The sequence below is a fragment of the Nicotiana tabacum genome, chromosome 14 (assembly GCF_000715075.1).
Source record: "Nicotiana tabacum cultivar K326 chromosome 14, ASM71507v2, whole genome shotgun sequence".
In the NCBI taxonomy this organism is placed as follows: Eukaryota; Viridiplantae; Streptophyta; class Magnoliopsida; order Solanales; family Solanaceae; genus Nicotiana; species Nicotiana tabacum.
Genome location: NC_134093.1, coordinates 55,550,041 through 55,622,129, shown reverse-complemented (window position 1 = coordinate 55,622,129; position 72,089 = coordinate 55,550,041). Strand labels below are relative to the sequence as shown.

Sequence of the window (72,089 nt, the reverse complement as noted above, 5' to 3'; positions counted from 1 at the left end):
AGATTTCATCCCAAGCTCATATGCAATGTTCAATAATGAGTTTATAGGTTGATTTTTAGTGTTGGAGCTTATGGGATGGTGATTGAAGTCATAAACTCTCAACCTTAAAATTGAATTTGGTGGAGAATAGGAAAATAAGATTGTATGATGGAGGTGTTGGTTGGGAATAGTTGGGTGACCATGCATGTGTTGTTGGAGGTCGCCAACTACACAAGGATGGATGTGGGAGAGAATGTAGTTACGGAAAGGGTGTGAAGAATAAATAAAACACCATTACTACAGGTGATAAAATGCTATGCACTCTAGGTGTTTGATAAAATACCTAAATAACCTAAAACATGAAAATTCTTACTAATGTTGGTTCAATTGAACTTTTGTGATGTAGATTGAAGTATTACAAGTAGTGAAACATAGTAAGGACCCTAAGGAAGCTTGATTAAGATATGTTTGGATAAACCCTTCTCATAGAATTAGATTTTATGAATTCCTCATAAACTCTAAATATGGTTTGTTCAAGTTCCTATTCCTTTTGTTTTGAACTGCGTCAAATATTTGAATTATCAAAACCTTATGAACTTGATTTATGTTACATTGCCACCGTTATGGCTCTTCTTTGAAATTTATTTCAAATATTTTAGCTTGCATGTACTCAAGTGTTTGTTGCTATGGCCACCCGATGTTTTAAATACATTTCTACGACTTTCGAAAATTCATGGCAAGAGAATGAAATGAAAGAATGAAGATGATGTATGGCCATTTTTGCCAAAAATGAGATGATGAATGTGCAAAAGGGACAATGAAAAGAAAGATTTTATGAAATACTCTAAAGAAATATTTTTGGAAGTATTGTTATGTAGCAAAGAAGGTATAGGTTGCAAGGACCTATACCCAGAACTACATGACATTGTGTTGAGATGACTTAGTCGATCGGGCCGAGATCGGATGCCATGCCGCGCACATGGTGGTTATATATTCCTGTGTCGGTAACTAATGATCTCCCAACTAAAATGTTAATGTTTATTTGAAAGTTTTACTTATGTTACACTTTTTTCTTATGCTTTAACATGTCATATTTATTTCTATTCCTTTCTCTGTCCATTCCCATATGCTCTCTCCTTATGTTGATATTTCATTTCATGTGATGGTACTTAGCTTTACATACTAGTACTATTCGATATGTACTAATTTTCCTTTTGTCGGGGACACTGTATCTTTAATGGATGCAGGTGGTACCTCAGCAGGCGGCACGAATTCTCGATAGGAGTGCACCCTCTATTCAGCTGAATGGAGTGAGCCCCACTCTACGCCGCGGCCCTCATGTTATATTGTGATCTTTTGTAGATTATTTTGGGTATAGTGAGGACCTTGTCACCGGCACTTCTTTATTCTACTCATGATAGTTTAGAGGCCCCATAGACACATTGTGGATCATGTATGTATGTGAAAATTAGAAATGTTGTGTTTCATTTTGCTTCCACTTGAAATTATTAACTTGTAACATTTTGTCAACTATTAATGTCATTCCTTAAGAAATGGAAAAAACGGTGTTGGATATTTGTCATGACCCAAACTAATCCTGTCGTGATGGTGCCTATCGTGGAACTATGCAAGCCGACTCATTTCCAAAACAAACTGATATTTTCATTTCAAAGATAATTTCAGGGTATTTAACATAAAAACCTTTGTAAAGAAGTTCAAATCAAAACAAAAGTGCGGAAAAGAAAAGCCCGACATCGGGGTGTCACTAGTCATGAGTATCTACTACAATTCGTCTGACAATATCAAGACCAACATAATCTGGAAAATAGCTAAATACAATTACAGGAAGATAAGAGGGAGAAGAGCAGGGTTGCGATCGCCAGGCAACTACCTTGCTATCTCCGAGAAAATCTGCAATCGGAATAATCAACAGCTGGTACCGTGTCCTAATATGCCTGGATCTGCGCACAAGGTGTAGGGAGTAACGTGAGTACGCCAATTCAGTAAGTAACAATAGTAAATAAAGACTGAGAAGTAGTGACGAGTAATAATGCAAGTAAAGTTCATATCACAAAAAAAAAATCAGTAAAATACAGCATGCTTTTAAAACCAGAGTTTGAATCAAATCAGCTCTTTTAAATCCTGTTCCAGTAAAATCATTTAAAGACATCTTTCGACCGTTTTCAAACAAAGGCTCAATGCAAAGGTGAGCAAAATAATGAAATCATAATCAGCCCCTCGGGCAACATCACTCATATACAGCCTCTCGGGCAACCTCACAATCACTCGTATACAGTCCCTCGGGCAGATCTCACCATCACTCATGCCTCCTAGTCACTCAGCCCTCAGTACTCTGCACTCGGCACTCGCACTCAGTAGGTACCTGTGCTCACTGGGGGGTGTGTATAGACTCCGGAGGGGCTCCTTCAACCCAAGCGCTATATCAAGCCAATCATGGCATAAATCAATGAGGCCCTCGGCCTATATCAAACATGTTGCGGCATGCAGCCCGATCCCATAAATATCCTCACAAATCAGGCCCTCGGCCTCACTCAGTCATAAACCTCTCCAGTCTCTCGAGCTCTCAGAAAACAAAGTATTCAGCCCAAACAACATTTATATGAAGCATCAAAGTAGAGTAATAGAGACTGAGTTATGCTGTAAATATGTATAAACATGACTGAGTATAGATTTTTAATCAAAAACAATGAGAGGATAGCAAGAAAAGACCTCTAAGGGTCCAAACAACACTGGCATAAGGCCTAAACATGGCATCCAGCGTGACTTACAGAAACTCTTTCTAAAGCACATAAGAATCATATAGTTTCAACAAAATATTCAACTTTACAGTTGATACGGGACGGACCAAGTCACAATCCCCAACGATGCACGCCCACACGCCCGTCACCTAGTATGTGCGCCACCTCCAAATAGTAAAATGATACAAAATTCTGGGGTTTCATACCCTCAGGACCAGATTTACAATCGTTACTTACCTCAATCCGAGCAAATCTCTACTCCGCAATGCCCTTGCCTCTCGAATCGACCTCCGAGCGTCCCGAATCTAGCCACAAGCAATAAAATATTATCAAAATAGGCTAAAGGGATCAATTCCACAAGAAAAATACTAAATTATAGCAAAAATCCGAAATCGGCCCAAACCCGGCCCCCGGGCCCATGTTTCGAAATCCAACAAAAGTCACAAAACTCGAAAACCCATTCACTCATGAGTCTAGTCATATCAAATTTACTCAAATCCGACAACAAAATCCCCTTCAAAACTTCAAGATATAGTCATGGAATTAAACCAAAACCAAGTGAGAAACACTTACCCCAATCAACTCCCTGAAAATCCCTTCAAATATCGCCTAAATCCGTGGTCTCTAGCTCAAAATATGAAAAATGGGTTCAAACCCTCGATTTTGAAATTTAACATTGTCTGCCCAGATTTTACCCTTCGCGAACGCGACCGTCCTCTCACGTTCGCGTAGGACAACTTGACTGCCTCACCATCTTACTCTTCACGAACGTGACACATGCCTCGCAAACGCGATACTTACTAGCTCAGACCTTCGCGAACGCAACCACCACCTCACGAACGCGTAGAACAAGGACATGGGGTCCCCAACTGCCTCACTCCTCTTCGCGAATGTGACCTTTCTCCCGCGTTCGCGATGCACACGCAGACCACACCTTTGCGTTCACATCCTCCCCTTCGCGAACGCGTAGAACAAAACTTCACCACTCAGAAAATACTCTTTGCGGTCCCAAGAGCCCACTTGCGATCGCGAAAGAGGAAACCAGAAGAATGCATCAGTAGATATCAGCAATCTTGCCAAGGCCAAGAATGATCCGTTAACCACCCGAAACTCACCCAAGACCCTCGGGACCTCAACCAAACATACCAACACGTCCCATGACATCATACGAACTTAGTCGAACCTTCGAATCACTCAAAACAACATCAAAACACTAAATTACCCCCGGATTCAAGCCTAAGAACTTCTAAACTTCTGAATTCCACCAACGATGTCGAAACCTACCAAATCACATCCGAATGATCTCAAATTTTGTACACATATCTGAAATGACACCACGAACCTACTCCAACTTCCGAAAATCCAATCCGACCCCGATATCAAAATTTTCACTGCCGACCAAAATTCTAGCTTTCGCCAATTCAAGACTAATTCTATCGCGGACCTCCAAATCACATTCCAAACGTGCTCCTAAGTCCAAAATCACCAAACGGAGCTAACGGAACCATCAAAATTCAAATCTATCGTTTACACATAAGTCAACGTCTGATTGACCTTTTTAATTTAAGCTTCTACTTTAGAGACTAAGTGTCTCAATCCACTCTAAAACTACCCCGGACCCAAACCAACTAACCCGATATATCAGAATATAGCTTAAAAACACAAAAGGAAGCAAAAATGGGGAAAATAGGGCTATAACTCTCGAAACGACCGGTCGGGTCGTTACATCCTCCCCCTCTTAAACAACCGTTCGTCCTCGAACGGGTCTAGAAACATACGTGGAGTCTCAAATAGGTATGGATATCTGCTCTACATCTCCCGCTCGGTCTCCCAGGTGGCCTCCTCCATAGGTTGACCTCTCCACTGCACCTTCACCGAAACTATGTCCTTTGACCTCAACTTCCAAACCTGCCGATCCAAAATGGCTACCGGCTCCACATCATAAGTCATATCACCCTCCAACTGAACCGTGCTAAAGTCCAAAACATGGGACGGATCGCAAATATACCTTCGGAGCATGGAAACATGAAACACTGGATGCACACTCGACAAGTTGGGTGGCAAGGCAAGCTTATAAGCCACCTCCCTTATCCTCTGAAGCACCTCAAAAGGCCCAATAAACCGGGGGCTCAACTTGCCCCTCTTCCCAAACCTCATAGCACCCTTCATGGGTGATACCTTCAGGAAAACCTTCTCCCCAACCATAAAAGACACATCACGAACCTTCCTGTCCGCGTAGCTCTTTTGCCTAGACTGCGTCGTGCGAAGCCGCTCTTAAATTAATTTCACCTTATCTAATGCATCTTGGACCAAGTCTGTACCCAAGAGCCTAGCCTCACCCAGCTCAAACCATCCTACTAGAGATCTACACCTCCTCCCATATAAAGTCTAGTACGGAGCCATCTGAATACTCGACTGGTAACTGTTGTTATATGCAAACTCCGCGAGCGGCAAGAACTGGTCCCATGAACCCCCAAAGTCAATGACACAAGCGCGCAACATGTCCTCCAATATCTTAATAGTGCACTCGGACTGCCCGTCCATCTGAGGGTGAAAAGTTGTGCTCAACTCAACTTGAGTACCCAACTCCCGCTGCACGGCCCTCCAAAACTACGACATAAACTGAGTGCCCCTATCTGAAATGATGGAAACTAGGACACCATGCAGGTGAACAATCTCTCGGATGTAAATCTCAGCCAACCGCTCTGAAGAGTAAGTAGTGCCAATTAGAATGAAGTGCGCGGACTTGGTCAGTCGATCCACAATAACCCAAATAGCATCGAACTTCCTCAAAGTCCGTGGGAGCCCAACTATGAAGTCCATGGTGATCTGCTCCCACTTCCACTCTGGGATCTCTAACCTCTGAAGCAAGCTACCCGGTCTCTGATATTCATACTTAACCTGCTAAGAGTTGAGACACCGAGCCACAAACCCAACTATATCCTTCTTCATCCGCCTCCACCAATAGTGCTGTCTAAAATGCTGGTACATCTTCGCGGCACCCGGATGGATGGAGTACTGCGAGCTGTGGGCCTCCTCAGGAATCAACTCCCAAAGCCCATCTACATTAGTCACACAAATCTGGCCCTGCATCCTCAACACGTCGTCATCACCAATAGTCACATCCCTAGCACCACCTCTCCGAACCCTGTCCTGAAGAACGAGCAAGTGGGGGTCATTATACTGACGCTCCTTGATACGGTCATAAAGAGAAGACCTGGAGACCACGCAAGCCAACAACCGACTCGACTCCAAAATATCCAATCTCATAAGCTGGCCCGCTAAGGCCTGAACATCCAATGCCAAAGGTCTCTCTACTGCCAGAAGATATGCTAAACTCCCCAAACTCTCCGCCTGATGACTCAAAGCATCGGCCACCACATTGGCCTTCCTCGGATGGTACAAAATAGTGATATCATAGTCCTTAAGAAGCTCCTACCATCTCTGCTGATGCAAATTAAGATCCTTCTTCTTAAACAGATGTTGCAGACTCCGGTGATCAGTATAGATCTCACAATGAACCCCATACAAATAATGACGCCAAATCTTCAAGGTGTGAACAATGGCTGCTAACTCAAGATCATGGATAGGATAGTTCTTCTCATGGGTCTTCAACTGGCGTGAGGCATAGGCAATCACCCTACCCTCCTGCATCAGAACACAACCAATACCTACCATCGAGGCATCACAATACATGGTGTAAGAACCTGAAGCTAATGGCAGAACTAACACTGGAGTTGTGGTCAAAGCAGTCTTGAGCTTCTAAAAGCTCTCCTCACACTCATCTGACCACCTGAATGGAGCACCCTTTTGGGTCAATTTTGGTCAAGGGCGATACAATTGATGAAAATCACTCCACAAAGCGACGGTAATAGCCCGCCAAACCAAGGAAGCTCCTAATCTCCGTGGCTAAGGACGGTCTAGGCTAACTCTGTACCACCTTTATCTGCTTCGGATCCACCTGAATACCTTCACTGGACACCACGTGCCCCAAGAATGCTACTGAACCGAGCCAAAACTCACACTTGGAGAACTTTGAATAAAGCTTCTCCTCCCTCAATCTCTGTAATAGAATCCTCAGATGCTGAGCATGCTCCTCTTGGGTACAAGAGTACATCGGGATGTCATCAATGAATACAATAACGAATGAGTCCAAATAGGGTTGGAATACATTGTTCATCAAATGCATGAATGTTGTTGGGGCATTGGTCAGCCCAAAAGACATCACTAAGAACTCAAAATGGCCCTAACGGGTCCTGAAAGCTGTATTAAGAATATCCGAATCCTGAATCTTCAGCTGGTGATACCCGGACCTCAAATCAATCTTGGAGAACACGCTCGCTCCCTGAAGCTGGTCAAATAAATCATCAATACGAGGCAAAGGATACTTGTTCTTGACTGTGACCTTGTTCAACTACCTGTAATCAATGCATAGCCTCATGGAACCATCTTTCTTCTTTACAAATAGAACCGGTGCACCCCAAGGTGACACACTAGGCCGAATAAACCCCTTATCAAGGAGTTCCTGAAGTTGTTCCTTCAACTCCTTCAACTCCGCCAGTGCCATACGATACGGTGGAATAGAAATGGGATGAGTTCCCGACACTAAATTAATACCAAAGTCAATATCCTTGTCAGGCGGCATGCCTGGCAGGTCTGCAGGAAACACATCCGGAAAATCACATACCACCGGAACAGAATCAATGGTAGGAGTCTCTGCACTAACATCCCTCACAAAAGCCAAATAGGATAGACAACACTTCTCAACCATACGCTGAGCCTTCAAATATGACATCACCCTACTAGGTATATAGTCCACAGAACCACTCCACTCAGCCCTTGGAAATCCCAGCATCGCCAATGTCATGGTCTTAGCGTGACAATCTAGAACAGCATGACATGGAGATAACCAATCCATACCCAATATTACATCAAAGTCAACCATACTAAGCAGTAAAAGGTCCACTTGGGTCTCCAGACCCCCAATAGTCACCACACATGACCAATATACACAGTCCACAAAAATAGTATCGCCCACATGAGTAGATACATGAACAGATAAAACTAAAGACATACGAGGCATATCCAGAAAATGAGCAAAATACGAGGAAACATATGTATAAGTAGAACCAGGGTCAAATAATACAGAGGCATCTCTATGACAAACTGAGACAATACCTGTAATCACAGCATCTGAAGCAATAGCATCTGGTCTGGCAGGGAGGGCATAGAAATGGGCCTGACCACCCCCTGATCTACCTCCCCCTCTAGGGCGATCCCTAGCTGACTGACCTCCACCTCGAGCTGACTGGGCGGGTGGTAAAGTAACTGGTGCTGAAGTCGAAGGCTAACTCATCTACTAAGATAGACCTCCATGACGATGAGGACACTACCTCCACATATGCCCAATCTCCCCACACTCAAAATACCTCCCTGGTGCTGGTGGCGGGGACTGAAGGGAACCCCTAGCACCGGGATAACTGGTAGAAGAACCTGGCACGGAGGAGCCCTGAACTGATGGAGCACGGGACAAACTATGGACTGGGAGGGCACTAAAAGATGAGTGGCCCTGATAAGAACTGTGAGGACCATGGCCCGATGATGCACCACGTGAACTGGGCAAGCTGACTGAGCATGCCTGAATGGACGGCCTCTATCGTGCTGGGACTGACCCCCATGAGGAGCACCACTGAAACCACCCTGAGAACGAGGCCTCCTGGCCTCCCTCTCAACCCTCTCCTGACCGTGAACCATCTCAATCTGTCGAGCAATGTTGACAACCTCATCAAAAGTAGCACCAGACACTCTTTCTCTGGCCATAAGCAACCGAAGCTGAAAACCAAGGCCATCTATAAACCTCCTGATCCTCTCTCGGTCTGTGGGAACCAACCAGATCGCATGATGGGCCAACTCGGAGAACCACATCTCATACTGTATCACAGCCATATCACCCTGGCGAAGCTACTAAAACTGTCTGTGCAGCTCCTTTCTGCAAGACTGAGACATGAACTTCTCCAAAAAGACCACAGAGAACTGCTGCCAAGTAAGGGATGTTGCGCCAACAGGCCTACGCCTCTCGTAAGTCTCCCACCATCTGAGTGCAGCCCCCAAAAACTGAAAAGTAGTAAATGAGACCCCACAAGTGTCCAAAATACCAGCTGTACGGAGTAACCTCTGACACCTGTCCAAGAAGTCCTGGGCATCCTCTCTCTCTGTGCCACTGAAAGGTAGAGGCTGGAGTCTCCCAAAGCTCTCCAACCTACGCTGATCATCCTCAGGCATAGAAGGAACCACATAGTCCTGAGCAACTGCAATCGGCTGGGCTGGTGGTGCCCCTGGTGTCGGGAGTCCCTTAACAACCTGCTCGGGTGTGCGAGCGGCAGGAGTCTGAGTGCCTCCCACGGCCTGAGAAGTGGCTGCGATCGTCGAGATAGAGATCACCTGAGCAAGGCCGGTACACGCTATCAAAATCTGAGCTATGGCCTCCTGAAAGACTGGAATCACAATAGGCACAAGTGGTGCCTGAGCTGGGGCATCAACAACTGGGATCTTATCCTGATCTGGGGTAACTGGTGGGTCTACAGGTACTGCCCTAGCTGTTGTGCGGTCTGTACCTCTACCCCTACCATGGCCTCGGCCTCTGGCGGCCCTGGCTGGTGGTACTGGTGGCTGGTCCTCCCGTCTAGTAGTGCGAGTCCTCACCATCTGTGAGAGAATGAAACAACAGAAGTTTAATTACTAGAATCAATAGATTCACACGACAAGAATTCAAGAATGTGGAGTTTCCTAAGGGTTCTGCAGCCTCTCGAAGATAAGTACAGACGTCTCCATATCGATCCGCAAGACTCTACTAAACCCGCTCATGACTCGTGAGACCTATGTAACCTAGGCTCTGATACTAACTTGTCAGGACCCAAACTAACCCTATCGTGATGGCGCCTATCGTAGAACTAGGCAAGGCGACTCATTTCCAAAACAAACCTATATTTTCATTTCAAAGATAATTTCAAGTCTATTTAACATAAAACCCTTCATAAAGAAGTTCAAATCAAAACAAAAGTGCGGGAAAAAAAAGCCCGACATCGGGGTGTCACTAGTCATGAGCATCTACTACAATTTGTCTGACAATATCGAGACCAACATAGTCTGGAAAATAGCAAAATACAACTTAAGGAAGATAAGAGGGAGAAGAGCAGGGTTGCGATCGCCAGGCAGCTACCTTGCTATCTCCGAGAAACTCTGCAACCGGAATAATCAACAGTCGCTACCGTATCCAGATACGCCTGGATCTGCACACAAGATGCAGGGAGTAATGTGAGTACGCCAACTCAGTAAGTAATAATAGTAAATAAAGACTGAGAAGTAGTGACGAGCAATAATGCAAGTAAAGTTCATATCACAAAATATTCAGTAAAATACAGCATGCTTTTAACACCAGAGTTTGAATCAAATCAGCTCTTATAAATCCAGTTCCAGTAAAATCATTTAAAGACATCTTTCAACAGTTTTCAAACAAAGGCTCAATGCAAAGGTGAGCAAAATAATGAAATCATAATCAGCCCCTCGGGCAACATCACTCATATATAGCCCCTCGGGCAACATCACTCATATACAGCCCATCGGAAAACCGCACCATCACTCATATACAGCCCCTGGGGTAGACCTCACCATCACTCATGCCTCCTAGTCACTCAGCACTCGGCACTCACACTTAGTAGGTACTTGCGCTCACTGGGGGCTGTGTACAGACTCCGGAGGGGATCCTTCAGCCCAAGCACAATATCAAGCCAATCATGGCATAAATCAATGAGGCCCTCAGCCTATATCAAACATGCTACGGCGTGCAGCCCGATCCCATAAATATCCTCACAAATTAGGCCCTCGGCTTTAACGAAGAATTAACGTATGAAGAAATTCCAGTTGCCATTCTTGATAGGAAAGTTTGAAAGTTGAGGAACAAAGAAATTACCTCCGTGAAAGTGTTATGGCAAAACCAACAATTCGAAGAGGCCACCTGGGAGGTCGAGGAAGAAATGAAGAAGTACCCTAATTTATTTGAATAGCTATGCAATTGTATCCATGATGTTAAGAGCTAATTTTCTGCAAATCATAATTTCCCCTGTACAGCTTATATTAAGAATACTCCCTCTTGGTAATGCAATATTTATGGCGTTGTTTTCGGTGTTATTTCCGTATTATTTTGCAACATTGTGTTGTGGTTGTGATGTTAGGATTGGTTTTTGGGATTCTCTGACAGGTGAATAGGCCCAGTTACAGGGGGAAACTCTGGCGAAAATTTTAGAAATTTGGGGAGTTAGTCAAAATTTGGGAACTGTTGGTATGTGTCATAGCAGCTGAGTCACATTGGTTTCTAATGGCGGATTTTAGCCCTCATTCGAGGACGAATGATCTTAAGTGGGGGAGGATGTAAGGCCCCGTAAAATTTGCCTAAAAATCCGGGGTTTCGTGATGTTGAAGAAGGCTTATGTGTTGGCGATTGTAGAGATTCTTCACCGCAGAATGGCCGTAGAATCAAGAAGGCAACTGGGCAAGTTTGGATGATATTTTGAGGTCAACTATGCGACCACAAAACCGTTTCGTAGGCTGCACATCGACCGCGGATCAAGCATGGGATTTTCTGGAGGGGAGTTCTGCGGCACATTATGCGACCGTAGAATTGGTCTACGGACCGCAGACTGATCGTAGAGTGGGTCACTTATGCCCAGTTCCGGAGGGACATTATACGGCCCATTTTGCGGACCGCATATCCATTCTGTGGTCACTCTGCGACCGCAGATTGTGTTTCGGGGCTTCAGTTTTCTAGTTTTATAAACCCGATCCCATCCTTATAAAACAATGTTAAGGGTCATTTTAGAAGGTTCAAACTTACATTTTAGAGAGAGAGGAAGGTGGTCTAGAGTGAGAAGAGGAGTTCTAAGTCAGTTGTTCATCAATCTTTGCTCAAACCTTGAAGATTTCTCTAGGGTAACCCACAAGGTCTTCAACCAAAAGGTAAGATTCTACACCCCAACCCTTAATTTCGGAATTTAACTAAAAATGGGCAATTATTAAAGAAATTCTTGGGTGTGGGAGTTATTATTTTACATGTATGTACCATCTAGGGTAGTGGGAGAATTATTGAGATCTTTTAGATGAACTTTGGGTAGTGGGGTGAAAGAATCCACCATAGGAGGACCTTGAAACCTTAATGCATACCTAGTGTTTGATAAAATGCTCAAGTGAGCTAGAACTATGAACTCTTTCCTAATTTGTATTCAATTCTGCTATATCTTTAAATAGATCGAAGTGGCTAGAATTTTCGGAACATTGTAGAAAATTAAAAAGCTCAAGGCAAGGTATGTTGGCTAAACTCCTCTCTTAGAATTGAATTCCCATGATGATCTTGTAAGTCCCAAGTTGTCCATTATGAATTGACGTTTCTGAATAAGTTTGGCGTCGGATGATGTATATATATGAATATGTTCAAAAATGTGTTCCGGAATGTTCTTATCATATTGTGCTATTCTTCGGAAGAGTATTTCAAGTATGAGTATGTATTAAAATGTTGTGACTTCAAGTCAAATCCAAATGAAAGTGATCACATCAAATTGTCTAAGAGATCTTATGTGCCTAAGACCCTAATTTGCTGAAGTATGTGTTTAAAGTCTTAATTTGAAAGGCCGTGTTGTTGATTATCCATGATAATGATTGAAAGTGGAATGGTGAGCATGAATTATGAAGTACGGCCAATGTGACAAGAATGTTATTGCGTTATGGTCAATGATGCCAATAAAATGAATGACTTGTAAAAGAATATGAACTGAGTGGTAAATACTTTTGATAATAAATGCCTTGGGAGTATCTTCTAACCACCGAGGAAGGGTAGGTCGAAATAACCTAACCCCGAAACTACACGTGCCGGTGTAGGAGTGATTGAGGGTTAAATTCCCGTGTTAATGTGATGAGACTGTTTTCCCTCATATAGGATGAGATTGGTGTGTTGAGATGTTTACTGTTAAATGGGATGAGATTATTGCTAGCAAGATGTGATATGATGTCGACCCACACGGCATTGTGGTAAGACGGCTTAGCCTATCGGGCTGAGATCGGACACCATGTCGCGCACATAGTGGTATTGTAAGTGTACGTCTCGGGGTGAGATGGATTAGCCGGTCGAGCTGAGATCGGACTCCGTACTAAAACACGGTGGTGTATCGGTGCTAAGATCTCCCAGCTTAAATTACTAAAACTTACTTGAAATTTATCTTTCCCCTAACTTGACACCTTGATACTTATTGAGTCTCTTATTGATTTCACGTTTTATTCTCTGTTTACTGTTGCTCATTCTATTGAGAGGGTGTTTAATTTTACATACTAGTACTATTCCATATGTTCTAACGTTCCTTTTGTCGGGTGCGCTGCATCATTAATGGATGGAGGTGGTTTCATAACATGTAGCATTGACCAGTGATAGCAGCATACCCTCTCCTCTGCTGATTTTGTGAGCCTCACTTCATCTCGGGGTCCTATGTCTTTTTATCCTTTGTACATAGCGTTTTGAGGTATAGTCGGGGCCTTGTTGCCGACACTGTCATAGCACTATTTTGTTCCTGTTAGAAGCTCCGTAGACATAGTGTGGGTTGTATCTATTTTTGGTAAGGTTAAACTAAAAATGTTGTAATCGTATCACCAGTCCCTCTTTACTATGATTGTACTATGTTCTGTTTCAAAGACTTGTTAATGATGTGACTAATGGAAAAAGGGACTCATGTTTTTCACATGACTTCTTATTGACTTATTAATGAAATATTTCTTCTCTTTATTCATGGGTGAGTTAGGTACAAGGTATTTTAAAGGCTTTCTTGAGTATCTCGGTTGAGCGCCGGTCACGCTCCTCGAGGTCGGGGCGTGACAAGTAGAGATTTGCTCGGATTAAGGTAATTTGCACTTCTAAACTTGGCTATGAGGGTTCGAACCCCCGAATTATGTGTTATATGATTGGTGTTGAGGTGACGCACATGCCAAGTGATGGGTGTGTGGGCGTGCACCGTAAGAACTGTGACCTAGTCGATTCCATGGAACTGTATAGTGGATTTATCTTGTTGATATCCATGTTTTCATCATGTGATAAGTAATTGAGCTATCAATCATGCTAGAAATCATGTTTAGGCTATTGCTGGTACTGTTGAGACCCATAGTGGTCGTTTCCTTGCTGTTGACTTATTGATTACATTGGCATTTCGTACTCAGTCATAATTATTGATTGCATATCATTTCTCAGTCTTTGTTGCTATTTATTGATATGTCATATTATCATTTTGGGCTAGTTTCACGACATTATGAGCCCGAGAGAGAGAGAGAGAGACTAGAGAGATTGATGACTGAGTGAGGCCGAGGGCCTGATTGAGAGTGACAATTATGGGATCGGGTTGCACGTCGAAGCATGTTTATTGATTTATGCCTGGATCTAGCTTATTATAGTGCTTGGGCTGAAGGAGCCCCTCTGGAGTCTGTACACACCCCAGTGAGCGCAGTTGATTATTTTGAGGAATGGATCTTCCCTGGACATGGATCTTGTCTGAATCATTTATATTCGGGGATGGATCTTCCTCTAGGCTGGATTGGCCTTACACAGTACTGCGTGACTGACTGTCAGTTAAGTGTGTGTGTGTGTGTGTATATATATATATATATATATATATATATATATATATATATGTGTGTGATCTTCCCTGAGCTGGATTAGTCATATACTACTGAGCAATAGAGTATTCTGAGAGTGTGAGTAAAGAAGACGTTCAGTGTGGTGCATTGCATATAGCATGTGCATTGGCATGTAGATGTAGAGAGGACATACTCCTCATATAATTCGGAATTTGATCTATTTTACTTAAATTGAGTTTAACTGTTGAACTTGGAAACATGCCTACATTCCTGTACTATTATTTCTATGTTGAACTGTACCTACTGAGTTCGTCACTACCTTTCAGTCCAAAGGTTTAGATTTGTTACTCATTGAGTTGGTTGTACTCACGCTACACCTACACCTTGTGTGCAGATCTAGGTGCTTTCGGTCACGACGGTTGCCGAGTTATGGAGTTCGAATTCTCGGAGACTATCGAGGTAGCTGCTTGGCATTTCGCAGACCTTATCTCTCTTTCCCTATCTTTCTACTTATTGTATTTAGTTTCAGACTATCGTAGACAGTATTTTCCAGACTTGTGATGTATAGATTCTCACATACTCTGTGACACCCCGATAGTTGGAAACTTCTGCGTTGTGTTTTGGGTTTCTATCCCGTTTATGAGAACTTTTATCATTTAAAACTGTTTTAATTCGTTTTCTGATAAAAGTTTTGAAATATTTTTAAATGTCGACTTGCCTAGTACCACGATAGGCGCCATCACGACTGGTTAAGATTTTGGGTTGTGACAAGTTGGTACCAGAGGCTAGGTTATAGGTCTCGCGAGTCATGAGCAGGTTTAGTAGAGTCTTGTAGATCGGTACAGAGACGTCTGTACTTATCTTTGAGAGGCTACCAAACCCTTAGGAAATTTCATATTCTTGTATTCTTGCCATGCGAAATTGTTGACTCCGATAACTAAATTATTATATTCTATTCTCTCACAGATGCTGGGGACACGTGCTACCGGACAGGATGGACAGCCACCAGTACCACCAGCTAGGGCTACGAGAGGCCGAGGTCGTGGTAGGGGCAGAGGTGTAACTCGTACAACATCTAGAGCAGCACCTGCAGATCCACTAGTTGCTCCATCTCCGGAGCAGGTCCCAGTTGTGGTTAAGCCAGTGGGGCCAGTTCAGGCCCCAGCTGTGCCCATTATGATTCCAGGCCTCCACGAGGCGTTGGCCTAGATATTGACTATTTGAAATGTCCTTGCTCAGGTGGTTTCGGCTCAGGCTGCACCAGCCACTTCTCAAGCCGGGGGAGGTACTCATACCCCTGCCACCCGTACTCTAGAGTAGGTGATGCAGGGACTTCAGACATTGGGGGTACTACCAGCCCAGCCATTTGCAGCTGCTCAGGCCCAGGTGGTCCCCGTTATGACTGATGATGAGCAGAGGAGACTTGAGAGAATCTGGAGGCTTCAGCCTCCATCATTTAGCGGGGCCGAGTCAGAGAATGCCCAGAGTTTCTTGGATAAATGCTAGCGGATTCTTCGCACTGCGAGTATTTTGGAGACCAGTGGAGTCTCGTTCACTATTTTTAGTTTACTGGGGCTGCCTTCAGATGGTGGGAGGCTTATGAGAGGCGTAGGCCGGTCGGTGCAGCACCACTTATATGGCAGGAGTTCTCCGTTCTCTTCTTGGAGAAGTTCGTGCTGCAGTCTCACAGGGAGTAGCTGCGCAGACAGTTTGAGCATTTACGTCAGGGGGGCATGTCTGTGACACAGTACGAGATGAGATTTTCTGAGTTGGCTCGTCACACAGTTTGGATGGTTCCCACTGATAGGGAGAGGATTAGGAGGTTCATAGATGGCCTCACGTATCAGCTGCGGTTGCTTATGACTAGGGAGAAGGCATCTGGTACTACCTTCGACGAGGTGGTCGATGTTGCTCGGCAGATAGAGATGGTCCGCAAACAGGAGCGCGGAGAGAGGGAGACCAAGAGGCCTCGTAGCTTGGGTGGTTTCAATTGTGTCCCTTCTGGGGGCCAGTTCTACCACGACAGGGGAGGTCCTTATAGGCATGCCCAGATGACTCGTCCGGTTCACCGTGGTGCATCATCCAGCCATGGTCCATACAGTACTCATCAGGGTCAGTCATCTCTCAGTGCCCTTCCATCTCAGAGTTTGTCCCATGCTTCTTCAGTTCAGGGTTCATCTTCACCGAGTGCTTCTAGCGGGTATTCTGGTTCTTGGGGCCCGCCTCAGTACTTGCCGCTATATTCAGAGAGAGGTTGTTTTGAGTATGGATATTTGGGTCACATAAAGAGATATTGTCCCCGCCTTTCGGGAGGTCCAGCTCAGCAGAGGAGTCAGACTACGACTTCAGCACCAATTACTTCACCACCCGCCCGGCCAGCTCGGGGTGGGGCTCAGTCAGCTAGGGGTCGCTCAAGAGGATGAGGCTGATCAGGTGGCGGTCAAGCTCGATTCTATTCTATTCCTGCCAGACCAGATATTTTTGCTTCAAATGCAATGATTACAGGTATTATCTTAGTATGCCACAGGGATGCCTCTATATTATTTGACCCTGGTTCCACTTATTCGTATGTATCATCGTATTTTGCTCATTATCTAGATATGCACCGTGAGTCCTTAGTTTCATCTGTTCATGTATCTACGCCGGTGGGCGACACCATTGTTGTGGACCATGTATATCGGTCGTGTGTAGTAACTATTGGGGGATTGGAGACTAGAGTTGATCTCCTGCTACTTAGTATGATTGACTTCGACGTGATCTTGGGTATGGATTGGTTGTTTCCATGTCATGTTGTTCTGGAATGTCACACTAAGACCGTGACGCTAGCGATGCTGGGGTTTCCAAGGATCGAGTGGAGAGGTTCTCTAGACTATGTTCCTAGCAGAGTGATTTCATACTTGAAGGCCCAGCGGATGGTTGGGAAGGGTTGTTTATCTTATTTGTCCTTTATGAGGGATGTTAGTACTGATACTCCCTCTATTGATTATGTTCCGGTGGTGTGAAATATTCCGGATATATTTTCTGCAAACCTACCAGGCATACCGCCCAATAGGGATATTGACTTTGGTATTGACTTGGTGTCGGGCACTCAGCCCATTACTGTTCCATCGTATCGTACGGCACCAGCTGAGTTGAAGGAATTGGAGTGCACCAGTCCTATTTGTGAAGAAGAAGGATAGTACTATGCGGATGTGCATTGATTACTAGTTGAACAAAGTTACAATCAAGAACAAGTATCCTTTGTCGAGCATTGATGATCTATTTGATCAGCTTCAGGGAGCGAGGGTGTTCTCCAAGATTGATTTGAGGTCTGGGTATCACCAGTTGAAGATTTGGGACTCGGATATTCTAAAGACAACATTCAAGACCCGTTATGGTCATTATGAGTTCCTCGTGATGTCTTTTGAGCTGACCAATGCCCCAGCAGCATTCATGCATCTGATAAATAGTGTATTTCAGCCTTATCTTGACTCGTTTGTCATAGTGTTCATTGATGACATCCTGGTGTACTCTCATACCCAGGAGGAGCATGCCCAGCATTTGAGGATTGTGTTGCAGCAATTGAGGGAGGAGAAGCTTTATGCAAAGTTCTCCAAATGTGAGTTTTGGCTTAGTTCAGTGGCGTTCATGGGGCACGTGGTGTCTAGTGAGGGGATTCAGGTAGATCCGTAGAAGATAGAGGCAGCTCAGAGTTGGCCCAGACCGTCCTCAGCTACGGAGATTCGGAGCTTTCTCGGCTTGGCCGGTTATTATCGTCGCTTCGTGGAAGGTTTCTCATCTATTGCATCGCCATTGACCAAATTAACCCAGAAGGATGCTATTCTCATGTGGTCGGGTGAGTGTGAGGAGAGCTTTCAGAAGCTCAAGACTGCCTTGACCACAGCTCTATTTCTAGTTTTACCTTCAGTTTTAGGCTCTTATACAATGTATTGTGATGCTTCTCGGATCGGTATTAGGTGTGTCTTGATGCAGGGAGGTAGAGTGGTTGCTTATGCTTCGCGTTTTAGGGGTAGTAGGTTGTATAAGAATAATATTGAATATGGTATATTAGTAATGCTGGAATTATTTCTTATCCACTGTTTAGTTTGGTGTATTAAAAATAACGTGCATTGCATATGGATATATACATGCTTATCCATGTATAAAAATTTATGGTATTACTAATGTCATTGTTTGTTATATATTAGTTATACATAGGATAATACAAAATAAGGTGTATAACTAATATATATATTAGTTACACATAAATTAAAAAATACTATCAAACAAGGGATTAATAATACTAAAGCTAATATATGTATTACTCTTCCCTAACACATCCTACTAAACGACCCCTTGTAGTGTTGGTGCACTGATTTGGAAAAGGCTTTTATTTAATGGAGCAAGCACTCGAACGCATCCTTTTAGCTTTTTCTCGTATATTCATTCCTTTACGCTACCACACTCCTTTTTCCTCTGTTTTCTTTTTTCTTTTCCTTTTTTCTCTTTAGCTTTTGTTTTTCTTTTTCCTTCTTTTGGGGTTGTCTTTCTTACTTCTGGGATATATAAAAGTTAATGTGCTATCTTATTTGCTTTTGTTTTATTACTACTCCAATTCTCCAAAGTTGTGATGGCTCTGTTAATTACCTTGGGTATTTTCCATTAATTTCTTTAACTTGACACTTAAAAATATAAATAAAATTTATTAAACCATATATGAAATATTGTAAAATTAGCTTTATATAGTATGGACGAACTGATAAAACGTAACCATCTATTATCAGTTTTATGACCAGTTTAAATTAAAGGTAATAGTGCATTCGGAAAGGTAATAGTACATCCGAAACCTTCAAATTGAAGTTGGCTAGAAGCAATTTCAACTCTGATTATTAAAGATTTCAATAAAATTAGGAACTTGTTAATTCTTATATGAATGTTTTTGGGATTATTAATAAGGGGACTGAATCAAGGATGTTTAGGAAGTTCCGTTTAAAAAGTAGATAGTAATCACGTAGGTAAATATTAAAAGTGCACCAATTTTGAAACATGGAGGACTATGTGCTCTATATGGAAAAAAAGGATTGCTTTGAATCGAAATCCAAAGAGAAGGGATAATTTTGAGCTTTTTGTGATGACATGCCACGTCATCATGCCGCATGTGTACCATTTGGTATAAATTAAAGCCATGTGGAAGCTTACATAGGAGGAAGGCTAGCATTTGTGAGAAGATTCTAAAAAGGTATGGACATTTCCTTTGGAAGACCCAAGATCCCTATGGATTTGCTAGGAAAGTCCTTGGAATCTTCTAGGCTTGTTGTATACGGTCGAAATAGATTTCAGCCTTGGCATGTCCGGTACGGTTCGAAGGGTGGTGTATCAAAGTAAGATCCCGAAGGGGGGCACGAACTATCCTAGAGCCCGGGAAGGTCGGTCCGTGTCGAGATCGATATCATAATCAAACTCAAACAAGAATCAAACCATGGCGCGGGTAGATCTACCGTGCTGATAACCCAAAAACTAACCTACATCGACCTGAAATCTATCCAAGGGCTCGAACCAAGATCACGAGTTCGAGCCGAAATCAAGTTCGAACCAAAATCGAGGATTCTAAGCAAGATCGAGCTCGCAGACAAAAGCCGTTGTAATCCCACTAGAGGAAATCTTGGCAGAAATTATGGAAAAGCTGATTTATCATGAGTCTCCCACTAAATGTTAATTTTATTATACTTGGAGCCAAACCCTTTCACTATAAAAGGGCTTGTTTATCATTCTTGTAGGGCATTTTTGGGAGGACTTAGACTATCAAAAACTGTATTATTTCCTCTATAAGCAAGAAGGATCTTTCTATTTTCTGAGATTGATTCTATTTTGTTGAATCCTAAATTCACTGTTCATAATTGATTCGTCTGGATTATATTTTCTCCAACTTATATTTATCCTTTTATTTATCCTAGCATTTTATATTAAGTTATATCACATATCTTCAGAACTGCGTATAAATTCAACTATATCCATTTTTTGGGTAAACAGTTTGGCGCCCACCGTGGGGCCGAGGATAACAGTGGTCACTTATTTCCGAAGACATCTTCAATTCAGGTTCGGCTACGAATAGCCACCGACCGAATGGCTTCACCGACCGATTACGAAGCTGGCCTTCAAGATGAAACCAACAACTTGACACTACCCGAGATTCGAGCCGAAATACCACTAGATGTCAATTCACAAATTGCTTTGGAAGCAAACCAGCATTCCGAACCGGAAAGAAGCATTCAGGGCGGTGCTCGATCCATAGCCCAAGACACCCAAAACCCGGAGGAGATCGGGGCCAGCTTACGCATGATCTTCGAGATGTTGCAAGCCCAGCAATTAGCGATAGGTCGGCTACAGAGCCAAACTCAACCACAAAGCAGGCCGGTTTTCAATCCACTTCGAGAGGTCCGACAAGGGTTACTTCGAGAGGTCACCCCCAGAACAGAGCCTGCCATAGTAAAAACTAACGGGCAGGAATCGGGGACTACTTCCGGAATTACTAAATTGCTCGAGGAACTCACAAAATGAGTCGAAGCCAACGACAAGAGGGTGGAAACATATAATGCCAGGGTCGATCAAATCACGGGGGCTCCACCAATGGTAAAAGGGCTTGATTCAAAAAAATTCGTACAAAAGCCTTTTCCATCGAGTGCGGCACCGAAGCCAATTCCCAAAAAGTTTCGCATGCCCAAAATTTCCAAATATAACAGTACGACCGATCCTAACGAACATGTCACCTCTTACACGTGTGCCATAAAAGGCAACGATTTGGAAGATGATGAGATCGAATCCGTGCTATTGAAAAAGTTCGGGGAAACCCTCTCGAAAGGAGCTATGATCCGGTACCACAATTTACCACCAAATTTCATCGATTCTTTTGCCATGTTAGCAGATTCGTTCATAAAAGCGTTTGCTGGAGCCATAAAGGTTGCAACGAGAAAATCAGACCTTTTCAAAGTAAAGCAAAGGCAGGGAGAGATGCTGAGGGAATTCGTATCCCGATTTCAAATGGAACGCATGAAATTACCCCCGGTCACCGACGACTGGGCCGTACAAGCTTTCACCCAAGGGTTGAGCGAGCTAAGTTTGACAGCATCACATCGGCTGAAGCAAAATTTGATCGAGTATCCGGCAGTAACTTGGGCAGATGTGCACAACCGATATCAATCAAAAATTAGGGTCGAGGATGATCAGTCAGGGACCCCGTACGGACCTGTTCATCATAACAGGGCAGTTATTAATCAAAAGCAGATCGACAGAGAGCAAAGGTCAAACAGAGACCGATATCGACCGTACGTCACCGGTCGAGTAAACAATGGTTCAACATGCAGCGCAGTTCGGAACAGTCGAAGAATTGATCAAGGACAAAATTCTCGGGGGCTTATAAGTAAGAGCGACTTTGACAAATATGCCGAGCCTATAGAAGCACCTCGATTATCAGAATATAACTTCAGCGTTGGCGCATCCGCTCTCGTGTCGGCCATCGGACGCATCGAAGACACTAAATGGCCTCGACAAATGCAAACCAATCCCGCCCAGAGAAATCCCAATCAAACGTGCGAATATTATGGTACCCATGCCACAGGACGGAAGATTGCAAGCAACTAAGAGAGAAAATAGCTCGCCTATTTAACAAAGGGCATCTTTGGGAGTTTCTGAGTGATAGGGCAAAGAGCCATTTTAGAAGTAGGGATTTCAGCAAGCAGAACGAGCAAGAAGAACTACAACACGTTATCCACATAATTGTCGGCGGCACCGATCCCCCCCGGGGACCGATGCTTAAGCGCACTAAAACATCGATGGTGAGGGAAAAGCGATCTCGGACTCAAGATTACGCACCCATGGGGACTTTGTCCTTCGGTGATGAAGATGCAGAGGGGGTCATCCAACCTCACAACGACGCACTGGTAATATCCGTACTCGTAAATAAAACTAAAATTAAGCGTGTGTTGATCGATCCAGGTAGCTCGGCCAACATCATCCGATTGAAGGTAGTAGAGCAGCTCGGCCTGCAGAATTGGATCGTACGTGCAACTCTGGTCCTAAACGGTTTCAATATGGCATGCGAAACCACCAAAGGGGAGATAGCCTTACCAATAAACATGGCCGGAACTGTCCAGGAAACAAAGTTTCACGTGATCGAAGGCGATATGAGGTATAACGCCCTTTTCGGAAGGCCATGGATCCACAGCATGAGAGTCGTGCCTTCGACCCTACACCAGGTCCTCAAATTTCCGGCGTCGGGAGATGTCAAAACGGTATACGGAGAGCAGCCAGCCGCAAAAGAAATATTCCCTGTCGACGAAGTCAAACCAATGTCCTCACTTTCACCGATAAAAGGACTGGGCCCGTAAGGAGGACGGGACACCAAATAGCAATCACAGACAGCGTCTTCAACCCAGCCAGACAACCAGAAAGTCGAAGAGGATGGGGACCAAGGGGTCCCTAGATCTTTCATAATTCCCGATGACTCCGATGCCACAAAATCGACGATCGAGGAGCTAGAGCAAGTCATATTAATCAAGTGCCAGCCCGAGCAAAAGGTATACTTAGGAACGGGGTTGAGCCCCGAACTCTAGAAGAAAGTCGTTCAATTTCTTATCAATAACATCGATTGTTTTGCCTGGTCCCATTTAGATATAACAGGGATCCCGTCGGACATAACGACGCATCAGCTAATTTTGGACCATATGTTCAGACCGGTGAAGCAAAAGAGGAAACCCCAGTCCGATAGAAAGAACTCCTTCATAAAGGACGAGGTAACCAAACTTCTCAAAATAGGGTCCATTCGGGAGGTAAAATATCCCGAATGGTTAGCCAACGTAGTTGTAGTCCCTAAAAAAGGGGACAAACTTAGAATGTGCGTGGACTATAAAGATTTGAATAAATCATGCCCCAAAGATTCTTTTCCGTTGCCCAACATCGATCGCATGATCGATGCCACGGCCGGCCATGAGATCCTCACCTTTCTCGATGCCTATTCTGGGTATAATCAAATACAGATGGACCCGAAAGACCAGGAAAAAACCTCATTTGTCACCAAATATGGAACGTATTGTTATAATGTGATGCCCTTCGGGCTAAAAAACGCAAGGGCCACTTACCAACGCCTAGTGAATAAAATGTTCGAAGAACAAATAGGAAAATCAATAGAGGTTTATATTGATGACATGTTAGTCAAGTCCCTGTGCGCAGAGGACCATTTAATTCATTTGCAGGAAACGTTCGAGATTCTGAGGAAATACAAAATGAAGCTCAACCCCGAAAAATGTGCCTTCGTGGTCGGTTCAGGCAAGTTCCTCGGCTTTATGGTATCACATCGGGGAATAGAGATTAACCCCGATAAAATCAGGGCCGTCGAAGACATCACCGTCATAGACAGCGTGAAGGCCGTGCAAAGACTAACGGGTCGGATCGCCGCCCTAAGCCGATTCATATCGAGATCGTCCGATCGAAGTCATAAATTTTTTTCTCTACTCAAAAAGAAGAACGATTTTTCTTGGACCCCGGAGTGCCAACAAGCATTAGAAGGACTAAAACGATATCTATCAAGCGCACCACTGCTTCACACTCCAAAAATCGATGAGAAACTTTGTTTGTACTTGGCAGTATCGGAAGTCGCCGTAAGCGGTGTCCTAGTTAGAGAAGAGCAAGGTACGCAATTTCCCGTTTATTATACAAGTCGAACCTTAGGAGAGGCAAAAACTAGATATCCGCTCCTAGAAAGGTTGGCGCTTGCACTGATAAGCGCCTCAAGGAAGTTAAGGCCATATTTCCAATGTCACCCCATATGCGTATTGTCTACTTACCCACTTCATAATATTTTGCACAAACCCGAGTTATCAGGCCGACTGGCCAAATGGGCCATCGAACTCAGTGAGTACGATATAGAATATCGACCCTGCACGGCCATCAAGTCTCAAGTCCTAGCAGACTTCGTGGCCGATTTCACACCAGCCCTCATACCCGAAGCCGAAAAAGAACTGTTGAAATCAGGTACGTCATCGGGGGTATGGATCCTTTTTACGGATGGGGCTTCAAACGTAAGGAGGTCCGGGCTGGGCATAGTTTTGAAACCACCCACGGGTGGAATTATTAGACAATCTATTAAAACTATCAGGTTGACTAACAACGAGGCCGAGTACGAAGCCATGATTGCAGGTCTCGAGCTAGCTAAAAATTTAGGAGCAGAAATCATTGAAGCCAACTGCGACTCCTTGCTGGTGGTAAGTCAAGTAAACAAAACTTTCGAAGTTCGAGAAGGTAGAATGCAGAGGTATTTAGATAAATTGCTTATCACTTTGCACCATTTCAAATAATGGACTTTACGACATGTGCCACGGGAACAGAATAATGAGGCCGACGCACTGGCGAATTTGGGGTCATCGGTCGAGGTAGATGATACGGGCTCGGGGAATGTAGTTCAACTTTCGAGATCGGTAATCGAAGAAGGACACGCCGAAATAAATTCTACAAGCTTAACCTGGGATTGGAGAAACAAGTATATCGAATATTTGAAAAATGAAAAACTCCCATTGGACCCTAAAGATTCCAGAACCCTACGGACCAAGGCTGCTCGATTCACTCTGGCTTCAGATGGAACACTGTACCGAAGAACGTTCGATGGACCATTGGCGGTATGCTTGGGTCCGGGGGATGTCGATTATGTCCTACGGGAAGTGCATGAGGGTACTTGCGGGAATCACTCTGGAGCCGACACATTAGCCCAAAAAATAATCAGAGCAGGGTATTATTGAATCGATATGGGCAAAGATATGAAGGAATTTGTTCGTAAATGTGATAAATGTCAAAGGTTCGCACCAATGATCCACCAGCCTGGAAAACAACTGCACTCGGTCCTATCCCCGTGGCCTTTCATGAAATGGGGAATGGATATCGTCGGCCCTCTGCCATCGACCCCAGGTAAAGCCAAATTCATTTTGTTTATGACTGACTATTTTTCTAAATGGGTTGAAGCACAGGCGTTCGAGAAAATAAGAGAGAAAGAAGATATAGACTTTATTTGGGATCATATCATATGCCGGTTCAGGATACCCGCCGAAATAGTATGTGACAATGGAAAGCAATTCATCGGCGGCAAAGTAACAAGATTCCTCGAAGACCACAAGATAAGAAGGATACTGTCGACGCCGTACCACCCCAGTGGGAACGGGCAGGCCGAATCAACGAACAAAACCGTCATTCAAAACTTAAAGAAGAGATTGAACGATGCTAAAGGGAGATGGAGAGAAATCCATACTGGACAACATCAAAATCCAGTACGGGGGCGACCCCGTTCTCCTTAGTATATGGATCCGAAGCATTGATACCAGTCGAGGTTGGTGAACCCAGTGCCAGATTTCAATTCTCGGCAGAAGAATCAAATAACGAGGCTATGAACACAAGCCTCGAACTATCAGATGAAAGGCGAGAAACTGCCCTCGTCCGAATGGCCGCCCAAAAGCAGCGGATCGAAAAGTATTATAATCGAAGAACCAAGCTCCGCCATTTCAGGCCTGGGGACTTAGTGTTGAGAAAAATTACCATCAATACCCGGAATCTGAATGAAGGGAAGCTAGGACCGAATTGGGAAGGACCATATCAGGTACTCGAGGACATCAGAAAGGGGTCGTACAGGATCGACGTTATAAACGGCAAATAGTTATCAAGCAACTGGAATGTATCACATCTAAAACGGTACTACTGTTAAGGTACAACGTTTCCATATTCATTTATATCTCAAAACTGACCCCCGCAGAAGTCCGAACAAGGGACAGATCTCTCATCAGAAAGCACGCATTGCACTCTTTTTTCCTTGTACCGGTTTTATCCCAAATGGGTTTTTTCGGCAAGGTTTTTAATGAGGCAACCACTGGTCGTGCAGCATTTATAATGATATCCGAGGCCCCGTACGAGAGTTACTTCACAGCAACAGGGTCCCGATAGGAAAACTGTAAAGAGCCAAATGGTCGAAGCGAGCCATGCTCGTATAAATTGGCCCTAACCCGGGCGTGTAATAACATGCGAAGAATTAAGATATAATGTGACCATTAATCCTACGGGCTGCATCAATTCGAGTTCGAATCATTCACTCGACCAGGCCTACGGGCTATTTTTCATTTCGAGTTCGAGCAAATACTCACTCGGCCAATTAAGCCTACGGGCTGCATCAATTCGAGTTCGAATCATTCACTCGACCAGGCCTACGGGCTATTTCTCATTTCGAGTTCGAGCAAACACTCACTTGACCAAATAGCCTACGGGCTGCATCAATTCGAGTTCGAATCATTCACTCGACTAGGCCTACGGGCTATTTCTCATTTCGAGTTCGAGCAAACACTCACTCGGCCAATTAAGCCTACGGGCTGCATCAATTCGAGTTCGAATCATTCACTCGACCAGGCCTACGGGCTATTTCTCATTTCGAGTTCAAGCAAACACTCACTCGACCAAATAGCCTACGGGCTGCATCAATTCGAGTTCAAATCATTCACTCGACCAGGCCTACGGGCTATTTCTCATTTCGAGTTCGAGCAAACACTCACTCGACCAAAAAGCCTACGGGCTGCATCAATTCGAGTTTGAATCATTCACTCGACCAGACCTATGGGCTATTTTTCATTTCGAGTTCGAGCAAACACTCGCTCGACCAAATAGCCTACGGGCTGCATTAATTCCAGTTCGATTCATTCACTCGATCAAGCCTATGGTCTATTTTTTAATTCGAGTTCGAGCAAACTCTCATTTCGACCAAATAGCCTACGGGCCACATCAATTCGAGCACAAGCAAACACTCGCTCGACTGTCACGCCCACGGGCTATATTCTCTTCAAAATCGAATCGTTGACAATTAATAAGTCTAAAGGGCTACATCGCCCCAAGTTTGAATAAACGCTCGCTGGGTTGCAGAGACCACGAGTTTCAAGTTTGATTAAGTGGTTTAATATATAGAGATATGCCTATACACAAAATTTATCTACATAGGTGGCTACCAAGTCAATGCTGGCGTGACCGAGGCAACCAACAATGTTGTAGTCATGAGAGAGGCCAAGATCAAGGCTCCCAAAACCCGGTGTTCAAAGGTGTTCGTGATGCACAAGAAGTAGAAAACTTCCTTTGGAACTTGGAGAACTACTTCAAGCACGGTAGAGTGAGGGACGATGATGCCATGATCAACACTGCAGTGTTGTACCTCTCAGAGACTGCCATGCTATGGTGGAGAAGGAAGATGGTCGACATGGATAAAGATCTATGTACTATTAGCACGTGGGATCAGTTCAAAGCAGTTTGAGCGACAGTTCTTTCCAAACAATGTCTTGTATGAGGCAAGGTGAAAGCTTAGGAAGTTGAAGCAAACAAGGAGCATACGTGTCTATGTCAAGGAGTTCACTACCCTTATGCTTCAAATCCCCAACCTAACCAATGATGACTTGTTGTTCCACTTCATGGACGGGTTACAAAATTGGGCTAAGTAGGAGTTGCAACACCGACAAGTCGCAGATATAGACCAAGCCATAGTGAATGTTGAATCATTGATGGATTTCAGGCATGACAAGCATGACAAAGGCAAAGGCAAAAAATCAAAGGTTAACAATGTCAAAGGTGGGGGAGACCGTGGCAAAGGCAAGGAGATACAACAACAACAATACTACAAGACTCAAGATTCCAAAAAATCGAGTGGCCATTAGGGCTACGCCGAGAAGAAGGCGCAAGCCGAGAAGAAGGGATGTTACATATGCAAAGGGCCGCACAACTTCAGGAATTGTCCCAACCTAAAGAGCCTTAACGCCATGGTCCGTGAACGGAAGGAGCAACCGCAATGAGAGAGTTTGGGAACTGCACAGTTGGGTATGATCGGATTATGTGGTGCTGTCACGAAGCAAGCTATCCAACCTACCGAGAATAGAAATCAGTACATTGATCTCACCATCAACAACAAGCTTACTCGTACAATGGTCGATACTGGAACAACTCATAATTTCATGACTGAGGCTGCCGTAAAGAGACTAGAATTGAAGCTTGCTCCAACCAACTCTCGCGTTAAGACTGTAAATGTCGAGGTACAGAATGCTCGTGGGGTAGCTAATGGAGTTGGTGTCAAATTGGGAACTTGGAAAGGTATGACAAACTTTACCGTAACCGCTATGGATATCTTTGACATCATATTGGGATAAGAGTTCTTTAGACATTGTCATACTTTGATCGACCCCTACCTCCAACATCTCTTGGTTATGGAGCGAGAAGGAGCTTACATAGTACCTACAATGACTATGCCACACAGATAGAGCCAAGCATAACTCTCAGCTATGCAGGTTGTCAAGGGGAGGAGCCGACATTCGTGGCAACCATCGCAAGTCTGGAGGAAGACGAGTTTTCAAGAGACAATGCCGCCTTGCATAGAGAAGTTGTTTGAGGAAAACAAAGATGTCATGCCCGAGGAGTTGCCTAAGCACTTGCCGTCTAGGCGAGAGGTGGATCACAAGATGGATTTAGAATTAGGGGCTAAGCCTCCCGCATTTGCCTCATATCATATGGCGCCGCCCGAGCTAGAGGAGCTCAGGAAACAATTGAAAGAGCTGCTAGATGTTGGTCACATTTGCCCATCAAAGGCACCTTTCGGTGCACCAATATTATTCCAGAAGAAGAAGGATGGATCGTTGCGCTTGTGCATAGACTACCGAGCACTTAATAAGGTCACAGTGAAGAATAAGTACCCGATCTCACTCATTGCTGACTTATTCGATAGACTTGGGCAAAACCAAGTACTTTACCAAGGTGGATCTTCGCAAGAGCTACTACCAGGTTCGCATTGCATAAGGGGATGAGCCGATGTGTGACGAGATATGGATCCTTTGAGTGGTTGGTGATGACCTTCGGCTTAACCAATGCACCGGCCATATTTTGCACCCTTATGAACAAGATTTTACATCCCTACCTTGATCAGTTCGTGGTAGTCTACCTAGACGACATGGTCATTGATAGCAACACCTTGGAGGAGAACATGGAGCACTTAAGGAAGGTTTTCCAAGTCTTGCGGGAGAACGAGCTATACATCAAGAGGGAGAAATGCGAGTTTGCACAATCAAAGGTGCACTTCTTAGGCCATGTTATTAGCAATGGCGAGCTACGCATGGACGAGGCTAAGGTACGTGCTATCCAGGAGTGGGAGGCACCTATAAAGGTAACTGAGTTGAGATCCTTCCTTGGCCTTGTTAACTACTATCGTCGGTTCATCTGTGGCTACTCAGCAAAGGCCGCACCATTGACTGAGTTGCTAAAGAAGAACAAGCCATGGGTTTGGACGGAGCATTGTCAAAGGGCGTTTGAAGACCTCAAGGCAGCTATAACAGAGGAGCCAGTCTTGGCATTACCTGACTTTGCCAAGACATTTGAGGTGCATACATATTCCTCAGATTTTGCCATTGGGGGCGTCTTGATGCAGGATAAGCATCCCATATCATTTGAGAGCCACAAGTTAAATAAGACGGAGTGGCGCTACACGGTGCAAGAGAAGGAGATGACGGCCATTGTGCATTGCCTTCGTACATGGCGACATTATTTGCTCGGGTCGAGGTTCGTGGTCAAGACCGACAATGTAGCTACTAGTTACTTTCAGACGCAGAAGAAGCTCGCACCAAAACAGGCTAGGTGGCATGATTTCTTGGCCGAATTTGATTATGTGCTGGAGTATAAGCTGAGCAAAGGTAACGTTGTAGCCGATGCCTTGACCCAGAAAGCCGAGCTTGCTGCAATCACTTCAACAAGATGGGACATTCGTGAGGCTATAAAAGAAGGCATGCAGCATGATCCAGCAGCCAAACAACTTATCAAGTTAGCCAACCAGGGCAATACGAGATGTTTTTGGGTCGAAGACAGTATACTGCTTACCACAGGTCAGCGGGTCTATGTGCCCAAGTTTGGAGACATTAGACGGCGCATCATAAGGGAGAGTCATGACACAATGTGGGCTGGCCATCCAGGCCAACGTCGCACTAGGGCCTTGGTTGAGTCAGTCTACTATTGACCACACATGCGAGATGACATAGAGTGTTATGTGCAAACTTGTCTTGTCTGTCAACAAGACAAGGTTGAGAAAAAAAAACCGGAGGACTTTTGGAGCCACTACTAGTTGCAGAACGTCCATGGGAGAGCATGAATATGGGCTTTATCACTTGCCTACCGAAGTCCGACTGTTATGGTACTATTTTGGTGGTGGTGGATAGATTTTTCAAATATGCCACCTCCATGCCCGCCTCACCAGGTTGCATTGCCAAGGAACCCGCCAAACTATTCTTTATGAAAATGGTGAAATATTGGGGCTTACCAAAGCATATTATCAGTGATCGAGACCCTCGTTTTACTGGAAACTTTTGGAGAGAGTTATTCGACATACTTGGTACGGAACTGCACATTTTCACTAGCTTCCACCCACAGACGGATGGACAAACGGAACGGGTCAATGCCTTACTAGAATGCTACTTGAGGCATTATGTAAGAGCGTATCAAAAAGATTGGGCAAGTCTCCTAGACATCGCCCAATTCTCTTATAACTTGCAGCAGAGTGAGTCCACGGGGCTGACACCATTTGAGCTAGCCATAGGCCAACAACCACAAACTCCACATTCATTACCAGCCGCGTTCGAGGGAAAGAGTTTGGGGGCTTATCATATGGCCAAAGGATGTGAGGATCAACTTGACACTGCTAAGTCCTACTTGCATAGGGCAGCTAAGAAGATGAAAAAGTTTGCGGACCGTAAGCGGCGGTGTACGGACTATAGAGTTGGGGACATGGTCATGGTGAAGTTTAATCCAAGACAGTTTAAGGCACTACGGGGCATGCATCAGAATCTGATTCGCAAGTATGAGGGGCCATTTAAGATAGTCGCCAAGGTAGGCAAGATCTCATACAAGCTTGACATGGCATCATATCTTAAGATCTACCTTGTCTTCCATGTCAGCATGCTTAAGCCATATCATGAAGAAAAGGATGATCCGAGTAGGGGCCAATCAAGTCGAGCGCCTATGACTATCACCTCCTCGCATGATAGGGAGATTGAGGCCATCATGGATTACCAGGCCAGGCGAAAATAAGGGCAAAAAGCCACCGCTATGTTCCTCGTCCATTGGAAGGGACAATCACCGGAGGAGGCCACATGGGAACGATATGAAGACTTATGGCAATTCAAAGATAAGATCCGAGAGTTTATGCAGCAGCATTGCGCCGCGGTTGTCGCAACATTAGGTGGGGGAGAGTGTGATGACCCGTCATGTCATCATGCAACATAGGTGCCATTTGGCATAAATTAAAGCCGTGTGGAAGCATACATAGGAGGAAGACTAACATTTGTGAGAAGATTCTAGAAAAATATGGACATTTTCTATGGAAGACCCAAGATCCCTATGGATTTGTTAGGAAAGTCCTTGGAATCTTCTAGGCTTGTAGAGAATTCTAGAGAAAGCCTTTATCTTTTAAATATTTAGGACTTGTGTAACAATTAATATATACACACTAGCCCCTAGGAGACTAGTATATAAAGAGGGCTATTCATTTGTAATTCACCAAGCAAACAATTCAAGTTCTCTCTAATACAATGCTCCTTTAACAATTCTCTTGTGTTCTTTCTACCATTCTCTTAGTGATCTTGAGTGTAGTAAGGTTGACTTGGCATACCAAGAACGTGAGCAAGTTGTGCAAGATCGTGAACGAGTTGTCAAGTGTCGCACGTGTACTTAGTTAACAACTAAGGGTGTGTCATTTTTATCTATCCATGCTTTTTTCTTTTTCGTTGCTATAGCTGTATCACCTTTGTCATTTTCTTATATTTTCCTTTGGTCAGCAGGCTTCCTCTTTTCCTTTTTCTTATTTCCTTTTCATCTTTTCCTTTTTCTTCTTCTATTTTACTTCTTATGATAGTGACCTTGGAACAAAGCAAAAGAAAAAAAAGAAAAGAAAAAAAGGAGGCCACCGAGAAAAGAACTCCAAACACTGAAAAATTCTTAAAATTAGACACAACTTTAACCAATTTGAGTTTCCATCTTTTAAGTTCAAAAAGCTTTAATCTTTTTGGAAACTTTGACTTGAGATCAAATTGACAATCTATTTCTAACTTCTTTAGTTTATTAGATTCAAAATTTTGTGATTTTTGATGTTCTATACGATTTTAAAATTGTTGTTTTTAAATCATAATAAGCATATTGTACCCATTAAATAACTTGAATTTAGTAAGATTTATTTTTCAAGAAATTCGATTATAATCATAATGTAATTGTTTGAATTTAATCGTATTTTGTTCCGGACAATCATAAGCATTTGCAAACTTAATATTTCTCATATGAAGATACAATACTAATTATCTGAATAGATTATTCTATTTACTAAATAAAATACACGCACGCAATCGCTCAATTTTGAAACAAAAATGTGGCACAAATATGGGGTTAATTTCACCCATGGTCATCCAACTTATCATTTATTTCATAAAAGTTACTTATCTATTTTTCATCACTTAAAAGTCACTTAACTTTACATTTGTATCTTAAAAGTCATTCTAGTTCAAAACCTATAAAATATCCAATAAAAAATATGACATGCTATTACATTTAATTAAAAAATTTAACAATAATACCACATAAGCTTAAATAGACCATATCTAAGTTAGACCCATTTCTTCCTCAACCCGATTTCGGTCGGTTTTTAAAAAAATAAATTTCGCGGGATTCTAAAATAATTTCCCGCCTTTTTGTGAAAATAGATTCTTATTAGCTTGTTGTTCTTGTCTGTAAGTGGTACATTTATATGTTATGTGAGATTGAGGTCTGTCGGTTTTCCAAACTATTTTAATTTTTAATTTTTTTTTACGAAACCGACCGACTTAGGTCGGTTTTTTTGGCGCAAATATGCAGGAAACTATTTTAGAATCCCTCAAGATTTATGTTTTAAGAAACCGACTGAAATCGGTCAGTTTTTCATATAAAATAAATTAAAACTAATATTCAAAAAATCGAACGAAATCGGGCTGAGGAAGAAATGGGTCTAGCTTAGATATGGTCTATTTAAGCTTATGTGGCATTATTTTTAGATTTTTTAATTAAATGTATCGCCATGTCATATTTTTTATTGGATATTTTATAGGTTTTGAACTAGAATGATTTTTAAGTTGCAAACGTAAACTTGAGTGATTTTAAGTGATGAAAAATAGATAAATAACTTTTATGAAATAAATGATAAGTTGGATCACCTCCGATGAAATTAACCCCACAAATATGTTCCTTTTAGGATGAATTTTTCACCTGGAGCGCGCTATGTGATAGAATACCTACATATGAGAAAGTTTTCAGGTTTGGCTATAATTTAGAAGCAAAGTGCTACTGTTGCCCTTCACCATCAGCAAAACATGCTTCAGTGAGGGCCTTCCTAATTTCAGTTCGGGGGTGTTCATGATTCGGTTTTGGTAGGTTTTTTTCTAAAAAGAAACCAAATCAAGTAAGTTGATTTTTCAAATATTGGAACCAAACCAAATCAAACCAATTAAGTCGGTTTTTTATCGATTCGATTTTTGTCGGTTTTTCGATTTTTTCGATTATTTATCGTTTTTTTTCTTAAATATGAGACACACTACCAAATGCATATTCCGGCGACCACATTTTTAACGTAACACTATCAAATTAATTGCTCTTTGAGAAATCTATCATTTACCAAGATATATTGATGATAATTGAATCAAATAGTAATGAATAATTTAAGTACTCAATTAAAAATTGATTATTTTTAACATGAAATAAATTTTTGTACTTAGCAAAAGAAAACTATCAATCAAATTAGAATGTAAAGGCAAAGAACTAGATTAATATAATAGCAAAGGACTAGACTAAAAATACAAATGACTAATATGTATCATAAAATTTTATAAACTTCATACATACATACATACATACATACATACATACATACATACATACATACATATATATATATATATATATATATATATATATATATATATATATATAGTGTGTGTGTGTAAGATGTAGATGTAGTGGATAAGCTCTCCGTGTTGGGATAGGCGTTCGGATTTTCACAGCTATTCTAAGAGCAAATAGCTACTTTTATAGTCGGTTTGGTTTGATTTTTTTCCGGTTATTTTTTGATTAAAACCAAACCAAATTTGATCGATTTTTAAAATTCAAAACCAAAACCAAACCACACCCAAAAAGTATCGATTTTTTTGGTCGATTTGGTTTGATTTTTCGGATTTTTATGAACACCCCTATCGAGAAGAAACTAATTTACAGTTAATGATGTCAGTATTTGATAATCTTATGGGTTAGGCAGTTAAGACAAACGTGTATTTAATGTCAGTTTGTGGTGTTATGTACATGTCAATAGTTAAGAAGGTTTCCTCCATTCTCTGGTTCAAAATATATTGAGCAATTGTGCATTTAGGTTGGATGATGCCACCACAAAGGATGTGGTGCAGTGTATGAGATTGTTATTCCCTTAACTAGAGGTCTCGGGTTCACCCTGGGTATGAAAAAATTCTTAATAGGGAGCGTTTCTCCTCGAATGGGGCCCTACGGAGGCGCAAATACGGATATAGCCGAACTCCAATATAGGTACCGAACGCAAGATGAGAAACAAAAAAAAAGTTGAATTATGCCACTTTACACTATATAATCAAGGCTAAGGTTTATGTCCTCCTCCGCATAATTGTTAGTTTTGGAATGGGCATGTTGGAGTCATGCCTAACTCCTCCATTTGGATGGTGGACTTTTGAACCAAAAAAATAAAAAAATAAAGAGCGAAATTGTATCCGCTAAACTTCGTACATTTCTTGCTAAAGTGCTTATGAGTGTAAAGAAATGTTAATGGGGTGTAATTTTTTAATAAAATAAAATCTTTGTTAAATTAATTTAATTTAACTTAAAAAAGGATTGAACTAAATCGATAATATTTTCTTACTCATGCCATTTGGTTAATATGAGGTACATATCAAAACAATGTGGCGCTAAGACCTTCAAATATGTTTTCAATTTTGATCCTTTAAGTTTGTAAAAAATAAATATTTTTTGCCAAGTTAAATATTTAACAAACTATATCGGTTAATGTTGATGAAAGTTATAAAGAAAAAAAAGATATTATTCAAATAGAATATTCAAATTGTTTACTGTGAGAACATGACTTCAACTATTTCTAATATCCTTTTGCATAATTTTAATTTTCTTCAAACAACTCCCATTTCCTTAAAATATATTCTTTTTACCCCAAGAAGAAAAGTAAACTTGTGGTGGACTCACCGGACTAGCAGACTCCACAGAGAAATACACATCAATTCTCGAATCTTAAGTCATATATACAAACCCATCTCTCACTTATTCTGGAAGAAAAGAAATTCTCATCACCTTACCGTGACATTGGCACTTAAATTTCTTAATCAGCAGAACACAGAAAAAAAATACTCAATCTTGATCCCAATTTTCTCAAAATTCACCTCTATTTTTGGGCTTATTCATCAAAAGGGGTTCGAATTTTTGAGGTTTTGGGGTTCATTAAACTTATAAATACATATATAGATATGTTATCAGATCATTTTCAAAACGGGGTGGAGAAGGCGAAGCTGATGTGGTCACGGATTCCGGCGACGGCAGAGGAGGAGGAGGAGGAGGAGGAGGAGACAGACGGCGGCGAGGTAGGTCCATCATCAACAAAGGGCAATGGAAGCACTGTGGAAAGTCTTGATTATGAAGTTGTTGAAAATTATGCTTATAGGGAAGAACAGGTACTGGATCCTTTTGGTAAAGCTCAATTCTTAATCCTTTTTGTTTAACTAGCTATATATTACTTATTAAAAAGGATTCAAGTTATATGCACCGTAAGTATAAAGTTTTTTTTAGCTATCACTATTTTGTAGCCTGTTATAGCAGGTTAGTTACTTTTAGTGTTACCAAGTTACCAGTAATGCTTATCTTAGAGATTTACCTTTTATTACCTTTTGAATTACGTCAGTTAGTGCATAGAACTTAAACTCTTAAAAAGAAGTACTAGCACTGTATTAGGAAAATGTGATACTATCTGAATAGACAATTACATAAAAGCTCAGTTCTTGCTCTAAATATACTTGCTTTGTAATGGTATTATATATATATATATCAGAAAAGAGATATAAAATGGTTAGTTGATTTATATTAGGAAAATAAGATATCTGAAGTTTTGATTGATGTGTGTTATATGGACAGGCTAAAAGAGGAAAGCTTTATATGGGATATGCTGTTGTGGTGAAATGGTTCTTGGCGTTACTAATTGGAATTGGTGAGATTCGGTGTCAGCTTAATCTATGGTCATTTCTCTTTATACCCTATAGGAACAGATTTTCTATGGTATGTTCTTATCCCTGGTACCCCATTTGCCTCTAAGCGATAATTTTGGAGTTAGGTGAATGTTTTTGCTTCACATGGAAATGCTGGAAGGATGGATATTTATGATAACAATTTTCCTCGCTGTGAGTAGTTCTAATAGGATTGTATTGGCGAGAGCACCTTTTTGCTGTTTTTTCCCTCTATTTGGAAAGAGAGCATCAATATCTTATGCCCGTTGCCAGAAAAAAGCTCATTTTTTCCGCCACGGGATAAGACGTATGGAGGATCATAATATTGGCATGAGATGAGTTTAAATGGAGTAACATGGTCAGTGAGGATTCATATAGCTGACCCCAACTTCTTTGCGACGGAGGCGTAGTAGTAGTAGTAGTAGTTGTTGTTGTTGTTGTATAAGACATTTGGAGGATCTTATTTTACCTGATTCTAGATTGCATCTAAGCAGTTCCTTCTAATGGTTGGGTCCTTGATAGTTATGCGATATTATAAAAATCAATGGATGGAGATTAGAGTCGAGAAGAACAAATACATTTCCAGAATCACATGTGTCATTTGAACTATTTTGATTTGTTGTTGACTCCTATACGTTGCATGTAAATAGCTTGACATATAATTGATGACCTACTTAGCTGTAACATTATAGGAGGAAGGAGATGTTCTTTCTTATACTTGCTTATATCCTCAGCAATAGAGAACTGGCAATCTTGAAAATGCATCTTGTATCAATCTTTGCATGCCCTGAATAGAATGGAACATATAAATGGAGAAGGAGGATTCATATAGCTGAATCGAACTAATTTGGATTGTGGAGTTAGTCTTTTCCCGGTTGACGTTATTAGATATAAATCTGAAGCTAGGAAAATCTTTTCCCTTGTTTTCTGTTTCTGTTTTGGGAGCTTCAACTAGCTCTTTCATTCTAGGATAAGGTATCATTATATAGATAAGATCTTTTAACACTAAGAAACTGAAAAATTAAAGTTTCTTCTTTTGCTCTGATTTGCCTCTACTCGGTCATAAATAAATCCCAAAAAATCATAGTCTTTCATGTTATTGTAAAGGAATATCTTAATAATCAATTAATTACTGTACCAGGGTCCAGGGCTAGCTTATTGTCTCGTGTTTAAAGACGGACACTGAATTTTTCTGATGTTTGCAACTACTTGTAAATAGCGTGGATAATTATTGTGATAGTCCGAAGAATCTCAGAAAAAATGATTGTATACAAGCCGTTAAGGTAATAACTTGATTTCAGTGAATGAGATTAAATTGATTAAGCCCATTTAGGCCGTTCCATTTGGTGAATAGTGCTTCATAATTTAGTAACTATTGAACAGGTACTTTTGACCAGAAAAATTTGTCAACTTTTTCTCAGAAAATTTTAGAAGTCCAAATGTAGTGTGCATTATCCTTGACTTAGGAATTTTGTTGTAAAACTCTGAAACTATATGAGAATCATTTTTGAGCATATAGGAGCTTTAGAAAATGAACTTGTCAGTCCCCCTTTTGCCAAATTATATATATTCTAGCTTAACTTGGAGCTTTATCACAGTTTAGTATCTCAGAAGTAATGGTTTTCTCTCTCTCTCTCTCTCTCTCTCTCTCTCTCTCTGAGTAGGAAAAGTGTTTGGTGAACCATGAGTTTAAGTCATAATCATGAGAAAATCTAGTGACTTGTATTTTAGAGGGTTGCACACATTTTCAATGGAAATCAGGAGGAATTGGATGTGAATTGTTCATATTCCGCCCTCCTTCTTGGTCGAATTCAATTTGCTAAATTTGTTTGCTCATTTTATCATACAATACCTTCTTGTTGGGTTCCAGTTTATATGTTTAAACAGTGAAATGGTTGAGTTGTGAGAATTAATAACACAACGCGGAGAGCAAAACATTATTTCCATTTTGCTCTAGCAATCTTATTCTCTTTAATATATGCGTTTCAAATAGCTTTAGGCCTAATGATTGCTTTCTCATGAACTGAGTCATGTTCATTGTCTCCCAGGCACAGGACTTGCTGCTGTTTTCATAAATCTTTCTGTTGAAAATTTTGCGGGATGGAAGTTCTCATTGACATTTCAAATTATTCAGAAGTCATATTTTGCTGGATGTCTGGTGTATATTTTGATCAACTTGGTTCTAGTATTATCTTCTGTATATATTATCACTCACTTCGCACCAGCAGCGTCAGGATCAGGGATTCCTGAAATAAAGGGTTATCTAAACGGTATGCTTGTACTTTCTGATATTGGTTGTTGAATCTCTGGTGGATTCTTCTGGGTTGCTCATTTTGGCCTGTATATGTAGGAATTGACACACATGGTATCCTTCTTTTCAGAACTTTGATTGGAAAGGTATGATTGCACATCTAAGCTTTGTTGTGGATCCTGTCACTCTAAATCAGATAATTTGTTGTTATTCTTATTCGGTCTTTTAGATTTTTGGAAGCATAGGTTCAGTGGGAGGTGGTCTTGCCCTTGGCAAAGAAGGGCCGCTTGTACATATTGGTGCCTGTATTGCTTCTTTGCTTGGACAAGTGAGTATACAGTATCTAACTTTACTCGTATTTTTTTTTTCTATGACTGCATTTAACTTTTTGATTTTTAAGAATCCAAATTTTATCTTATATTCTTTTTAGTTTTGGAAACACAATATCTATTGCTGACTCAGTGTTCTGTTTCTTTTTACCTGTCGTTTGAGTTAAAGATGTGATACTTGCTCTGTATTGGCGGTCATCTGAAATATGTTCAGTGTGTACCTCCAAATGTTATGCTTGCTGAATGCTCATGTATTTTTCTGTAATTACAGGGCGGATCCACAAAATATCACCTGCGGTCAAGGTGGCTCCAAGTTTTTAGCAGTGAACGGGATCGTCGTGATTTGGTGAGTGACTAATGCCCTTTATGTTAATTGAGATAGAATACCTCTTCCCATTTCTACCTGGAGGAATATTGTCTACCAGTTACCATCTCAAAAGACAAAATATCGTCTACCAGTTTTCCCCAAGGAGCTCTTTGGATATTTTCCAGCTTTTTAGGTCCTATACTTTTTTAGTTTCTAAGAAGTGCCAAGTGCCATTGAGGGTCTCCAATACTTGCTCAATTTTTGTAGTTTGACTGTTTGAGGCCCAGTGTTCTAAAAAGCGGAAAGCGCAAAAAGCGACAAGGTTCCAGGGGATTGAAGCAAAAAGGGAAACTGAGACTCACGCATCTTTGAAGTGAACTGCACAATTCACAACATTTAAAAAATACCAAACATATATGGATTAATTAGTACTACAATGATCAAAATGAAATTAACTAATTTCAATATCTGATGTACAATAATGCCAATATTAATCCAACTTCTCAAAGTTGGGATTTGAAGAACCGGCTGCGTCCTATTGTGATTGCTTTGCGTGTCATTGATTGAAGCTCATACTTCTATGAAACGCATGTCTTCATAAATGAAGCAATAACCCCTCACTTCGCATCGCTTCATCGCTTTAAGTGGAAACAACAGCTTTTAATAACACTACTTCGAGCATTGTTTTTACTCTTCCCTGGTTGGTCATTTTTCTTTCATTTAAATGTTGAGGCACTGGAGCTGTATTGCTTGTCTTGACAGTTGAATAAGTGGAACCGAGAGATTTGAACCGCTGGTTAATAGCTTTTTGCTAGTGCAGCATCTCCCTTTTTATGCTACTTTTTTACCATTTAAAAAGAATTCTAGAAAATGATGTCTTTACAATTGTCCTAAGAAGAGTGTGGAGAGTGGTTCTTGCTCATAGAAACTTTTCTGCATCCGGTGTATGAGAAAGTTTTATTAATTTAACTCTTGTTGCCAAATTAAACAATTTAAAAAGTTATTTTTCTGTGGTAGTAAATAATTTTAAAAAGTTATTTTTCGGGTTATAATTTAACATTCCTTTTTATGGGTTGTGGTTAACATTCATCTCATTTTTCTTTATATGTTTTCCTTAATATTTGAAATTTCCTTAGATATTCGGTTAGCTTAACCATGGAAAAATTGAATGTAAAAGGATTACACGTGTCATGCATTTAGCTACACTAGGTGCAAATAGTGTTTTTTCTAAATCATGTTTATTACAAGTGGTTCATGTAGAGTATAGTGGATATAGAAGTTGGAGAAGTTAACATATTACAAATGACATGAGATGCATCATGTGCAATTCGATGTGTGTATTATGGTCCACTGGTAATTCAACCTGAGTAAAGGGAGTCAATAAAGTAGTACATGTGCAATGGTGGTACTTCCTAAATTGTGGGACTCTTGGTTCTAGAAGCAAAATAGTATGCAGTGAAGTAATAAGTCTAATAACGGGAAGACAGTTGGAAAAATCATGCAGTGGAGTATTTAGAGTTAAAAAATAACCTAGATACAATATTTTGCTGCTAAAACAATTCAGAGGTGGATTATCACCTTCTTGTGTGTAAATAAAGTTGGGATTTTGCACAATTATCCTTTGTTTTAAGCTTCCAGATTTATATACTTATAAAAAGTAAGGACATGTCTTTATTATGAGTATAACAGCTCTTTTTTCATTTTTCTTGGTTGTTGCAATAATAATTATGCAATTTAATTTTGGATCCTGATTATATGCATTGACAATGTAAATAATTTTACACATCATTGTGGTTTAACTTGTTGTATCAGGTTGCTTACCGTCTTTTCCAGCTTTCAACCTACATGACTGAAATCAATTTTTTATTAACCTGATAGTGTAAAAACTAAACTAATGTTATTTAGTGGTTCCCTCTTGTACATGACATGCTCTTCTTTAATTATTTGAAGTTGGTAAGAATCTACAAGAATCTTGCTACGATCTCTGAACTTGTAAATATAAAATCAATCCATATGATTGTGATAAGGATCTGTGCGAGTGAGCGCCTATACTTTCAGAGTGAGGTCTCAGGTTTGTTTCTAGGTTCCTTGCTTGTGTTTGTGTTTTTTGAGGTGCGCACAATCTGGCCCAGACGCCACGGGTATCAAAAAAAGAAAAAAGATGAGGATATGTAAGTCTGTAAAAATGATATCAATTTCTCCACTTCTGTGTCACACCCTATTTAAACACTCTCTAGACCCCTCCAAGCTTGATGCAATAATCAACTGAACAATCTAAATCTTTATTTCCTTATTTTTCTACATAAGGTGTCAGCTTCTTGATGAATCTTAGGAAATGCTTTAATAATTTGGAGATGAAAGCTAAGATCTGGTCCTTACAATTCTTATAATGAAAGGGGGTTTTCTCTGCCCTAAGAAATGCTTCCTCCTTTATCTGTTGACTCAGGTGACTTGTGGATGTGCAGCCGGAGTTGCTGCTGCTTTTAGAGCTCCAGTAGGTGGGGTACTATTTGCGCTTGAAGAGGTCACTTCTTGGTAATTCTCATATCTACACTGAGTTTCTTTCATGCACATCTGATGCAATAGATGAAATATTCTCCTTAATGAACAATTTTTACTTGTGTATACTGTATTTCTGACACTGCTAATGAGCAGTATCTAAACCATTAATGTTAAGCTGTTTGCTTTTGTGATTAATTGTCATATAAGCTGGTGGACTGGTTTTTGAATAAGTGCTGTTGGCTTTTGTGATTAATTGTCACATAAGCTGGTGGAGTGGTTTTTGAATAAGTGCTCTTGGCTTTTCACCTTGTACATTTTCTGAATGTGCTGCACTGTACTAGGAGCTATAATTTGTTTGAATTATTTTTTCCTGTCAATCATAGCAATACAATGTTTTTACTTCCACTTGACTAGTTGTTAGCATGTTCGGCATTGTGAATAAATAAATGCTGTCTGATCATTGTTGTTTCATCATTGACCAAAGGTGGAGGAGTCAACTGATGTGGCGGGTCTTCTTTACCTCTGCTATTGTAGCCGTTGTTGTCCGTACAGCAATGGGATGGTGTAAAGATGGAAACTGTGGTCATTTTGGCGCTGGAGGCTTCATTATATGGGACATCTCAGGGTTAGCTTCTGAACTCATTTAGGTCTTCTATACTAACTTCATTTAGCTCTTTTGCATTATATCCTCATTACTTTTTTGACATCTTACAATTCTCTCAGTGGTCAAGAGGACTATTCTTTTGAGGAGTTGTTGCCTATGGCAGTTATTGGAGTTATAGGAGGTCTTCTTGGTATGTAAGACTAACATTAAGATGTTGAGATACCGGAAGAAAATGTTTGGTAAATTAATTTGTCATGCTTTTACTTTTGCAGGAGCGTTGTTCAATCAGCTTACTCTCTATATAACACACTGGCGTAGAAATTATTTGCACAAGAAAGGAAATCGTGTTAAAGTAAGTTTACTTATTAAGATCAGGAATTTCTTGCAGTTGTGTATTCTCACCTTTAAAGATGAGTATACATTAATTTACTAAGCTCGATGAACTAATTTTGTGGTTTCCCACTCTCAGATTATTGAAGCTTGTATCATCTCTGTGATAACGTCAGTCATTTCATTTGGATTGCCTCTTTTTAGAAGATGTACTCCGTGCCCTGAAGCCGATGCTAACTCTGGCATTGAATGTCCGCAAGCACCGGGAATGTTTGGCAATTATGTTAATGTAAGATCCTCTATGACTTATAACTTCTCTTTTATTATATCTTTATTAAAGAATTCAGTCCCTTTTGCTTTGGTTCTCATAGATTTTGATCACTTTTCTAAGCTTGTCACTGTCTATGGTGCATGTGGTTGTCCTTTCTAAATCCTATGCACAACTCTTTAATGCATATAAAGCATGTCAATTGGCTCTTAACGGGTAGGAAGCTGTGACATCTGGAGAAGTACAGTCAACAGTTCCGTTTATGTTTGGCATTGCAGGCACCTTAGTTTCTTACATGAAAGATTTCAGGCTTAGCATTTTATGGACTTAATGAGCTTGTTTTGTAGTGCTTGTGGATACCTGACTATCTTGCTTCTTAACTAATATGTTCTTCTTCTGGATCATTATTGATACTTAAATTCTTTGTCAACACAGGCTGGGTCTTGCTTGGGTGCTCGTATATACAAGTTACTTGTAAAAAGTAGAGAGTAAAATTGTGTTTTGTCTCTGCGACATGGTTCCACAATTCTATTGTCCTCTTTGTTTCAAGTCTATGTTCTTTTAGATAGGTGAAGCATTTATTCCTACCTCCAAGAGAACGGTTCTTGAATCTGTTTAGTGTTTGGACATAATTTGGTTTGAATTTTGAAAAAAAAAAGAGTATTTGACGTTGAAGTTGAAAAAGTGTATCTGCAAAATATTTGCTCTAAGCAATTGAATGTGCATACAAATCTGTTATGCATACCCCATCCAGGACTAGCAGTTGATTTACGACTGTGGTTTGATTAATTATGTGCCGACATTTCTAGTCAAATTCCAGGCTTTGCTGAATTATCTGGAAATGTTTCATTTATCTTTGTGGTATTGGGTTGTGTTGATATTTGCTTCTTTGTTTTTCTTGATATCCAATTTGGCTTTTCTTTGTTGTTGGTGATGCTTTATTTTTGTGAATTTGCAGTTTTACTGTCAGAACAACAAAGAGTACAATGACCTCGCAACCATATTCTTCAACACTCAGGTCTTTAAACAATTTTTGAACCTGCTCTCATTTTAGATAATGCTGTCAAGTTTCCTTTTCGCTGATGGAGCTTTTGTATCATACATATCTGCAGGATGACGCTATAAGAAATTTATTCAGTGCCAAGACAGCTCACGAATTCAGTGCTCAAAGCCTACTGACATTTTTGGTATTGAATAATTGTTATTTTTCTCCCTAGTCCCTTCCCGTTCGTGATCATGCAAGATGATAGCTTCATGAATTTTAGGTGTCGTCCAAACTTTTCCATTTGGATGAAGTGTTACTGCTAATTTTTAGGAAAATCATGTGCTTGAAAATTTAGCAAAATATGATATCAGTATTGAAATCCCTATGGAACTGCTGTTTCTGAAAGTTAACATTGTAAAAGAATTTTGTAATGTTGTCTTGAGTTTAATTCGAAGTATCGGGATGTGAGTTTCTTGTGGGGTGGGATATGATTCTCCATCTGCACTGGAACTTTGCTATTCTTGTGCTCAGGTTGTGTGTTGAGTGAAACGTGATTGAGGCAGGAATCACTTTGTTTAGCGTGCATTTCTGAAATTTTTCTTTTTGTATATTCAAATTTTATGCTTCTCTGCCAACACAGCTTGAGTTCTTGTGCTTAAGAGCACTCTTTTTCTGGTGCCAATTATACAGTTTAGGGAAGAAAGTTATAGCAAAACCTCTTATGTCTTGGTGGGTTACAATTATGCAGGAAACTAATGGTTGGTTTATTGGTCTGTCAGGTTATGTTTTACACCTTGGCAGTGGTGACCTTTGGAACTGCAGTTCCAGCAGGTCAGTTTGTGCCAGGTATCATGATAGGATCAACTTATGGACGTCTTGTTGGCATGTTTGTGGTTAGCTTTTACAGGAAGCTGAATATTGAAGAGGGGACGTAAGTATTTCTTTCTTGTTTACTCCTTCATTTTAGCCATATACATTATCGATTTATCCTCAGGTGAAAACTTCGACATAGGCTTATACCGGAGCACAATTCTTCTTCTTCTTTACCCTTTTTTTGGTTGAAAAAGTAACATCTTCCTACTTCTGATTTCCTCCGAGTATTTAAGTGCATGGTCACTAGAAACTATATTGAATCTCCTTTTTCACTTCTTTTGTAAGGTGAGCTATCACAGTTGACGGAAGCAGATGGTGTTCAAGGAACGGAGCAAGTGTGCTTCTTGATTCTTTAATAGAGAAAATTTAATCGAGAGGAACCATTTTTGGAAGCCCTATAATCATTTCGCTTTGTCTTTTGCGTGGGGTTTGGGGTGGGGTGGGTGGAGATGCGAGAGAAGGGAGGCAACTACTAGGCCTCCCCTCTAGTTTGACAAAATTAGACCTAGTTTTAGAAATCGTTATGAGAAACTCCATTGCAATTTTACCTCCCTCTCTAACAACAACAACAACAACATACCTGGTGCGATCCCACAAGTGGGGTCTGGGGAGGGTAGAGCGTATGCATACCTTACCTTGTGTGAGGTAGAGAGGTTTCTGATAGACCCTCGGCTAAAGAAAAGCGTTTTAAAAGTAGGTTTGAAAAATACAAGAGTAAAGACGCTATGATGAAAATACTGCAGAAAAGAAAAGTATTGGTAGCAAAAATAGTAAGATAACCAAATTAAAGGAAAAAAGAAAATAATATGTAGTACTAAAAATCAAAGAATAAGATAATAATAATAATAATAATAATAATAATAATAATAATAATAATAATAATAATAATAATAATAATAATAATAATAATAATAATAATAAGGAACAAATAAAGGAGAAGAGGGAGCAGATAATGTGCTCTAAACTACAACCATGGCGTCCCTTAGTAAAAGGAGAAATCATTCGACTACCTACTAACCTTCTACCCTAATCCTTGACTTCCATGCTCTCCTACCTAGGGTCATGTCTCCGGTCAGCTGAAGATTTGCCATGTCCGCTCTAATCACCTCTCCGCAATTCTTTTCTACATCTCCTTAGACCTATCATTGTCAACCTCTCGCTCCTCCTCACTGGGGTATTTGTTTTCCTCTTCACATGCCCTCGCTTCCTTCATCTTGTCCACCACAGAGACCACTCGTACCTTGCCCCTTATATCTTCGTTCCTAATCTTATCTCTCCTTACCTGCACATCCATCTAAGCATTCTCATTTCCGTTACTTTCATCTTCTGAACGTGTGAGTTCTTGGCTAGCAACATTCTGCCCCATACAATATAGTTGGTCTAACAACGACTCTGTAGAACTTACCTTTTAATAGCCTGTTTGGCCAAGCTGCAAAAATAAGCTTATTTTGAGAAGTACTTTTTCTCAAAAGTGCTTTTGAAAAAAGCACTTTTGGTGAGAAGCAGTGTTTGGCTAATTTATTTGAAAAGCACTTCTGAACAGCAATTAGTGTTTGGCCAAGCTTTTAAAAACTGTTTCTAAGTGTATTTTTCTCAAATGTGCTTTTCAAAAAGATGCTTTTGGAGAGCTACTTTTTTCTGCTTCTCCAAAACTGCTTCTGCTTCTACACAAAAGCACTTTTTTTCCTCTAAAAGCTTGGCTAATCACTTCAACTTTTGAAAAAAGCATTTTTTTTTTTTTTTGGCTTGGAGAAGCTTGGTAAACAGGCTATAAGTCTAGGTGGCACCTTCTTATCACATAGGATACTAGATGCAAACTTCCATTTCATCCACCCTGTTCCAATACGATGTGTGACATCTTCATCAATCTCCCCATTTTCTTGGATTATTGACCCAAGATACTTGAAGCTTCCTCTCTTGGAGATGACTTGTGTATCAATCCGCACTTCCACATCTGCCTCATGCAGTGCGTCGCTAAATTTGCACTCCAAGTACTCTGTTTAAATTATGTTCAACCTGCAACCTTTAGACTTTAGGGTCTGTTTCCAAACCACTAGTCTAGCGTTAACTCCACCGCGTGTCTTAATGTTGTTAACAAAAATGGAAGTGATTATGCACTGCATCAACTTGACTTGACTAATCCTGTGGATGATCGATGGCAAGATAATATCTTTTTAGTTACAATGGTGGGGTGTTGTGCACTCTTTGTCGCAACTAATGTTTGAGATGCTGTAGTCTATGGTGTTGTCCATTTACTTTTGCATTGTTGTGCAATCTCTAATCAATAAGCAAATTTAGGGTGATATCCTATTGTACCTTTTTGCTTGCTTGCTTGAGAGAGAAAGAGAGTCAACGATTTCTAAAATTTGGGGGATCTCTAGTCAATAAGCAAATCAATGGTTATGCTGATTCTTCAACATTGTCAGTTTAGACTGGCTCGTGTAATTGATGGCAATTAGGCTAAAGTGCCCGATGTAAGTGGTTTGATCTTTCCACCAACTTGATGTCGCTGGATCTGCAAGTCTTGAAATGATTGATTGCATTTTATCAGAATTATTTTAAAAAAATATTATGGATTGAAATAAATTATTTGCCTTATCCCCCAAAAAGGGAGGAACACATAAAGGTGTTTAAAAGCTATAATCTTACCTTATCAAAAATAGTTTTTGTAAAAAGCCTAGGGTGTTTAAAATTTTTGAGCTATTCCACTCTTTACTTTTAGGTTTTAGGTTTGATATGCAGATATTTTCACATGATATTCTTGCACTGGACTATCTCTTTTCTTCTCAATCATCTCTAAAGTCTCCTAAACATTTTTTGTTGAAATTTTAGGTATGCTCTTCTGGGTGCTGCATCTTTTCTTGGAGGTTCTATGCGCATGACTGTATCTCTCTGTGTCATTATGGTCGAGATTACAAATAACTTAAAGCTATTACCTCTAATAATGCTGGTTCTTCTCATCTCAAAGGTGAGTTTTGATGCTGGACAGCTTACAATACTCTCCAGCTGTCTTTCCATTGACATAGGACTAAGGGTCACCCATGTGTAGGCTGTTGGTGATGCTTTTAATGAAGGATTATATGAAGAGCAGGCTAGATTAAGGGCAATCCCATTACTTGAATCTAGACCAAAGTATCAAATGCGTTATGTGACAGCAAAGGAGGCATGTGGGAATCAAAAGGTAAGAGTTTCTTCAGTGCCGTTGTCATGTTCCGGTCCAACTAGCAGATGCTTGTTTCCTTGTTTGTGTGGAAGGTCATCTTTTTCCGGAATTGAACCAAAAACGGTTGTTGGTTTCTTCACCCTTTTCTAGTTGAAGTTATTGAGCTAGGCACTGTTGTTTGATTTGGATGGCTGAAGTCTTACTTCCTTTCTTGTTATTTTATTTCTGCTAAATACAAGTGTAGAAGCAGCTCTGTATCCATGATACTTCAATAATGACCTCTACATTCATGCTGCTGGGAACACCATCTGATTTAACCATGACTAATAATCTGAATGCTTAATACTCTTCTGGCTCACACCTGTGCAGTGGCTGTTCAAATTTTGGCTCACTAATCGCCCCTAATTCCTGCATCTTTTAGGTTGTATACTTCCCTCGGGTAGTGAAGGTTGCAGATGTAGTTTCTATATTGAGGAGCAATAACCACAATGGTTTCCCTGTAAGTTAAGCTTTGTCCCTCTGCAGTGTTTAATGGAAGCTATCTGCTTGTTCGATCATTCTTCTTACTCGTTGAATTTTAGGTTGTTGATAATGCAAGAAGCGGGGAGACACTTGTTATTGGACTTATACTAAGAAGGTGAGAGATAGCGATGATTTTTTCTATTATTAATGCATTATTTGAAGTTACAAAGATTTCTGTGCCAAGATCATAATCAGTAGACTTGAGCAATATATTTATTCTATCTTGTTGATTATGCAGTCATTTACTGGTGCTTCTACAATCAAAAGTTGATTTTCAGCATAGCCCTTTACCCTGTGATTCAAGAGGTGATCTCTTGCCAATCAGGTAACTCAGTTGAACTATTACCAAGGATTGCTTACTGGTGCTTCTTTGTCCACTACATGTAAATTTTACAGATTCTGTATTTCACAGGCACAACCTTAGTGAATTTGTGAAGCCCGTTTCTAGTAAAGGGATATCTCTCCATGATATCCATTTCACCCCAGATGATCTGGAGATGTACATTGATCTTGCCCCATTTTTAAACCCGTCTCCCTACGTGGTCCCAGAAGACATGTCATTAACCAAGGTAATGTAGTCACTTATTCTAATATTTGCTTCTTCTAATGCTTTTTCTTTATTAATTTTCAAGGCATTATTTTGCTAACTGTCGCATGGAATTGGAGACAACATGGCAAAATTAGGTTTAGTTATTTTGAGCCTGAAGGTGTAAGACGAGTTTATTTCACTCATGACTGGGACTAAGTTTAGCCATTGTGAACTTCAAATGATCAAAATGTTTGACATTCTGTTAATGGTACAGGTTTATAATCTTTTTCGTCAACTAGGACTGAGGCACTTACTTGTTGTTCCACGTCCTGCTCGTGTTATTGGCATGATCACTCGAAAAGATCTGATACTTGAGGTACTTTAGCTAGACCTATCTTCATATATACTTAAAAGTGGTTATTTTTTCAGTTCAAACCACGGAGCGGGGTATTAACGTGGAGAGGATAGAGGGGCAGATCCATACTACCCCGAGTTTCAACCCTGTGGGCTAACAGGGGTTGGACCAGCTAACTGAGGATTTCTCGGTTAATTTAAAAAAAAGTGGTTACGGTATTTTTAATTGATGTTAATAGTCCAGACTTTATAATGCAGGATAATGATGATCCGGCGGCCTTGGAGCTCCAATCCACTAGTGTAAGGTCTCTTTCTTTACTCATACTGATGGACATCTCTTCTGTTTTGATTATTATGGATGTGCACCTGATTTTTTCCCAGTTATCCTGTGACAGCTACAACTCAAGTACCTAAAATGTCTAAGCATACTAGTGGATGCAAATAGGTCTTCCATAAAGTAAAGCTGGTTCATAACACAGCACAAAATATGTCTGATGTGTGAGAATATACAGATTTCTGATAGTGCAGAATACCTGAACTTAAATTTTACTCTCCCAAGAGAGTTGGGAAATCAAAATCAAAACAAGTTTCGTTGCCCTTATGTGTTCACCAGTAGAGGGAGGAGTCCCATTTAACCAACAGATTTATTTATTTGAAGTGGTAAAGCCTCGTATCTCCATAAGAGAAGACTGAGGATCAAATCCTTTAGTCTATCTCTAGATTATGGGTCTTTAGTTTAGAGGTAAAGTGACTAGGTTAAGTTAAATGTGAGCTGGACAAACTGAGTTAGGTATGATAACATCATAACCCAACCCAACTGATCCTATTGCTGATAAAATGGGCCAGTTTTGAGATTAGCCCAACATGACAACCTGCCTAACTCATCTAGTATATATTTTTGTGAACAATCACCAGATTTTACTTCAATTGTTTCTTTCATTTGAAGTTACTGATACAATATAAATATTATAATAGGTGCATACTTGTTTTCCTTCAAGTAACTTTAGTAGGTTTTGAATAGATTTGTCTAGAACCAAGAAGAAAAAAATAATAGCAAATATTAAAAGAGAGGGAAAGAGGAAAAAGAAAAACAATGAAATTAGCACCAGAAGCCCAACCCAAAAAACACTTATTCATTTGGGTTTACTTGACCAAAAGACCAGAGGGAAAACTTACGAATGTTACATACTTCCTTTAAAGAAGAAGACTAGTATTTCTCAGGAAAGAAAGGCTGGCAGCTAGCCACCAACCCGAAAACAATCTATAGTATTTCCAGATTAACTGAGTTGCGAGTGATTCAAGCCTCTTTTTTTTTTTTTTTTGATTTTCCTTTGCCAACTTATATTGCGGTATGGTCATTAATGGCTCAGCTCTCTTACCCGTATTAACCTATTTCACTCGCCCAAATTGTCAAATTCTTGCTGGGTTAGCAGATTGCATTAGAAGGGAGTTCACATATTTCATCTTGTACATTTATTATTCTGGTCGGCTTTGGTGGATGTCGCATGTACAGTTATCTTGCAGCATATGCAAGTCATTTTACTTCTGGTTATCAGATTGGTGAACTATATTACATTCTCATACTTGTAAGAAGTTGTCGTAGTAGCTCCGCACAGACCATGCCTGTTGCATAGCCTGTGAATTTTTGTGCTCAATTCTTAAAACTTAGTGCATCTAACAATATATTATCGTGAGTCATTACTGAAGAAATGGGAATAAGGTATCAATCAACCTATGCAAAGTCTAAATCTGCCAGAATTGTTTTTGGATAGAGTTATTGTTCCATCAATGGATTAATAGTAGTTTGTAGTGTTACTCCTCTAAGCTCAAGCAATTTACGCGACTTCTTTTTGGTTACTCAGAGGTACACAAGCTAACAATAGAAGGATCAAGAGGAACGTAGATGCTGGACAACCACTTCTTGATAGTCTTCTTTAAAATGGAATCCCAATGGTAGTGCTGCTGTTTCTGCAGTAAAGTGGAGTTTCCAGCTTCCGCTCTCAAGATTTTGGTTGCAGTAGATCTGATTCTATCTTAAATCTGATCTGTTATTAGATTCTAGGAAATGTATAGTGTATTCATTTCCCCTTGAGTCGTGGGGTTATAGCAACAGATCAATTTTTTGTACTTCTTGCAATTGTGTATGAGAAATTAATTGAAAAGTTGTGCTCCCTTTCACTGAATAATTAGAGAAATAGTTCACTGATACTCTTTCACATAATCTTGGGTTCCAGTGGGTCTCTAGCTGTTCTTGCAGTTGTGCATTTGGATGGCTTTTATTTATTTCTGACATATAGGAAAAGGATAATATTTATTTCTTGTTTACCTTATTTTATTTAAAAAATGTTATGAATTGCTTTTAATTTTCAATTGAAATTAGCATTAAAAGGAAATACCCAAAGGAGCGTTACGTTAATTAACCTTGTGGGCTTAAGTGCTATTAAAAGTCAAATGCTATTGAATTGGGACAGCCTCATTGGGGAAAAATATGTTTGTACCTTGCAGCAACTTATACTCTCTATTCGAAGTGAGGGCTCAAGCTGGATTATCACCTTTCTTTTTGCATCTTTTTATTTTTATTTTTTTATCCCTCCCAAATTAGGAGGATCTATAGTGTTTTTACACTTTTCCTCCAGCGTGACTCGAACCCAGGACTTAAACGGTTGTGGGTCGAGGTGCTTTACCAATTGAGCAAGCCTTACTTGTTCAAACTAAAGAACAAGTTATAGTAGTTGCATCTTTACTCACCAGATTATCCTCTTAGTTCAAACTAAAGAAATTTAAAGGGATTAATTTTGATTTCTTTCTTGAGTAAAAGTTATAGTAGAAGTGTTCAAGAGTTGAGCTTTGACTACATAGAATACTTTTTTAATTTTTTTATAATCTTTTAATTCTAAGACATATGCATGTATGTGTCTGTGTTGTGTGCAATGTATATATTGGAGCAGAAGTTGCAAATGCGTTCATTTAACATCAATAGTCAAGAGATGGTTAAACTTGATTTGAGCATAAAAACGAAAGAAGATTTTATCCTTTTCACTATAACACGTCAAAGTTGAAACGTTGCTATATTATAAGCTTATGTTTCTGAACCATGTCAACCCCTCACATTTTCGAGGTTATGTAAAATTTATGATATAACACGAAACGAAAAGTACAATCTTGTACAAACTTTATATCATCACATGACAAAACTGGCATAAACTGTGTTGCAATTATTACATTTTTGGAAACAAGAGATACCTAATGTTTTCAACTTGGGTCATTGACATATGCCATAACCATGCATGTAGAAACCTAAAAAGACTTGCAAAATCAAAAGACTGCCTTAAGCAAAATTAAAAAGGAGAACTAAAGAAACAGCCATAACAATACCAATTTTATTAGGAAGCCAATAAGAGGCATGACTAGGAGAAGGAGCAGGCACAGATGTTACAGCAGGGAGGGGACTGGAAGTAGGAGATGGATTTGGAGACGCCGATGATGAGGTACGAAGAACGTTGATGTCGACTTTTTGGCCTGCTTGGCAATGACCAGGTACACCACAGAGGAAAAAATGGTGGCCATGAGTTGTAATGGTAATGGAGTCATTCCCTGTTGTGTGTGTTGCAATAGGTGAAGATGCATTGCAGGACTGGTACTCAGCATGTGTCACTTGCATCACATTGTGGAATTGTGGGTTGTACTTGAATACTGTCACAAACTCTTCATTGTTAGGAGGAGTAATTATACAAAGGAAAAATAAAAGGATTTAACTTATATACATTGTCAGAGAGCAATAAGTAGAATCTCGAAATCAATCACAGCTCTGAGTTTGTCTTATCTTAATTAATGACTAGGCTATTCAAGTTATATGAGTTTATTTTATAGGTGTTAGACTTCCACAATTTCCAACTTAAGTTACTCCAACAGATCAATTAAGATGTTAGAATATATGTGTATATATATGTAAACATATTTATACAAAGATACTATCAGGTTATTGAAAAGACGACTGTCTATACCAAGCACTGATCAACATGCTACAAGAAGTTAAACTACAATGATATCGGTAATTGTTTGAAGCTTAGTAGTATAACTTAATTAAAAGGTTGATTTGATGGTCAATATGTAATCAAAGTAAGGCTGAAGAAACTCTTGACAATCTCATGGAATAAATAACATGTCTAAGCCACTTGTCTCTCCTGGTGATTCTTACCAACAGATCAACTTCAAAAGTATGTTTATCTATCATAATTGGATTGTAGCCCATTCTTACTCAATTTCCAAGTTAGTAATCTACACTTACTATAGACAGTTACCTTTAATTAGTTTTTAAGTAGCTTGATGATACAATTTTGTTTATAAAAGTTAGAGAACGATTGTTTTTTTTGGAAAATTTCCAGGGAAATCCGCAGCCGTTATCCTTCGGGGTGCGCACTGGAGAACCTATTCACTGTGCCATAGCTCGCAAACCACACAGGAAATGTAAATCACACTAGACAAGTCCGGTGTAACAAGCTCTGACTGAGGAGGCTGCTGGTGAGGGAAACCGATCTCACGTCTCCCATGTGTAAAACCACTCACCCAACCAACTCAGACGACTATTGGGCTTAGAGAGCGATTGTTTGATCAGTGGAAATGAACAAAAATAGCGAGCCATGGATAAAACAATGAGAATGTGGTGCAGGGGTGTTAGAAGTTAGTGGTTGGGACTTGGCCAGTAGTGGGGGCATTCAAATTTCAATCATGAAAGCGTGACACTGATCACTCAAATCAATTCAATAGCAACCCAAATTAAGTAGAAAAGTTATCAAATGTGGCCACTAGTAATTTTAGCCCTTGGACACTTAATATAGTACTAGTAAGTAGTTTTCTGAATTATGGGCAGGCAGGAAATTTAAATAGTTGAAGAAAATAGTATTGCACCACAGTTTTCACCACATTAGGTACCACAAGTCCTACTTCTTGAAAGGCTTGGCCAAGAGAAAGATAGAGTACATATTGGTGGGGACCTTCAATTTACTCTTATTCAAAGTTAAATTGACTATTTGTCTGACAAAACTAATGTGTAAATAATTAATTATTATGTCAATTGAAGGAAAAATTCAGGATTTAAAAATTAATACACCAGAAAAATAGGTACTCTCTCCGTTTTAATTTATGTGAACTCATTTTACTGGACACGGAGTTTAAAAAAATAGAAAAGACTTTTGAACTTGTGGTGTAAAATGAGGCACATATAATTTGTGTGGTTATAAATCATTGTATAAAGGTAAATTGTTTCCAAACAAGAAAATGAGTCATTCTTTTTGACACGGACTAAGAAGGAAATAAGTTCACATAAATTGAAACGGAGCGAGGAGTATAAGTTTACGGCGGGGGAGGGGGTCACAAAAATCCCCAGGCCAATAGTGTGAAAGAATAAACTAAATTTTTTCCAGCAACTATAAAGAAAAGGGCTTATTTTGTGCAGTGCATTTGTGCCTAAAAGCTAGTATAAAAAATTGAGGCTACAACAGAGTAAAATGCTATTTTTGTGCAGTGCAAGTGTGCCCATAAGCCAAAAGAGTACTTATTTTTATATAATTTAATGTGGATAGTGGCAAACTGGGGGGACTGATACCAGTTATTGGAGTTCCCTAAAGTTAGAACAAACAACTGTTTCAATTTTCTTCCAAGAATTTTACATCTCCCTTCTATTGAACCAAATATCTGAATTTCAACTACACAAGAAAATAAACCTAGAAAATGGAGCTTTATGAATCATCCTCCATTCTTTTGCAAAAAGATTATACACATGAAGCCCATATGAAAACATTCGAACTTGAAATGGACTCTTTTAGAACCTCCAAGAATGTAATTTTTCACAAAGGATCACAAATTTTTGGAAAAATTAAGCAAAAGTTTGATATTTTCTCCTCATAATACAAAAGATAACAATTGGAGTATGGGAATCACCATAAAATACCAAGAATTATGAAATCAAAGAGATTTTTTTTATGTATGTATATGAACGTGAAAGAAAAAGGGAAGAGGAAAGGACATACCAATTGTATCACCAACTTGAAAGGTTTTATTAGCAGCCCATAGCTTGTAATCAACATTACCAATAGTCGTCCAACCAGCTGAGTCTCCAACCTTATAGTTAACTCCAAGAGAGAGCTGCAGAAAAGAAGCTAAAATTAAGAAAACCAAAGCCATTTTCGGTCTGTTGTCAAGAACAAAAGCCATGGATATGTACTGAGAATTTAACTATTTGGTTTTTAGAGGAGGGGTTTTTTGTCTGCTTTTGAGTTTCACAAGAGAAGACAACTGAAGAGTCTCATTCTGCTTCAGCAGTTATATATATCTTTAGGCGAAACCAAATGGAATTTTTGAGAATTACATTTCTGCTGCTTGTGATAATGATGGACTTCTTTAATTAAAGCGCCACTACTAGGAGGCACGCCTCATGCCCTGTTAAGACATCCACCCCCCGCCCCCCCCCCACCCCCCCCAAAACCCCCCAAACCAACAAAAATAAAAAAAGAAAAAAGAGAAAATGGTCCTGAGCGGAAAAGGCATGCTTTTTCGCCATAGGAAAACTTAAAAAAAAAAAAAAAGTCAAAATCAAGAAATTGTATTTCCAAAGGAAAAGGAATTCAATTATGTATATAAAAAGTAGACTTTTATAGTAGTTATAGTAATTTTAGAATATTTCTTGAAAGCAAAGTTGATGCCCTAAGAATTTCTTTTATCAAAAGGAAACTTAACTAGCGTTTGATCATAGATTCCCAAATTTATTCTGAAAAATCTGATTTGGGTGAAGTTTGGTTTGAAGATGAAAATGTGTTTGGACATATGTTTTGAGTAAAATTTGGTTTGGAAAAACATGAAACATGATTTATACCCACAAGTTCTAAAAACTATCACAAATACCCAACAATAACATTATCAATAATATTCATTATATTATCGCAAATCATAGTCCTGAACATAAATAAATTTGATACAAAATTATCATTTTTATAATGAACTACATGATACACTATCAGATGACTGAGAAGACGAAACAACATCGTTACAAAATAATAAATTGTAGGCTCTTTTATAAAATATAAAAGTTTGGGGCAATTTTTAAAAAATATAATAGTGATATTTGGGATTTGGGACTTGGAATTTGACCAAAATGTAGGTAAAATCTATGGCCAAATATGTATTTGCCAAATAAAACCTAAGTTTATTTTGACAAAATTTATGCCCAAGTCATTAAATTTAGTATAGCTGGCATTTGGCGGAAGTATCAAAAGAAAGTGATTGACTGAATTTAGAACACTATGGTTGGAAGACTTGAAAGGAAAGGATGTTTGGGTATTGGTGGGTAGTTTGAGTCATACCACACAGGATCTCTTTCACACAAATTAAAGTATGTTGCTTTTAGTTTAGAGGTCAGATTTAATTTGTTTGTTTGGTGTGATCTACAGAATTACTTATAGGGGTAATGATGTCTAGATGAAGAGTAAGCCTTCAAGTTTGGTCTAAGTACAAGATACAGAGCTACTATATGGAACTACTATACTTTAATTGTATGCACTCGATGAAATGATATAAGTGGGGCATAATGCCATCCGAACCGAAAAAATCGTCTAAACCAAGAATTTTGATTTTATCGGTTCCGAATATTCGGTTAATTTGATCGATGCGATTTATATTTTTTAAAACATTGATATTCGGTGCGGTTTACGGTTTTCCACTATTAGTCTATTAACCGAACAACCGAAGTTTGGGTATGAGAATTTGAGATATTGGGTTCTGGGCTTCTGACTAGTGATTTCTAAAGACTAAACATATGTCATGGCTAAGCATTAGGGTAGTGTGTGGTTTCAGTTCTCTTTTGGGATTCGCTAATCAGGTAAATTTGTTCAATAAATATATTTTTGTGCTTTAGTAACCATGCATTTTTAGGATGCATAGTCTTATAGTGAATAATCGATTTAGTTAGATTCTGATATATAGCTAGCATTTACACTTTACCTCTTTGTTTCTTTGATGTTGCTGCTTCATTTTTGTGAGGTAAAACAGTCTCTTTTTATGGCAGAAATAGTTTGATGCTCAATGCCGTTTGGGATACATGTCGCCAACTACAAGTTTTTCAGCTTATATTTAAGCTAACTTTTAAAGAAATTAAATGTAAAACTCAATTTTCAGTTAGAAAAAAGCCAAATATGGCAGCCCTAAGAGTGACCGAACAAAACCGAAAATTAATCGAACCGTAATTTGTAAAACCGAACCAACCGGATTTATATTGGTTCAGTTATTGGTATACAAAAATAATAACCGAACCGAACTTCTTGCAAACCGCACCGCACCAACCGAAGCCCACCCCTAAATGACATAAAATGCGAGCAAATTAATCCGAAAACCATTTAGTAGACTTACACTTGTTGGTGAGAAATAAGAGGCATTTAAAGAAATAGCCGAGATTTATACATGCAAATTGTCTCCAATACCATCGTTATAAAAAAAGAATTAGTAGACCTACATGTGTATAATTCAAATCTCCACCCTTTTCTTAAGAGAGTGAGAGGGGTGGGGTGGATGATAGGGAGAGGACACAGTCAAAATAACATAAATTATGTCAAAGACTGAAGAAATTAAATAAAGACAACACAATCTAACGCAACAATTCAAGATTATATTCTTACCAACCATTCAGATATATTTCTCTCTACCTCAAGTCTTCCCTCGAAAAAGCGCTACAGTCTTTGTATTTTCAACGCACAATGTCATTGAAAGACAATATAATGGGAGACGGGCTACGTGTGTAAAAATATTGAATTAGTCGCTTATTCAACTGCCGATCAGTGGGCATCAAGCTCACACATGGCCCGTTTGGATTGGTTTAAAAAAAATAGCTTTTAAGTTAAGTACTGGAACTTGTTTTATAAATAAGCAGTTACATGTTTGGATAAAAGTGCTGAAACTTAAAACAAGCTTATGAAGTGTTTGGTATGTTTTATAAATAAGCAGTTACATGTTTGGATAAAAGTGCTGAAACTTAAAACAAGCTTATGAAGTGTTTGGTAAACAAGTGCTAGTAAGCACTTTTTCTTATTAAAATGACTGAAATATCCTTAAAGTTGTTAACATTATAAAGAAGATGATGACTATAATATTATATTTTCCGTTCATAGCTTCAAATTCAGGGGTAACACGTAAATTCATTGAATGATTTGATTTTAGAATATAGTTACACCAATTAAAAAAATAAGGAAGGACTCAACGACCCAAAAAATTAAATGTTATGGAACCAAAAAAAGAAGCCAAAAGAACAATATTTACAAAATATTGGAATGTATCAAATATTATTTAAAAAATTATTATTTGCTTCACGTTAAGAACTTCAAGAAATTGACAAATATTGGAGAATGGAGAAAAAAAATAGTATGTTGTAGGGTTTTTACTTAGGGGTAATTTCGGGATTAAGAAAAATTATAAGGGATAAGAATATAATATCCTTGGTCAAAGCAATGTGGCTTTTAAGCCAATTTAGAAAAAGTTAGATTTTTCAACTTATTGGTTTTGGCTCTTTTAAAGCAGATTTTAACTTTTTTAAGCCCATTTTTTGGTTGCCAAACACTTCCACAAGTTAAAAACTGCTTAAAAGCTAGTTTGAGCCCATCCAAACAGGCTCATAATGTGTTCGCTAATTCAACTTGGGGGTTCGGACAATTCAAATTGGATATGAGAATTTCGGTTTGAATTTTCGGTTTTTGAATTTAAGAAATGACAATCTAAATCCAATCCAAATAAATTCCGATTGAATTAGATTTGTTAAGTTCGGTTTTGGATTAATAGGTTTGTATATTATGAATTTTAGGTTTTGAGCGTATAAGTTGAGATATTTCTACTTTTTACAAAAATGAATATCCAAATGAAGTACTCATGTTAAATTTCCTGAAAAGTTCCTTATTCTTGCCGCAATCATCCAAATAAAGTATTCCAGTAATGAAATTATTATTAAAAAAAAATTCAATAAAGATATTAATACGGCCGATAAGAAGTAGCAATAGTAAAATCATATCCAAATAGAAAGTATTTTCACACTTAGTAATTAATATTGAATATATGAGATAATATCTAATGGGTAGGATATTGAACTTATTACTATTGACATATGGATAATGCACTAAATATAAAGTATAAATATTTTGAATTTTCGGATATACAAAACTCCGAAGTACCAAATCCAAAATCCAATCCGAAGTCAAAAAATTTAAAAGATAAATCCAAAATCCAATCCATAATCCGAAATCCGAGAATCCAAACCAAAAATTCAAAAAAACTCGGATTTTAGATTTGCCCAAACTATGCCCACCCCTGAAATCAACAACCTAGAAAATATTAACCAACCAGTCAAAAGTCCTATCATTAATTCATCGTTTTGAAGATGTTGTCTAAGTCAACCCAAAGATACTCTTAACATATTATCTACTTTGGTTTAATGCACTATTTTCATCAAAATGTCTCATACTATTAAGATAACCTTATACCTTATATATAATCTTTCAATTGTTTCAGTTATCAATACGAGACTTTGTTCACACACTCAATAATAGATACTACTAGACTTGATGCTTGTAATTTTAGCATAGAGTGGAATTTAATCTCCTTTTCCCGTATCTCATATTTATGGGCCTTATTGAAAAGCAAAAAATAAAAATAATTGTAACGAGTTATCCACACTCAAATTTCTGAACAAAGAAGTCAAAACTTATAAATGGGCCAGAAAAGGACCAAGCTGCCCTACTAATTAGAGTATAAGATCTAAGAGAAAACATGGTGAAATTAAAAAATAGTCAGATTTATACGTGATAATTAAAAAATAATCAGAATTTCAAAAGTAATCAAAATTTAGCCACTTTTCATGTAAAGATAAATCTGAACGAAAATACTGTTCAAAATCCGAAAAATATTCCAGCATAATATACTGGAGTTCGAATTTTTTACATGTCAACTTCCAGCATAATATACTGGAGTTCCAGCATAATATACTGGAGTTCCAGCATAATATGTTGGAAGTTCATACACATGTACTCCAATCTCCAGTATATTATGCTAGAACTTTCCGTGTGCTGGAGTTCCAGCTTAATATGCTGGAAGTTCACACACAGGTGCAAAATCTCCAGTATATTATGCTGGAATTTTCCGTGTTGCAGCAAAATAGTGGTTATTTTTCAATGACTTTACAAACGCTGGCTATTTTTTAATTACATATCCGAAAACTGGCTAGCCGATGCTATTTTCATGAGAAAATAACACTCAGAAGCCCTTTTAAAAATTTAATGACCAAAATGCTTCCTTTTTTGAAAAAACAAAACATGCTCCTTTTGAAGATTTTAAAATAGGGTTGCCCCCTCCTTTCTATGTCTAGAGCCCTAGGCTTCATTAAAGGGCCTTTCTCCTTATTTTCTTTGTTTTTTCTTCACGTTTTTTTTTTGTCTTTTTTTCCCACTTTTTCACATTTTTTAAAATTATTTTTCACTTTATTTTTTTCTTTCTAATTAAATTATGCACACTTATTCATTTTTTCTTATTTTATTTTCTTTTTTTTATAGTTATTTTCTCTTTTTATTTTTATTTATTTTTTAATCTTTCTAGTAGTAACTCTCTCACTCTTTTTTAGTTTTTTTATCTTGATTTTTTATTTTTTGGTGTATTTTTTTTAATCTTTCTTCATTTTATTCTTTCAACTAAAATCTCTCCGCCCAAAATATTTCGTTACTGTTTTTCCTTTTTTGTTATTATTTTTCATCTTCATTTTTTCTGTTATTTTGTTGTAAAATTCTTACGCAAAAAACTGTTATCACTTTCTTTCACTTTTGTTTTCATTTATTTATTTAAATAAATAATCGAGTCTTAAAATTTGTATTGGGATACTTTCTACACAATCAGTAGTCGATTATGATTACCGAGAGTTCCCATGCTACTCTTTTTATTATTTTAATTGTAATTTAATATTTGCACGTAATTTTTTTTTTCTTACAATTTTCTAAGAAATTTTAGATTTTATTTTTTAAAGTAAAATTTGTTGTTAAAAATATCTGTCACTTTTTTCCTTATAATTATTATTTTTTATCTTAGTTTTTCTATTATTTTTTCAGTAAACTTTCTCCATTAAAATTTTTATTACTTTATTTCACTTTTGTTTTTTATTTTTATTTTTGTTCTTTCTAGATAAATAACCTATTCCTAAAATTATTATTGGAATACTTTATATATAATCATTAATCGATTACAGTTATCAATAGTTACAATGTCACTCTTTTTGATTTTTTTTAATTTTATATTTGTTGATGATTTTTTCCATAATTTTTAAAGAAATTAAGGCTTTTTTAAATAAAAAAAATATCACTCTTTTTACCCTTTTTTGTTCTTTCTAGTTAAATTCAGTAAATTCTATATTTTGATATACTATGCTAATTATGGTATACCAATGTGTAGTATACTAAGAATATTAAGAGTACCAATGGATTATTGTAATAGTGTTACTCATAGATACTTTTTTGGAATATATTGGTTTTATCTATTTCAGTTTCTTTTCTTTCATTTCAGTTTATTTTTTAATTAATGTGATGAGGTGCTAATATATTCGACTGTTTTTACTACAAGAAAGAAGGCATTTGCCAATAATAATTTTTGTTATAAATAAAGTATTGTTGCTAAAAGTAGTTTTCACAACAATAAACGCCGATGGGAAAGTATTCGCAACAACCAACCAACAATATTGTTGCAAAAGCTAACTTAACACAACAAAACATATTGTTACCTTAAATTATATTTTGTTGGTAAAAAATCGTGTAAATGTGGCTTATGAGAACATTTAACAACAAAAATTATTGTTGCAAAAAATGAGCTTATTTACCTACAATATTTGTTGTGGTGAAAAAATTAGCGGGAAAGGTAGTTATTGATCTATTATCAAGGTTTTTAGCAACAATTGCTATTGTGATCATGAATTACCTTTTGCCAATAATAATTTCACAAATATATATAAAATAATAAATTATATATATATAAACATCAATACTTAAAATTGGTACACAAGTATGTAGTCACTTTAAGAAACTAAATCTCCTAAAATGTATGCTTTTACTTACAAAAAGAACAAAAGCATCATATACCAAGGTCATTAAATTCTAATTTAATTAATCCCAAAAAATAAATCTTCTTCCAACAACTCATTGCACCGTATGAATCATATTTTCAGCAATGATGATTTAAGCATGTCCATCCTACAAAAGAAGATAAATCTATTACATTTTGATAAAAGAAAATTATAAAGCACAAAATTACAATTAACAACGAAAAAAGAGGGAATCACATATGCCTATTATCCACTTACTAAACATTGCAAATATTTCATCACTGAAAATTTTACGTATTACAGAATTGTTGAATAGAAACATTCAGCTAAACAAAAACTGAACGTAAATTGCAAAATTATCAGAATAAGAGAACTACTCCAAATAGAATTGAATAAATTGAGTTGTAAATATTTCAAAAATTCCACATCAAAGCTGAATACTTCCCCAAACAAAATTGTTGCACTAGAACCTACTAAATACTCCCAAAGATACAATACTATAGTCAAAAACCAAATACTATACAAAGATTGATTCAAGTAAATAGACTCATTTGTGCATACATCCAAGATATTTACTTTTTCTTGAAAGATAAAGTTACTTAAAATGACTTATAGGACTTGCCTCATCATCTTCTTCCAAAATATAGCACTATAAGGTCAACAAATATAAATAGTTGCAAGAATGTGAAGGTGGTAAAACAAAGTAGAGGAAATAAAAAATACAATTCACTATATGACATTGGTTCCATCAATTTCAATCTCCTCCACAGTTCTTTTCCAATTCATTGACAAAATCAAGAATACTCAAATAGCTTGGTGAAATAAGGAGACTCCGAGTAGTATACTCGAAATGATTTAGCATTACTAGCTATATAGACAATATCCATGATATAGACTATAGCACAAAAAAAGTTGTAGATTGAACAGAGTTACTTTTTCAAAAATGAATAGACTGAATTGGATGTGCGTTTGGAATTACACAGCGGGTCCAACTCTACTAGAAACATATACAACAGTCATATCATAATCATAACTATAGGCTGCAAAAACATACCGAACAATTATAATGGAAAAAAGAGAAGCATTCAGTAATGGATAGTGTTAGAACATAAATGATAGCCTTCCTCCTTGTGTTTCCTCCTAGGTTGCCTAACATAAAGAAGGATAAAGGTAGGACATGATTTGAAATGTTTAATTAATATTCCTATGTGATTAGAGAACAATCTACCCAAGCTTCAACAGAAAGTACCAAGTTCTTTATATATGAAATGTGGGAAGAGTAATTTATTTCTTTATGCTAACTTAGAATCTTTTTTCTCAAAATAAGTCGTAGTGAATACAATGAGTGTAACAACCCGGCCAGTCATTTTGAGAATTAACGTCCCGTTCGGTGACTTAAGATTTTGAGTAGCTTCGTGTTATGTATTATGACTTACGTGTGTGGTCAAGTTCGGTTTTCGGATAATTCGGGATTGATCTGGAAGGATGATTCTTGTTTAAGAATCTTAAGTGAAAAGAGTTGACTGAAATTTGACTTTTGTGTAGACGACTCGGGAATGGTATTTTGATGATTTCAATAGCTCTGTATGGTGATTTTGGACTTAGGCGTGTGTCCGAATTTGGATTTGGAGGTCCGTAGGTTGATTTGATGTATATTGGCGAAAATTAAAAAGTTGAAGATTTGGAAGGTTGAGAGGTTTGACCGGGAGTTGACTTTATAGATATCGGGCTCGGATTACAATTCTGAGAGTTGGAATAGCTATGTTATGTCATTTGGGACTTGCATGCAAAATTTAAGGTTATTCTGAGTTGATTTGATGTGATTCGCGCAAGTTGTATAAGTTGAAAGTTCATAAGTTCATAAAGTTCGATTTGAGGTGCGATTCGTAGTTTGATATTTTTTGAGGTGATTTGAGGTCTCGAGTATGTTAGCATTATGTTATGAAACTTGTTGGTAAGTTCGGACAGGGTCCCGGGGGCCCCAGTTGTGTTTCGGGCGAGTTTCAGATAATATGGATCATGTTGGGTGAAGCTTGTTTGGGCAGAGATCTGGTGTGGTCGTACCTCCGGACCACTGGGCGTAGGTGCGGCGATCGCAGGTGCGGAAGGGAAGGCGTAGAAGAGAAATGATAGGGAGTTGAGGTTTTATGCATCTGCGATGTCATTCCCGCAGGTACGTCTACGCAGGTGCGAGCGTGAGCTAGGTTGGAAGTCTCCGCAAAATGTGGAATTTTTGTCGCAAAAGCGGCTACGCATGTGCGTTTTGTTGTTCGTAGATGCGACATCGCATATTCAGTGTCTTTGACGCAGGTGCGGTCAACTGAGATTTTTTTTGTTTGCGCATCTGTGATGAATATTCCGCAAATACGGCTTTGCATATGCGACAGTGAGTCCGCAAACCGGAAGTGCTGGGCAAAATGTTTAAATTTTGAGGGTTTGGATATTTTTATCATATCTTGAGTTGTAGACCTCAGTGTTGGGTGATTTTGGAGGGGTTCTTCACGATTTGTATTAAGGTAAGTTTTCTTTATCCGGATTTTATTATATTTCATGATTCCATCTTTATTTTAACATTAAATTAGTGATTTGAATGGGAGAAAGTGAGAATTTTTGTATAAACTTTCAAAAATTTAAAATTAGGATTTGAAGGCGGATTTTATGTCAGAATTGAATAATTTTAGTATGGTTGGACTCGTATGAAAATGAGTGTTCGGATTTTTAAAATTTTATCGGGTTCCGAGGTGCGAGCCCGGGGTTGACCTTTTGGGTTGAATTTTTAGTTTTCATTAATGATCAAAGCTTTATTATCCGAAATCTTTTCCTATGGTTTTTATTTATGATATTAAGATATTTTGGCTAGATTTGAGCCGTCTGGAGGTTGTTTCACACGAGAAGGTCTTTTTAGAGTATCAATTTAGCTTCTTTGAGGTAAGTATTTTGCCTAACTTTGTGTGAGAGAACTACACCTTAGGATTTGAGTCGTTTGTACTATTTGTGTCATGTGAAAGCCGTGTACGCGAGCTGACGAGTACGTACCTGGGATTATATGTGGAAATTGACCGGCTTAGACTCTTAGGCCTCTTTCATGTATTTATTTGGAATTTGTTAGCACATGTTGTATCTTTTATTCATCGTGTATGCTATCACATGCTTTATTTGAAGTTGTCGTTACATGTCACATTCTTTACTTGTCGAGCTTACTCTTATATGGTTTATTTGAAGTTGTTATCGCTTTTACCATTATGTGATTTCTTTTATTATTGAGTTACTTTTAGTGAAATTGTTGTACATGATATCCTTTTAGTCGCCAGGTTATTCTCATGCATTTTGACATAGTTGCTAGTTTGTGCCATCTCTTTCATTGTTAGCCTAATTCATACACTAGAATCCGACAAGATTATCCTTAAATAATTAATTGGAATTGAGGTTATTGAAATATAATAATCTATTTAAATTAAAGTTGTGTTTAAAGAGGGTGTTGTTACTTGTGAGTTACTTTCCCGTTCATTTAGTTATTAATGATATTTTATACACATTGTGTTGAGCTGTGGGTTATTTATTGTGGAAATATTAATATTGTTGAATCTTTGGAAAGGTTGTGGCCTATGGGCACTTGTCTTACGAGTTGATACATCGTGTTTTTGTGATGTTAGAATTTGTGAATTATTGCGTGGTTTGGTTGTTGTTATGCGGAGTATAAGGTTGGCATTTCACCATTGTTGTTATGCGGGGCATAAGGGTGGCATCTCAATATTGTTGGATGTACGGAGTGATAAGGGTGGCTATAGTGTTATTGTCCGGGCGGAGTGATAAGGGTGGTTATTTTTACGGTGTGATACAGGTAGCTATCGTAGAGATAAGGGTGGCTAACGATATTGTCAGGGCGAAGTGATACGGGTGGCTATGAGAGGGATAAGGGTGAAAATATAAAGGATGATGTGTGATGGCTTGGGGATATTGTGTTGGTGATTTTCGTGTGATTGTGTGCTTTTACTTGTGTATGAATACTTTACTTGATGACACACTTCACTTAGTCATTAAAATTTTTAACTCTTTCACATACTTTCTTTATCCACATCCTTACACATATTCTGTTGCACATAAATATCCCTAATTTTACCTTGTGATGTTCACATTCAATCATTATTCATTCCAAATCATTTTCACAATTCTTTATAAATATTAAATTAATCATTCTTCTGAACCTTCCCTCACTTATTTGATCGAGTCCGCAGGAATCACATTTTGTGGATCTTGAAGGATTCATAACACCTTCTCCTCGAGATAACTTAAACCCTTACCTAGAATCTCAACGGTTTCGCATACCATAATTTAGTGTACATTATATAGTGTAATATAGGTTTTCTAGTATACCTTAAATACTAGGTGAAGACTCTAAAGTTTAATTAACCTTGTAGAGTATTATAAGTTGTAGTTTGTTTTGTCTTGTGCAAAATAGGCTGCAACAAATGCGTTTTAGTGTTTGATTCATAGTTTAGATGTTATTTTTGTATTTTGATTGCGCGAGCGAGTTCGTATGATGTTTTAAGACTTGTGTGGATGTTTGGTTTCGAGCTCCGAGGGCTCGGATATGTTTCAGAATGGTTTGAACTTAAATGAACTACTGGTATCGTTGGTGCTCAGTTGTCGCAATTATGAGCACCAGCCTCACAATTGCGAAAGTGACAGTGGGGGCTCAGATGTCGCAATTGTGAGTTCCCATTCGCATTTGCGAAGCATGTCGACTTTTGACTTAGTTCACATTTGCGAACACTTGTTCGTTTTTGCGAGGTTCACAGCTTCGCAATTGCGAAGCCTCTTATCGCAATTGCAATAATGAAGGAGGATGTCAGGGTCCGAAAATGATAGCCCTGGTCCGCAATTGCGAGGGTTTGCAAATGCGACAACTGCAGTTAGTACAAAGGTGTGGAAGACATGATTTTTCAACACATTCTCTCATTTTAGAACTCTAGACTCGGTAGAAGACAATTTGGAGAGGAGATTTTCATCTATAAATATTAGGTAAGTGATTCTAATTTATTTCCAATCATATTCCATCAATTTATCTTAGATTTTAACAGCAAAATCATGTGAATCAAAGTGAAAATTTGTGAAACCTTGTTAAGTTTTTGAAAAATAAGAATTCAAGTTTTGAGAATCGTGTTGGACTCGGATTTTGAAATAATCACATATATGAACTCGTGGGGTCATGGGTAGTCGGAATCTATCATTGGATCCTGGTTTTTATCGCGCGAGCCATAGGTTGACTTTTGTTGACCTTTTGGGGGAAATGTAAAAATCATAGCTTTATCTATTGTTATTGATTCCGTTGAATTGTTTGATGATATTAAGTCGATTTTGGTTAGATTTGAGACGCGTGAAGACGAATTTTAGAGGAAAAGCTATTTTCGACGGTTGAATTTACCTAGTTAAGGTAAATATCTTGCCTAACTTATTGTGGAAAAACTACCCCCTTAGGATTTGTATTGATTAATTCATTTGTGCTATGTGAAAGTCATGTACGCAAGGTGACAAGTGAGTACATGGGTTGTACGTGATATTTGACTAGTTTAGGCTTCTTAGACTCTTTCCATGCTTTAATTGCAATGTAATATCATATTCCAAATTCTCATAGTCAATCTATTCTTAGTTGTGTTAGTCTATCCTTAGATGCCTTAAATGACTCAATTAACACTTGTTCTATATCCTACTTGATAAATTTCTCTCATGCTTTAGTTGAACTTGTTTCCCCTTTTATTGTTACGTGTTATCTTTTTCATTATTGATTATTATTACTTGAAGTCATTGTACGTGTTATCTCTTTTATTGTTGATTGTCATTATTTGAAGTAGTTGTTACAAGTTATCTGTTTCGTTGCTATTATTCTTATTTGAAGTCATGTTATCTCTTCCATTGTGAGTTATTTGTAATTAGTTCGTGGTTACACATTATCTTTCTCATTGTTGAGTTATTTGTGTTGAGTTGTGAAAGCCGTATCACTTCGAGGCGAAGTTGTTAATTGTTGAGATATATTTTTTGTTGAGAATTTTACATTAATTTATTATTGTTGATATTCTTGTACACATTGTGGTGTAGCCATGAGCTATTATGGTGGAAGCATTGATATTGTTGATTGTCGGCAAGTTGTGATATATGAGCACTTGTGGTGTGAGTTATTATTGTGATGTGTTATTGACGTGCATGCGGCGGTATAAGGCTAGAGGTTAATGTGCATGCGGAGGCATAAGGTGGGACTTATGCGCGTGTTGCTTGTATAGGAACTACGTGAAGCCACGCAACATCATAAGACGGGATAAAGTGCGTATAGCTATTTCGGGCAAAAATATTTTCAAAACTATTTAAATGTGAGGTTCACGCGGCGGTATAAGGAAAGATTGTGATTGAAATTGAGAAATGTGAATACGAGGCGGTACTTCAGTTGTGATTCTTTTTATATACGAGGCGGTACCTCGGTTGTGATTCTTATTGTACACGAAGCGGTATGATTCTTGTTGTTTATCTCATGTTGCAAAGAGTTTCGATGGTAACACTTCTTGTTATTTTGTTCTTCTATGTTCTATCAGTTATTGTCTGTATACAATCATTGTGGTCCTCTTTAATTGATTTCTTTATGTTATTTCCATGCTCACAAATTCCGGTATTAGTTCATGCTATTAACTTGTTTCGTATTAGTTAATTCTCCGCCTTCCATTATTTATCTCTATTATGTTTTTATATTGCTTATTTACATTCTAGTAGGTGTCTTTACCTGGCCTCGTCACTACTCTACCGAGGTTAGGCTTTATACTTACTAGGTACCGTTGTGTTGTAGTCATACTATGCTTCTGCACATTGTTTTGTGCAGATCCAGGTACGTCTGCTATTGCAGAACGTTAGTGATCATCTGTTAGCTGCTTTAAGGAGACTTCAAGGTATGCCTGCTTGGCGTCCGCAGGCCTCAGAGTCACATTCCTTTATCTTTATTTCATGTTGTATTTTCATCGAGACAGTGATGTAGTAGACATTATAGTTTACTCAGTAGTGCTTATGACTCAGTTCCACCGGTATTGGGGAGTGTGTTGTTGAGATTCTTTTTCTGAAGATTATATCAGTTTATCAAACTTGTTTTAGTACTTTTGTTAATTATTTCTATCAAGTTATCATTAAATGTTAGGCTTATCTAGTCGTAGTGACTAGATGCCATCACGACATCATACGGAGGGAAATTGGGGTCGTGACAAGGTCAAGGAAACATATATTATGATCTGTTGCATTTGGTACCCCTTTATATTTGCAGATCAAAGGTTTCATTTCTTACAGGTTAACTCATGAATATTTATTTCCACGTGTTCAAATCTCAACTGCAAATTTAACAATAAAGGTTTCTATTAAAGCAGAGAATTACCTCTTTCTCCATCTTATGTTTCATTGTATTAGCAAGAGTTTTTCTCTCGGCACTTGCGATATCTTGGGGAAAAGGAGGGAAGTATGATTGGTAGTATAGATAATTTAATAGCAATTACAGACAAATATAAAAGTGGAATTACTAACCGACACTAGAACCTTATAAAAATTTACTACAGCACTTTGACCAAACAAATTACTACATCACTTCCTTAAAGCTAGCTTTATAAACAATTACCTTTCTCTAGAAAAGGATTTACTTTTTGAACCTCAAAATTCTGTAGTGCATGTCACGACCCAAAGTTCTATCATAGGCGTCATGATAGCACTTAATCTGTAAGACTAGATACACTGATTACTTACAATATAGAAGCCAATTTAACAATAATAATTTAGAACAGAGTTTAACATGAATACCGAAACAAAAGAAAAATGAGCCTACGAGGCAATAATCATAACAACTTCCCAAGACTAGGTAATACAGAGTCACGAACTCTAGATGAATATATTAAAAGATCTCAAAGATCGAAATATAATATTGTTCAAATATCAAGCTGACAGTACAATGAAATAAAAGGACTCCAAGGGACTGCGATGACCAAGCAGCTCTACCTTGAATCCTCACGATCAATAAGCTAACCCTGCCTGAGTCCGATATCTTCAATACCTGGATCTACACAAAAATATATAAAAATATAGTATGAATACACCACGGTCGGTACCTAGTAAGTATCTTGACTACCTCGGTGGAGTAGTGATGAGGTACAAGTCAAGACACCTACTAGTCAAAATAACATGTGCAATATACAAGTATAGAGCTAATAATAAAAAGCAGGAATCAGTAAATGGCAACAAGAATAACAGTTGATATAAATAATTAAGTAATAAGAACATCGTGAAAGTACCATTGAAACCAAATAAGGAACACAAATGACAACAAATTAATCAAGCTAATCTAACACAAGCTTCGCAACGAAATTACCCCGAGATACCTTATCTAATAATCGTAAGTTACGAGTCTCAACCCACGAATCATAGGCTCACGGCACCTTGTGCCCATATCTCTAATCATAACCGCATGGATAACTCACGTGCCAATATCTCAATCCTCCCGACATGATCACAAACTCACAATTACAATCCGCCCGTCGTGGTCATAGGCTCACTATCACAATTCGCCCGGCATGGTCGCATGCTAAATATCAACATGAAAGCAGATAACACAAGAATACATGGGCACGATCAATAAATGTTAAGTTTCATACTCCTGAACTAGTATAAGTGGCATGCTACGGTGTATGCTTGTGCAAGTGTACTATTACAGCCCAAGTCAACAATTAATATCAAAGACATCGAGTAGCTCATTGAAAGCAACACAACAAGTCACGTAAGGTGCATGACATACACAAGGGGAATCACACTAACACACGAATATCATCAACATAATTCCCCCAGGTCATCATACATTATCCCTAACATTGCCACCTCTATCTCTCCGATAGCCACCCGTATCACCTTGCCCTGGCAATATCATCAACCACCCATATCACTCCGTTAGGCACCTGTATCACTCCGCCCTGACAATATCATTAGCCAACCGTATCACTTCGATAGACACCCGTATCACTCTGCATAATAGCCACCACTATCGCTCTACCTGGACAATAACACAATAGCCACCCGTATCACTCTGCATAATAACCACCCTTATTGCTCCGTTCCGACAATAACACAATAGACACCCATATCACTCTGCATAATCAACAATAGTGAGATGCTACCCTTATGACCTGTATAACAACAATAATGAGATGCCACCCTTATGCT

General features: G+C 38.8%; 2 protein-coding genes across 3 annotated transcripts; one reads left to right on the top strand and one right to left on the bottom strand.

Annotated features, from left to right (window-relative positions):
- The first annotated feature begins 35,681 nt into the window (after positions 1 to 35,681).
- On the top strand, positions 35,682 to 51,968 carry LOC107829519 (chloride channel protein CLC-d). 2 transcript variants are annotated; one of them, XM_075229586.1, is made up of 23 exons: positions 35,682 to 36,187; positions 36,645 to 36,717; positions 38,782 to 39,003; positions 39,084 to 39,130; positions 39,214 to 39,312; positions 39,585 to 39,659; positions 42,067 to 42,155; positions 42,607 to 42,747; positions 42,846 to 42,916; positions 42,999 to 43,078; positions 43,196 to 43,345; positions 44,283 to 44,342; positions 44,437 to 44,511; positions 45,089 to 45,240; positions 48,015 to 48,150; positions 48,232 to 48,363; positions 48,767 to 48,844; positions 48,927 to 48,982; positions 49,106 to 49,192; positions 49,280 to 49,436; positions 49,671 to 49,772; positions 50,009 to 50,050; positions 51,613 to 51,968. In XM_075229586.1, the coding sequence occupies exons 1-23, from the start codon at positions 35,984 to 35,986 to the stop codon at positions 51,625 to 51,627; spliced, it is 2,343 nt and encodes a 780-aa protein (XP_075085687.1). In that variant the 5' UTR covers positions 35,682 to 35,983; the 3' UTR covers positions 51,628 to 51,968. The 2 variants fall into 2 exon arrangements, with proteins under 2 accessions (XP_075085687.1, XP_016512457.1); XM_016656971.2 differs by having other exon boundaries at positions 50,009 to 50,055.
- A 932-nt stretch (positions 51,969 to 52,900) lies between these two features.
- Positions 52,901 to 56,129, bottom strand: LOC107829520 (mavicyanin). Its single transcript, XM_016656972.2, has 2 exons — positions 55,780 to 56,129; positions 52,901 to 53,443 (listed from the first exon to the last, which is right to left on the bottom strand). The coding sequence occupies exons 1-2, from the start codon at positions 55,961 to 55,963 to the stop codon at positions 53,079 to 53,081; spliced, it is 549 nt and encodes a 182-aa protein (XP_016512458.1). The 5' UTR covers positions 55,964 to 56,129; the 3' UTR covers positions 52,901 to 53,078.
- Positions 56,130 to 72,089: the final 15,960 nt, after the last annotated feature.

What these genes read in the sequence shown, in the direction of transcription:
- LOC107829519 (XM_016656971.2), top strand. Translation starts at nt 35,984, where the DNA reads ATGTTATCAGATCATTTTCAAAACGGGGTGGAGAAGGCGAAGCTGATG. An exon ending in TCAGAACTTTGATTGGAAAG is followed by an intron (nt 39,131 to 39,213) that starts GTATGATTGCAC and finishes TCGGTCTTTTAG; the next exon opens with ATTTTTGGAAGCATAGGTTC. An exon ending in GGTGATCTCTTGCCAATCAG is followed by an intron (nt 49,193 to 49,279) that starts GTAACTCAGTTG and finishes TGTATTTCACAG; the next exon opens with GCACAACCTTAGTGAATTTG.
- LOC107829520 (XM_016656972.2), bottom strand. Translation starts at nt 55,963, where the DNA reads ATGGCTTTTGTTCTTGACAACAGACCGAAAATGGCTTTGGTTTTCTTA. An exon ending in TCAAGTTGGTGATACAATTG is followed by an intron (nt 53,444 to 55,779) that starts GTATGTCCTTTC and finishes AGTTTGTGACAG; the next exon opens with TATTCAAGTACAACCCACAA.